General features: G+C 31.1%; 2 protein-coding genes and 2 long non-coding RNA genes across 4 annotated transcripts; 2 read left to right on the top strand and 2 right to left on the bottom strand.

The window, feature by feature from the left end:
• Positions 1 to 12,321: 12,321 nt before the first annotated feature.
• LOC126743526 (uncharacterized) lies at positions 12,322 to 45,806 on the top strand. Its single transcript, XR_007662915.1, has 3 exons — positions 12,322 to 13,448; positions 17,969 to 18,932; positions 45,613 to 45,806. It is a non-coding gene; the product is annotated as an uncharacterized LOC126743526 (long non-coding RNA).
• On the bottom strand, positions 41,350 to 43,116 carry LOC126743525 (uncharacterized). Its single transcript, XR_007662914.1, has 3 exons — positions 42,028 to 43,116; positions 41,658 to 41,968; positions 41,350 to 41,524 (listed from the first exon to the last, which is right to left on the bottom strand). It is a non-coding gene; the product is annotated as an uncharacterized LOC126743525 (long non-coding RNA).
• An 8,961-nt stretch (positions 45,807 to 54,767) lies between the features above and the next one.
• Positions 54,768 to 55,929, bottom strand: LOC126744195 (zinc finger Ran-binding domain-containing protein 2-like). Its single transcript, XM_050451553.1, has 3 exons — positions 55,810 to 55,929; positions 55,588 to 55,693; positions 54,768 to 55,273 (listed from the first exon to the last, which is right to left on the bottom strand). Exons 1-3 carry the CDS (start codon positions 55,897 to 55,899, stop codon positions 54,768 to 54,770), a joined length of 702 nt encoding a protein of 233 aa, XP_050307510.1. The 5' UTR covers positions 55,900 to 55,929.
• A 375-nt stretch (positions 55,930 to 56,304) lies between these two features.
• LOC126744194 (uncharacterized) lies at positions 56,305 to 69,030 on the top strand. The gene is made up of 3 exons (XM_050451552.1): positions 56,305 to 56,979; positions 60,224 to 68,643; positions 68,699 to 69,030. The coding sequence occupies exon 2, from the start codon at positions 60,224 to 60,226 to the stop codon at positions 66,776 to 66,778; it is 6,555 nt and encodes a 2,184-aa protein (XP_050307509.1). The 5' UTR covers positions 56,305 to 56,979; the 3' UTR covers positions 66,779 to 68,643; positions 68,699 to 69,030.
• The last annotated feature ends 3,059 nt before the right edge of the window (positions 69,031 to 72,089 follow it).

Raw genomic sequence — 72,089 nt, 5'->3', positions numbered from 1 at the left:
AATCGAAATTTAATTACTAAAACCATCTGGAATCGGTCCAGAATTGATGTTAAACTGTTCCTAAGGCTTTATACTATTTTTCCATGTACAAATCATAAGGTAAAAACCTTTTTTTATACCCTAAAACATCGTCTGAAAATGGTCGATTTTGACGTTTACGGGCGATTTTAATGCAGACTTTTACCGCAGTTTTGATGACATCAGTGACATGACGTCAACGTGAGTGAATCGTCTCGGTCTTGCTTCTTATTTTCGTTGATAAAATACTTAAATTAGCTCAGAATTTCCCGAAATCGGTATGGAATAATTCTAGAGACTCTGGAGAATCCGATTATGTGCATATCTTTTACCAAGTCGCCTTCCTTTACCTGTGATCATTCGACAAAGTTGTAAAGTTTTAGAATTTACCGTGTTTTCATGCGACGGAAGGACTCGTACATAACATTTTGGGTGCGGGAGTGAAAGTTTAATTACTATTTATTTATTTTAACACAAAATCTAACTCTGGACTGTGGATCATTGTTATTATTTGAATTGTGAAGAAAACGCAAGCGTTAAAGGTAGGCCTTAATGTAATATGAGGAGCTTCAATGACAACCTAACCTCTACATGTATTATGTAAATAAATAACAAGACCAAAAAGGAGAAAATATTGAACTTATTAGTTAGAATAAGGCCCAAAATGTGAAAGATTGGCAAATTTCCGCTTAACTAAACGCTGTAAATGTTATATTACACCTTGCATATAAGCATATTATCAGTTTTCACCCAAGAGGTGTGTAACCTTAAAAGAGTAAGGAAATTCAACTACAGTTATGTGTCCCTAGTCAAATATGAATAACAGATAGATATCTGTATGGTCTAACAATTAACGTCCATGCAAGGGTCTCTTAATGGTTTTGCTCATGACTGGCAGCAGGCCACTTAGTCTGAATGCTCAGGTCAGCAAGATGCCAGGCTTTAAAACATCTAAGAGGATAATCGAAGCAGTAGATAGCATCCAGTTGTGGCACTATCGAAGGGGAGGAATGCAGATTCTGGCAGCTAGATGTTTCAAGTGTTGAGTTGATGATAAGGTGGAAGATGGTGGTGAAAAGAAGCAGAAAAAGCCAGTCCAAAACTGGAGAGACTTTTTTTTATCTTATTGTTGTTGTTCTATATTCTATATTATTTAGATACCAAAGATAGTTTCCTTACAGAGAAGTATTTATATATCATATAGTTTAGTACATATTAAACATCATATTAGTGATTACTCCACACACAAAATTGTACAATTTTCATTTTACGAGAAATAGAGAACATATATATACAAATTTTTATAGGATACACAAGGTTAAGTGTTGGGTTTCCTTCTTTGCTCCCAAACTCTATAATGCTCTCCCTGCTACCATTAAACTGTTACCTACCAAGTTTTTTACTGCAATATAAATTTACTGTAAAACAATATCTATTGAAAAAATGTTTTTTCTCAATACAAGAACTTCTTAATGATAATTTCTCATATATGTAATTATAATATAAAACTTTTAGGCTTTAAATCCTTTGGTTAATAATAATATTAAGAAGTGTAAAGATTTTCTCTGCGACATATGTGAGCACCTTTGTGTATATGGCATTAACAAATTATGTTTATGTTTAAATTAGGTGTAAGAACAGCTGTTTTTGTAAAATGTCTCTTTTCTATCACATAAAGTGATATGTACTTACATAAGTTCATGAAATAAAGATGATTTTACTTAATTATTTAACTGTGTTCACCATTTATTTTTCCTACCTTAAAGATTGAAATAATATAGCGGGTTGGGTTGGGTTAGAAGGGCAGAAAAACCTATAAACTTACTGGGTTTTCATGTAAACATTACAGCTATGTGGGGTTAGAGTCTGATAATGATGAGTGAACTCATCGAAACACATAAACTTGGAATATTTAAGAGAATTGGGTAAGTATTCTAAGGGTAAGTATAAATTGTAAAATAGCTAATGTACCAAAAATATTATAAATGATTTAACATATTTATTTGACCGAGAGCATTATGAGAAACTAAAAGATAATTGTAAGTGTGCTTCAAGGGTTAGTCCTCGGATTTTTGTTGTCCTCTTTTTCAGCTAGCATACCAATTTGACAACCAGATATGTTTGCTGTTCTTCAAGACATTGTAACTTTTTAATGACCTAAGTACATATCTTAAAAGACTTTCTAAATAAATTAAAAACATTGATTTAACAGATATTATTGAGACAGTTTTCTAAGAGCTACTGTTTATAAGTGGCGATCAGTTTAAATTTGTACACTTAATGCAAAATATTTCATAGACAGTATTTATACCTGAATATTCTTACACACTTAAGAACTGCCTTATTCTTTTGCTTAATTATAAAAGATGTATTATAAATACTGTCTATGAAATATTTTGGATTAAGTGTACAAATTTAAACTGATCGCCACTTATAAACAGTAGCTCTTAGAAAACTGTCTCAATAATATCTGCTTTATATGAGAGTAAACATTGTTTGCCTAAAAAGTGCAAATTTTAATTGTATGTTTTAAAATGTAAACTATTTATTGTAGACATTTTGATGAAAATTAAAGATAAGTATAAAATGGATAATAACTGTATGCTAATGACTGCCAAGTAATATAGAGCAAATTTGGTTTACGCCATAAGGAATGGAATCTTGAATAAAACTCAACCTTTATTATAGATCATTTTTCTCTTTAATAATTAAAAGTAAATAACTGTATGACAAAAGTTGATAAAACAATAAACAGGTTATGGAATATAAACATGAAATAAGTTTTATTTTCTACCCAACAATAGGGTTTTTAGCTCCAATTGAAAGATTCTCGTGCCTTTTTGCCTATTCAAGATTTGAAACAAATAAAGTATATATAATTACATATGTATATTTCATTCAAATAACATTAAGTATATAAATTATAAATGCATCCAACTTCTGGTGAAAAAATCCAGTATTAAGTGAAACTTCATTGAAATGTTGCTCCGTTCCACAACAAAAAAGTTGATTGTCTACAGTTTGTGTCACAGTTCAGTTGTTATATTCCTGTTTACTTCTAATTTTTATTTCCTTCCTCATATGACTGCACCTACTCCATCAAACACATTTCATGATCTCTGGGGAATCCTAACATACTTTATGTAATTTATTTATTTATGGCTGTGTAGTCTAATCAACAGTAAAGACAGGCAGTTCTTCCTGGTTTCCCAATTTCATCAATATGGTAGAATCTCAATGATTTCTTGATGGATGTCCTTAAGTACATGGTCTGAGCCCCATCAAACACATTTCATGATCTCTGCGGAATCCTAACATACTTCAATTAGCTTATTTATTCCTGGTTGTGTGGTATACTAATCAGCAGTTAAAACATGCAATTCCTCCTGGTTTACAACTAATGGGTCCCACAGCCCTTGAATTGTTGACCAGGATGAAAACAAATCATACTGTGTAATCATTCTAGGTACACAAAAGGCCACACAGGCAAAATGTATATAAACTTGAATAAGGTTATGAAATTTTTATCAGTTTTATTTAGCAAAGTCATTTTGTTTTTCGTACATATTTCCACACTATAAGCTGAATCTATATATTTATACAAAAACTGATAAAATACATATAGATACGCATGTGTATGTGTATGAAGCCAAAATCGAGAACGTAGCATATGTTGGTTGTCATGTTGGTTGTCAGTTACCCATTTTTATAGTCCACGCCCGCTGTTATTTAATCGATGTAAGGTCCGTATCTCCTAAAATCCCCAAGGTAATAATTTTTTGTCCAGATATTAACTATGAATACCTAAATCGACTTATGGTGGTCTTAAACATCTACCAACTAAGGTTTCATTGTGAAATTAATTAAAAAGTCAAATTTTAAACAAATGAAAAGGCTCTAACTCCCAAAATTCCCAAAGGATTTGGATAAAACTTTTTTCTATAAAAGATAATAAATATCTAAACCGAGTTTAGATAGTTGCAAATCTCTACAAGCTTTTTGGTAAAAAATTATTGAACTGTAAGATGTACAAAAATATAAACGGCTATGACTGTTAATACTCCCAAAGGATTCCAATGAAACTTTTTTATGTACATAACAATAAATATTTAAATGGATTTTTCTTAAATCGACAAACGGTGTCGACTTTTTTGCTATTGATCCGATTGGTATAAAATTTGGTATTTCGAGCTTATTTAGGATGAAATGAATAAATTTTGACCAATATTTGACATTTAAGGGCCAAGTCACGTGACACCGTAACTCTTTTGCTATTGCTTTGATTGGGTTAAAATTTGGTATTTGGAGTTTATTTAGGATGCAATTAATATACGTTGACTGATATTTGACATATAACACATTATATTGACATACAACGCGACTATATAACACATTATGGTTCTTTGAAGCATGATACCCCAACAACTGGTCCTCTCTTTCTTTGGCATATAAACGTTGGCCTGCCCCCAACTGACCAGACTTGAGTACACATGATCATTTTTGATTTTTTTTTTAAATTTCTTTATGGCTCTTCACAGACAAGACCTATAGGTTCCAAACTGGTCCCCACGGACCAAAAGTATAGGAGCGAAGCGACTATACTTGTTATATAGGAGCGTCTGCGACTATATTATGCACGCGAGCCCGGGCCCGAAAAATCGTGTTTTTTTGGAAATAAAAATTCATATCTTTGGCTGTATGGCTAGCGAAACGATGAAATTTGGCATAGGGCCTCTCAATACATTGGGAATGATGGATCCGTAAACGAATTTTTTTTCCGGTACCACCAAACGGAGCGGTACTGTCTCAAAGTCAAAAATTCGTAAAAAAATGGGTCAAATTCCTTTCAGACGCGAGAACTCAAATAAAAAGCCTTTAAAAAACTTTAAATTTTTAGGACATAAGGGTCGGTGGGGGCTTAAGAACTGTATACTTTTTGGGCCAGATCGGTATACAGGGTGAGTTGTTATAAGCGAACAAAAGTGACTAAAAAAAAAATTGAAACTTCTCCAGAGGCTAAAAAAAAATTTTTATAAAAAAAGTGTTTCGGCGAAAAGACTTCATTTTATATGAGATTTGACATACTTGGAGCTTTTTTTTGTAAAAAATTTATTTTACGAGTTCTGGCAATTTCAGTTTTTTGGGATTTTCCGCCAAACGATACTTATTTTGGGAAAATTTTTTTTTTCAAAAAATAACTTCATCCTTTACCTTTCATATGCCATATAACCGAAATTTTTGGGAACCATACAGGGCGAGCAATAATGAACTTTACCCATGAAGGTCCGACCTGAAAATCACATTTTATTTAATAACTTTTTAGTGGTGGCACCTGGACCATTTATATTCTCAGGCATTAAATACTTTAATAACCCTAATATTTATGTAAAATTACAATCTTCCAACATTAATAGGTTCTGAGCAATTCGAATTTTCGCGTTTAATTCATTTGCCACGTCCCTGTACATGGTGAAAAGATCAGACATCATCTAAAAGATCCGAAATTTTGTTTTACAACACATACTAAAATTTCAGGGTTCCAGCGATAGTACAAGTACCCGAAAAATGCGATTTTATGAAAAAAGTCCATTTTTTTGCGTTTTTGCAGGTAATTGGAGGTGTCAACCTAAACTCTGATGAAATGGCTGGTGGGAACAATACTTTGACGCATGGTGGATACAAATTTTTTGCTCGTGACAGGTGGCCGGGACTTGGTTGGGTTTTTTGTAAAATTATGAATGAAAATGAACCGGAAACGATCAGGGAAAGGAAGCACCGAATCAGAAAATGAATGGGCTTTCCGAATCTGTGCATATCAATTGGGGAAATTGTGTATTGCGGCCAGGAAAATTCGGCAAACATTTTGACGTCTTCGAAAAATGCCGTTTTTTTGAAATGTCAGTGTCTTTATACCGGGGTGAGACGAAATGAAATTTGCCCGATTATTTTATTAAAATTATTCGAATATATACACGGGTCAGTCGTAATGATCTATTTAATTTAAAATAAAAATTTAGATATTAGGTGAGTTTTTACTATTTAGTTTATTATTAGTAAATGTTAACAATTCTTAAACATTGCTTTTGGGATATAAATAAAAAAATTTTGAAATTATTGATTTTTAAGGTTAGTCGAGTATCATAACTTTTTTGGTATTGGTGCGATTTGGTTGAAATTTGGTACCTAGTACCTATTTCGGATAAGATTACTAAATTTTTACAGATATTTGACATGACTATATTTTAAGGTCACGTGACTACCTTAACTTTCTTCCTATTTGTCCGATTTGATTGAAATTTGGTATTTGGGGTTTATTTAGGATGCAATTATTAATTTTTCACAGATATTTGACATTTGACTTCCAGGTCACGTGACTATTGTAACTTTTTTGCTATTGGTCTGATTGGGTTCAAATTTGGTATTTGGGCTTTATTTAGGATGCAATTATTAATTTTTGACAGATATTTGACATTTCACTTCCGGGTCACGTGACTATTGTAACTTTTTTGCTATGAGTCCGATTGGGTTCAAATTTGGTATTTATGCTTTATTTAGGATACAATTAATAAATTTTAACAGATAATTGACAAATTATATTTTAAAGCCACGTGACTTTCATAATTATTTTGCTACTGATCCGATTGGGTTGAAATTTAGTATTTAGGCTTTATTTAGGATGCAAGTAATAAATTATGACAGAAACTTGACATATTGAATTTTAAAGTCACGTGACTTCCATAACTTTTTTGCTATGGGTCCGATTGGGTTCAAATTTGGTATTTGGGGTTTATTTAGGATGCAATTGTTGATTTCTTACAAAATTTTAAAATATTAAGTTCTAGGGTCACGTGATTATCTAAATTTCCTATTCGATTGAATTTGCTATTAGATGTTTTGTATATATTTATCGATAATATTTTTTATTACCCTATTCCTTTTATCTTAATTAGTTAAATTATTTCTTAAATTTGCCTTTAAAAAAAAATTGAAAAATCATCGGTTTGAATACATAGGCTTTAAAGGGAACTTATCTTCTTTCATAATATTGTAGCATTATTATAGATTTTGAAAAATTTTGTCATTAAGCTTTTTCATTACTTTTTAAATGATCTTTAGCTAGAAAAAAGAAATTTTGAATTTGGAACATGTTTTGAAAAAAATTTCATTTTGTGCCGGATTTTGTTCGAAAATCGAAAAATGCAAAGAAATAGGTTTTCTGTTCATTTTAGAGTCAAATCGATAATAACCTTTTTGAAAGGTATCCTGAAGTAGTACAAGATAGAAAAATAAAAAGTTGAAATTTTTCCATAGGGCTCTTGATAATTCGATATTTATGTTTAATAGTTTTTTCCAATTTTCTCCGATTGTATAATAGCTAGAACCGATTCGTTTTAACGCACGGATACCTCGTAATATTCCCGAAAACTTTTGTTTAAGACAAAAAGTTGTCAGAGTTATATTTTATTTAAAAAAAAATAAAAACCATTTTTTCGCAATTTTTCATGGCTATACCCCTTTCGATTTTCGACCAAAAAAAAATTTTTTTTTCTTGGGTTTTTTTACTTGAATTTGCCAACTTAGGGCTTACATTATAATTTGTCAATAATTATTTTAAGAAAAAAAAATGATACCGTGGGAAAAAACCAGTTTTCTTTTGTTTTTTCCCACATTTTTACTAATCTCTCGGCTTCTATAGCTTCGATTCAATTCATTGATGGTTTCTTTTATTTCTTATTCTCCTCCTCTCAATTCTTTTGATATTTTATTACTATTACATTTCAAAATAAAAAGAAAAATTAAAACAATTCGACGTAAAATCCCTGTTTGTTCTATTTCAAGAAATAGACCCTTATGGGAACTTCTCTCTGAATTTGGTATTTATGGTTTATTTAGGATACAAGTAATAAATTATGACAGATAACTGACATTTAAGTTTCAGCCTAGGTCACGTGACTACCGTAACTTTTTTGCTATTGGTCCGATTCTGTTGTAATTTGGTATTCAGGCTTTATTTAGAATACAATTAATATACTTTGACAGATATTTGAAATATAAGACAGTATATTGACACACAACGCGACTATATAACAAATTATGGTTCTTTGAAGCATGATACCCGAACCACTGGTCCTCTCTTTCCTTGGCATATAATCGTCGGTACACCTGATAATTTGCGATTTTTTTTAAGAAATCCTCTAAGGCCCATCACTGACAAGAACTAAAGGTTCCAAACTGGTCCCCACGGACCAAAAGTATAGGAGCGAAGCGACTATACTTGTTATATAGGAGCGTCTGCGACTATATTATGCACGCGAGCCCGGGCCCGAAAAATCGTGTTTTTTTGGAAATAAAAATTCATATCTTTGGCTGTATGGTTAGCGAAACGATGAAATTTGGCATAGGGTCTCTCAATACATTGAGAATGATGGATCCGTGAACGATTTTTTTTTCCGGTACCACCAAACGGAGCGGTACTGTCTCAAAGTCAAAAATTTGTAAAAAAACGGGTCAAATTCCTTTCAGACGCGAGAACTCAAATAAAAAGCCTTTAAAAGACTTTAAATTTTTAGGACATAAGGGTCGGTGGGGGCTTAAGAACTGTATACTTTTTGGGCCAGATCGGTATACAGGGTGAGTTATTATAAGCGAACAAAAGTGACTAAAAAAAAAATTCAAACTTCTCCAGAGGCTAAAAAAAAATTTTTATAAAAAAAGTGTTTCGGCGAAAAGACTTCATTTTATAAGAGATTTGACATACTTGGAGCTTTTTTTTGTAAAAAATTTATTTTACGAGTTCTGGCATTTTCAGTTTTTTGAGATTTCCCGCCAAACGATACTTATTTTGGGAAAAATTTTTTTTTCAAAAAATAACTTCATCTTTTACCTTTCATATGCCATATAACCGAAATTTTTGGGAATCATACAGGGCGAGCAATAATGAACTTTACCCATGAAGGTCCGACCCGAAAATCACATTTTATTTAATAACTTTTTAGTGGTGGCACCTGGACCATTTATATTCTCAGGGATTAAATACTTTAATAACCCCATTATTTGTGTAAAATTACAATCTTCCAACTTTAATAGGTTTTGAGCAATTCGAATTTTCGCGTTTAATTCATTTGCCACGTCCCTGTATATGGTGAAAAGATCAGACATCATCTAAAAGATCCGAAATTTTGTTTTACAACACATACTAAAATTTCAGGGTTCCAGCGATAGTACAAGTACCCGAAAAATGCGATTTTATGAAAAAAGTCCATTTTTTTGCGTTTTTGCAGGTAATTGGAGGTGTCAACCTAAACTCTGATGAAATGGCTGGTGGGAACAATACTTTGACGCATGGTGGATACAAATTTTTTGCTCGTGACAGGTGGCCGGGACTTGGTTGGGTTTTTTGTAAAATTATGAATGAAAATGAACCGGAAACGATCAGGGAAAGGAAGCACCGAATCAGAAAATGAATGGGCTTTCCGAATCTGTGCATATCATTTGGGGAAATTGTGTATTGCGGCCAGGAAAATTCGGCAAACATTTTGACGTCTTCGAAAAATGCCGTTTTTTTGAAATGTCAGTGGTTTTATACCGGGGTGAGACGAAATGAAATTTGCCCGATTATTTTATTAAAATTATTCGAATATATACACGGGTCAGTCGTAATGATCTATTTAATTTAAAATAAAAATTTAGATATTTTGTGAGTTTTATGCTATTTAGTTTATTATTAATATATGTTAATAATTCTTAAACATTGCTTTTGGGATATAAATAAAAATGTTTTGAAATTATTGATTTTTAAGGTTAGTCGAGTATCATAACTTTTTTGGTATTGGTGCGATTTGGTTGAAATTTGGTACCTAGTACCTATTTCGGATAAGATTAATAAATTTTTACAGATATTTGACATGACTATGTTTTAAGGTCACGTGACTATTGGTACTTTTTTGCTATGAGTCCGATTGGGTTCAAATTTGGTACTTGGGCTTTATTTAGGATGCAATTATTAATTTTTCGCAGATATTTGACATTTGACTTCCAGGTCACGTGACTATTGTAACTTTTTTGCTATTGGTCTGATTGGGTTCAAATTTGGTATTTGGGCTTTATTTAGAATGCAATTATTAATTTTTGACAGATATTTGACATTTGACTTCCGGGTCACGTGACTATTGTAACTTCTTTGCTATGAGTCCGATTGGGTTCAAATTTGATATTTATGCTTTATTTAGGATACAATTAATAAATTTTAACAGATAATTGACAAATTATATTTTAAAGTCACGTGACTTTCATAATTCTTTTGCTATTGATCCGATTGGGTTGAAATTTTGTATTTGGGCTTTATTTAGGATGCAAGTAATAAATTTTGACAGAAATTTGACATATTGAATTTTAAAGTCACGTGACTTCCATAACTTTTTTGCTATTGATCCGATTGGGTTCAAATTTGGAATTTGGGGTTTATTTAGGATGCAATTGTTGATTTTTTACAAAATTTTAAAATATTAAGTTTTAGGGTCACGTGACTATCAAAATTTCCTATTCGATTGAAATTTACTATTAGATGATATTTATATATTTATAGATAATATTTTGTATTACCCTATTCCTTTTATCTTAATTAGTTAAATTATTTCTTAAATTTGCCTTTTTAAAAAACATTAAAAAATCATCGGTTCGAATACATAGGCTTTAAAGGGAACTTATCTTCTTTCATAATATTGTAGCATTATTATAGATTTTGAAAAATTTTGTCATAAAGCTTTTTCATTACTTTTTGAATGGTCTTTAGCCAGAAAAAAGAAATTTTGAATTTGGAGCATGTTTTGAAAAATTTTCATTTTGGGCCGGATTTTGTTCGAAAATCGATAAATGCAAATAAATAGGTTTTCTGTTCATTTTAGAGTCAAATCGATAATAACCTTTTTAAAAGGTATCCTGGAGTAGTACAAGATAGAAAAATTAAAAATTGAAATTTTTCCATAGGGCTCTTGATATTTCGATATTTATGTTTAATAGTTTTTTACAATTTTCTCCGATTCTGTGATCGCTATAATCAATTCGTTTTAACATTCGGATACCTCGTAATATTCCCGAAAACTTTTGTTTAAGACAAAAAGTTGTCAGAATTATAGTTTATTTAGAAAAAAATAAAAACCATTTTTTCACAATTTTTCATGGCTATACCCCTTTCGATTTTGGAGCAAAAAAAATTTTTTTTTTCTTGGGTTTTTTTTAATGGATATTGCCAACTTAGGGCTTACATTATAATTTGTCAGTTATCATTTTAAGAAAAAAAATGCTACCGTGGAAAAAAACGAGTTTTCTTTTATTTTTTTTCACATTTTTACTAATATCTCGACTTGTATAGCTTCGATTCAATTCGTTGATAGTTTCTATTATTCCTTATTCTCCTCCTGTTAATTCTTTTTATATTTTATTACAATTGCCTTTCGAAATAAAACTGAAAAATTTTAAAAATCGACGTAAATACATAGACTCTTATGGGACCTAATTTTACCTTTATATTGTGCCACTCGTATAAATCGTGGAAATTTTTGTTATTAGGCTTTTTTACTAGTTTTTGAATGGTCTTTAACCGGAAAAAAGAAATTTTGAATTCGGAGCATATTTTGAAAAAATTGTCATTTTGACCCCGGATTTTGTACGAAAATCGAAAAATGCAAAGAAATAGATTTTCCGTTCATTTTAGAGTCAAATTGGTAATAATCTTTTTTAAAGATACTCTGAAGTAGTACAGGATAGAAAAATAAAAAATTAAAATTTTTCCATAGGGTTCTTGATAATTCGATATTTATGTTTAATAGTTTTTTCCAATTTTCTCCGATTGTATAATAGCTAGAACCGATTCGTTTTAACGCACGGATACCTCGTAATATTTCCGAAAACTTTTGTTTAAGACAAAAAGTTGTCAGAGTTATATTTTATTTATAAAAAAATAAAAACCATTTTTTCGAAATTTTTCATGGCTATACCCCTTTCGATTTTCGACCAAAAAAAAAAAAATTTTTTTCTTGGGTTTTTTTTGTGAAAATTACAAGTTTAGAGCTAAAACTAAAATTTGTCATAAATTATTTTAAGAAAAAAAATTATACCGTGGGAAAAAACCAGTTTTCTTTTGTTTTTCCCACATTTTTACTTATATCTCGGCTTCTATAGCTTCGATTCAATTTATTTATGGTTTTTTTATTTCTTATTCTTCTCCTCTCAATTCTTTTGATATTTTATTACTATTACATTTTAAAATAAAAAGAAAAATTAAAACAAATCGACGTAAAATCCCGTTTGTTCTATTTCAATAAATAGACCCTTATGGGAACTTCTCTCTGAATTTGGTATTTATGGTTTATTTAGGATACAATAAATTATGACAGATAACTGACATTTAAGTTTCAGCCTAGGTCACGTGACTACCGTAACTTTTTTGCTATTGGTCCGATTCTGTTGGAATTTGGTACTCAGGCTTAATTTAGAATACAATTAATATATTTTGACAGATATTTGAAATATAAGACAGTATATCGACACACAACGCGACTATATAACAAATTATGGTTCTTTGAAGCATGATACCCCAACCACTGGTCATCTCTTTCCTTGGCATATAAACGTTGGTACACCTGATAATTTTTGTTTTGTTTTAAGAAATCCTCTAAGGCCCATCACAGGACTTAGAGGTTCCAAACTGGTCCCCACGGACCAAAAGTATAGGAGCGAAGCGACTATACTTGTTATATAGGAGCGTCTGCGACTATATTATGCACGCGACCTCGGGTCCGAAAAATCGTGTTTTTTTGGAAATAAAAATTCATATCTTTGGCTGTATGGCTAGCGAAACGATGAAATTTGGCATAGGGTCTCTCAATACATTGGGAATGATGGATCCGTAAAGGAATTTTTTTTACGGTACCACCAAACGGAGCGGTACTGTCTCAAAGTCAAAAATTCGTAAAAAAACGGGTCAAAATTCATTTTTGCACGAGATCTCAATTTTAACGCTGTCAAAAAAATTGAAATTTTTAGGCATAAAAGACTTTATAGTAATTCATGTCTGTATACTTTTTGGGCCCGATCGGTATACAGGGTGAGTTGTTATAAGCGAACAAAAGTGACTAAAAAAAAAATTCAAACTTCTCCAGAGGCTAAAAAAAAATTTTTATAAAAAAATTGTTTCGGCGAAAAGACTTTATTTTATAAGAGATTTGACATACTTGGAGCTTTTTTTTGTAAAAAATTTATTTTACGAGTTCTGGCATTTTCAGTTTTTTGGGATTTTCCGCCAAACGATACTTATTTTGGGAAATTTTTTTTTTTCAAAAAATAACTTCATCCTTTACCTTTCATATGGCATATAACCGAAATTTTTGGGAACCATACAGGGCGAGCAATAATGAACTTTACCCATGAAGGTCCGACCCGAAAATCACATTTTATTTAATAACTTTTTAGTGGTTGCACCTGGACAATTTATATTCTCAGGGATTAAATACTTTAATAACCCCATTATTTGTGTAAAATTACAATCTTCCAACTTTAATAGGTTCTGAGCAATTCGAATTTTCGCGTTTAATTCATTTGCCGCGTCCCTGTAAATGGTGAAAAGATGAAACAACATCTAAAGGATCCGAAATTTTGTTTTACAACACATACTAAAATTTCAGGGTTCCAGCGATAGTACAAGTACCCGAAAAATGCGATTTTATGAAAAAAGTCCATTTTTTTGCGTTTTTGCAGGTAATTGGAGGTGTCAACCTAAACTCTGATGAAATGGCTAGTGGGAACAATACTTTGACGCATTGTGGTTACAAATTTTTTGCTCGTGACAGGTGGCCGGGACTTGGTTTGGTTTTTTGTAAAATTATGAATGAAAATGAACCGGAAACGATCAGGGAAAGGAAGCACCGAATCAGAAAATGAATGGGCTTTCCGAATCTGTGCATATCAATTGGGGAAATTGTGTATTGCGGCCAGGAAAATTCGGCAAACATTTTGACGTCTTCGAAAAATGCCGTTTTTTTGAAATGTCAGTGGTTTTATACCGGGGTGAGACGAAATGAAATTTGCCCTATTATTTTATTAAAATTATTCGAATATATACACGGGTCAGTCGTAATGATCTATTTAATTTAAAATAAAAATTTAGATATTTTGTGAGTTTTTACTATTTAGTTTATTATTAATATATGTTAATAATTCTTAAAGATTGCTTTTGGGATATAAATAAAAATTTTTTGAAATTATTGATTTTTAAGGTTAGTCGAGTGTCATAACTTTTTTGGTATTGGTGCGATTTGGTTGAAATTTGGTACCTAGTACCTATTTCGGATAAGATTAAGAAATTTTAACAGATATTTGACATGACTATGTTTTAAGGTCACGTGACTACCTTAACTTTCTTCCTATTTGTCCGATTTGATTGAAATTTTGTATTTGGGGTTTATTTAGGATGCAATTATTAATTTTTCACAGATATTTGACATTTGACTTCCAGGTCACGTGACTATTGTAACTTTTTTGCTATTGGTCTGATTGGGTTCAAATTTTGTATTTGGGGTTTATTTAGGATGCAATTATTAATTTTTGACAGATACTTGACATTTCACTTCCGGGTCACGTGACTATTGTAACTTTTTTGCTATGAGTCCGATTGGCTTCAAATTTGGTATTTATGCTTTATTTAGGATACAATTAATAAATTTTAACAGATAATTGTCAAATTATATTTTAAAGTCACGTGACTTTGATAATTCTTTTGCTATTGATCCGATTGGGTTGAAATTTAGTATTTAGGCTTTATTTGGGATGCAAGTATTAAATTTTGCCAGAAATTTGACAGATTGAATTTTAAAGTCACGTGACTTCCATAACTTTTTTGCTATTGATCCGATTGGGTTCAAATTTGGAATTTGGGATTTATTTAGGATGCAAGTGTTGATCTTTTACAAAATTTTAAAATATTGAGTTCTAGGGTCACGTGACTATCAAAATTTCCTATTTGATTAAAATCTGCTATTAGATGATATGTATATATTTATAGATAATATTTTGTATTACCCTATTCCTTTTATCTTAATTAGTTAAATTATTTGTTAAATTTGCCATTCAAAAAAAAAATTAAAAAATCATCTGTTCGAATACATAGGCTTTAAAGGGAACTTATCTTCTTTCATAATATTGTAGCATTATTATAGATTTTGAAAAATTTTGTCATTAAGCTTTTTCATTACTTTTTAAATAATCTTTAGCTAGAAAAAAGAAATTTTGAATTTGGAGCATGTTTTGAAAAATTTTCATTTTGGGACGGATTTTGTTTGAAAATCGATAAATGCAAATAAATAGATTTTCTGTTCATTTTACAGTCAAATCGATAATAACCTTTTTGAAAGGTATCCTGAAGTAGTACGAGATAGAAAAATAAAAAATTGAAATTTGTCCATAATGCTCTTGATAATTCGATATTTATGATTAATAGTTTTTTACAATTTTCTCCGAATCTGTGATAGCTATAATCAATTAGTTTTAACATTCGAATACCTTGTAATATTCCTGAGAACTTTTATTTAAGACAAAAAGTTGTCAGAGTTATAGTTTATTTAGAAAAAAATAAAAACCGTTTTTTCGACATTTTTCATGGCTATACCCCTTTCGATTTTGGAGCAAAAAAAAATTTTTTTTTCTTGGGTTTTTTTTACTGGAAATTGACAACTTAGGGCTTACATTATAATTTGTCGGTTATCATTTTAAGAAAAAAAATGCTACCGTGGGAAACAACGAGTTTTCTTGTTTTTTTTTTTCACATTTTTACTAATATCTCGACTTCTATAGCTTCGATTCAATTCGTTGATGGTTTCTATTATTCCTTATTCTTCTCCTGTTAGTTCTTTTTATATTTTATTACAATTGCCTTTTGAAATAAAACTGAAAAATTAAAAAAATCGACGTAAAAACCCGGTTGTGTTATCCCTATACATAGGCTCTTATGGGACCTTATTTTTTCCTTTATATTATGGCACTCGTATAAATCGTGGAAAATTTTGTCATAAAGCTTTTTCGTTAGTTTTTGAATGGTTTTTAACCAGAAGAAAGAAATTTTCAATTTGGAGCATATTTTGAAAAAATGCTTATTTTGAGCCCGGATTTTGCTTCAAAATTGAAAAATGCAAAGAAATAGGTTTTCCGTTTATTTTAGAGCCAAATCGATAATAACCTTTTTGAAAGGTACTTAAAAGTAGTATAGGATAGATAAATAAAAAATTAAAATTTTTCCATAGGACCCTTGATAATTCGATATTTTTGTTTCATGGTTTTTCTTTATTTTCTCCGATTTTATGATAGCTAGAACCGATTCGTTTTAACGTACGGATACCTCGTAATATTTCTCATAACTTTTATAAAAGACAAAATGTTGTTAGTCTTATAGTTTATTTAAAAAAAAATAAATACCGTTTTTTCGAAATTTTTTATGGCCGTACCCCTTTCGATTTTGGAGCAAAAAAAATTTTTTTTTTCTTCGGTTTTTTTACTTGAAATTGCCAACTTAGGGCTTACATTATAATTTGTCAATAATTATTTTAAGAAAAAAAAATAATACCGTGGGAAAAAACCAGTTTTCTTTTGTTTTTTCCCACATTTTTACTAATATCTCGGCTTCTATAGCTTCGATTCAATTCATTGATGGTTTCTTTTATTTCTTATTCTCCTCCTCTCAATTCTTTTAATATTTTATTACTATTACATTTCAAAATAAAAAGAAAAATTAAAACAAATCGACGGAAAATCCCGTTTGTTCTATTTCAATAAATAGACCCTTATGGGAACTTCTCTCTGAATTTGGTATTTATGGTTTATTAAGGATACAACTAATAAATTATGACAGATAACTGACATTTAAGTTTCAGCCTAGGTCACGTGACTACCGTAACTTTTTCGCTATTGGTCCGATTCCGTTCGAATTTGGTATTCAGGCTTTTTTTAGAATACAATTAATATACTTCGACAGATATTTGAAATATAAGACAGTATATTGACACACAACGCGACTATATAACAAATTATGGTTCTTTGAAGCATGATACCCCAACAACTGGTCCTCTCTTTCCTCGGCAGGTAAACGTTAGCCTCCCCGACTCACCTAAGTACACCTGATAATTTTTGATTTTTTTTTAGAATTCCTTTATAGCCCTTCACAGACAAGACCTAAAGGTTCCAAACTGGTCCCCACGGACCAAAAGTATAGGAGCGAAGCGACTATACTTGTTATATAGTCGCAGACTATATTATGCACGCGAGGTCGGGCCCGAAAAATCGTGTTTTTTTGGAAATAAAAATTCATATCTTTGGCTGTATGGCCAGTGAAACGATGAAATTTGGCATAGGGTCTCTCAATACATTGGGAATGATGGATCCGTAAACAAATTTTTTTTCCGGTACCACCAAACGGAGCGGTACTGTCTCAAAGTCAAAAATTCGTAAAAAAACCGGTCAAAATTCATTTTTGCACGAGATCTCAATTTTAACGCTGTCAAAAAAATTGAAATTTTTAGGCATAAAAGACTTTATAGTAATTCATGTCTGTATACTTTTTGGGCCCGATCGGTGTACAGGGTGAGTTGTTATAAGCGAACAAAAGTGACTAAAAAAAAAATTCAAACTTCTCCAGAGGCTAAAAAAAAATTTTTATAAAAAAAGTGTTTCGGCGAAAAGACTTCGTTTTATAAGAGATTTGACATACTTGGAGCTTTTTTTTGTAAAAAAATTATTTTACGAGTTCTGGCATTTTCAGTTTTTTGGGATTTTCCGCCAAACGATACTTATTTTGGGAAAAATTTTTTTTTCAAAAAATAACTTCATCCTTTACCTTTCATATGCCATATAATCGAAATTTTTGGGAACCATACAGGGCGAGCAATAATGAACCTTACCCATGAAGGTCCGACCCGAAAATCACATTTTATTTAATAACTTTTTCGTAGTGGCATCTGGACCATTTATATTCTCAGGCATTAAATACTTTAATAACCCCAGTATTTGTGTAAAATTACAATCTTCCAACTTTAATAGGTTCTGAGCAATTCGAATTTTTGCGTTTAATTCATTTGCCGCGTCCCTGTACATGGTGAAAGGATCAAACAACATCTAAAGGATCCGAAATTTTGTTTTACAATACATACTAAAATTTCAGGGTTCCAGCGATAGTACAAGTACCCGAAAAATGCGATTTTATGAAAAAAGTCCATTTTTTTGCGTTTTTGCAGGTAATTGGAGGTGTCAACCTAAACTCTGATGAAATGGCTAGTGGGAACAATACTTTGACGCATGGTGGATACAAATTTTTTGCTCGTGACAGGTGGCCGGGACTTGGTCGGGTTTTTTGTAAAATTATGAATGAAAATGAACCGGAAACGATCAGGGAAAGGAAGCACCGAATCAGAAAATGAATGGGCTTTCCGAATCTGTGCATATCAATTGGGGAAATTGTGTATTGCGGCCAGGAAAATTCGGCAAACATTTTGACGTCTTCGAAAAATGCCGTTTTTTTGAAAAGTCAGTGGTTTCATACCGGGGTGAGACGAAATGAAATTTGCCCGATTATTTTATTAAAATTATTCGAATATATACACGGGTCAGTCGTAATGATCTATTTAATTTAAAATAAAAATTTAGATATTAGGTGAGTTTTTACTATTTAGTTTATTATTAATAAATGTTAATAATTCTTAAACATTGCTTTTGGGTTATAAATAAAATTTTTTTGAAATTATTGATTTTTAAGGTTAGTCGAGTATCATAACTTTTTTGGTATTGGTGCGATTTGGTTGAAATTTGGTACCTAGTACCTATTTCGGATAAGATTAATAAATTTTTACAGATATTTGACATGACTATGTTTTAAGGTCACGTGACTACCTTAACTTTCTTCCTATTTGTCCGATTTGATTGAAATTTGGTATTTGGGGTTTATTTAGGATGCAATTATTAATTTTTCACAGATATTTGACATTTGACTTCCAGGTCACGTGACTATTGTAACTTTTTTGCTATTGGTCTGATTGGGTTCAAATTTGGTATTTGGGCTTTATTTAGGATGCAATTATTAATTTTTGACAGATATTTGACATTTTACTTCCGGGTCACGTGACTATTGTAACTTTTTTGCTATGAGTCCGATTGGGTTTAAATTTGGTATTTATGCTTTATTTAGGATACAATTAATAAATTTTAACAGATAATTGACAAATTATATTTTAAAGTCACGTGACTTTCATAATTCTTTTGCTATTGATCCGATTGGGTTGAAATTTAGTATTTGGGCTTTATTTAGGATGCAAGTAATAAATTTTGCCAGAAATTTGACATATTGAATTTTAAAGTCACGTGACTTCCATAACTTTTTTGCTATTGATCCGATTGGGTTCAAATTTGGTATTTGGGGTTTATTTAGGATGCAATTGTTGATTTTTTACAAAATTTTAAAATATTGAGTTCTAGGGTCACGTGACTATCAAAATTTCCTATTTGATTGAAATCTGCTATTAGATGATATGTATATATTTATAGATAATATTTTGTATTACCCTATTCCTTTTATCTTAATTAGTTAAATTATTTCGTAAATTTGCCTTAAAAAAAAATTAAAATATCATCGGTTCGAATACATAGGCTTTAAAGGGAACTTATCTTCTTTCGTAATATTGTAGCATTATTATAGATTTTCAAAAATTTTGTCATAAAGCTTTTTCATTACTTTTGGAATGGTCTTTAGTCAGAAAAAAGAAATTTTGAATTTGGAGCATGTTTTGAAAAATTTTCATTTTGGGCCGGATTTTGTTTGAAAATCGATAAATGCAAATAAATAGGTTTTCTGTTCATTTTAGAGTCAAATCGATAATAACCTTTTTGAAAGGTATCCTGAAGTAATACAAGATAGAAAAATAAAAAGTTGAAATTTTTCCATAGGGCTCTTGATAATTCGATATTTATGATTATTAGTTTTTTACAATTTTCTCCGAATCTGTGATAGCTATAATCAATTAGTTTTAGCATTCGAATACCTCGTAACATTCCCTAGAACTTTTGTTTAAGTCAAAAAGTTGTCAGAGTTATAGTTTATTTAGAAAAAAATAAAAACCATTTTTTCACAATTTTTCATGCCTATACCCCTTTCGATTTTGAAGCAAAAAAAATTTTTTTTTTCTTGGGTTTTTTTTACTTGAAATTGCCATCATAGGGCTTACATTATGATTTGTCGATTATAATTTTAACAAAAAAAAATGGTACCGTGGGAAAAAACGAGCTTCCTTTTATTTTTTTTCACATTTTTACTAATATCTCGGCTTCTATAGCTTCGATTCAATTCGTTGATGGTTTCTATTATTCCTTATTCTTCTCCTGTTAGTTCTTTTTATATTTTATTACAATTGCCTTTCGAAATAAAACTGAAAAATTAAAAAAATCGACGTAAAAACCCGGTTGTGTTATCCCTATACATAGGCTCTTATGGGACCTTATTTTTTCCTTTATATTATGGCACTCGTATAAATCGTGGAAAATTTTGTCATAAAGCTTTTTCGTTAGTTTTTGAATGGTTTTTAACCAAAAAAAAGAAATTTTAAATTCGGAGCATATTTTGAAAAAATGCTTATTTTGAGCCCGGATTTTGCTTCAAAATCGAAAAATGCAAAGAAATAGGTTTTCCGTTTATTTTAGAGTCAAATCGATAATAACCTTTTTGAAAGGTACTTAAAAGTAGTACAGGATAGATAAATAAAAAATTAAAAGTTTTCCATAGGACCCTTGATAATTCGATATTTATGTTTCATGGTTTTTCTTTATTTTCTCCGATTTTATGATAGCTAGAACCGATTCGTTTTAACGTACGGATACCTCGTAATATTTCTCATAACTTTTATAAAAGACAAAATGTTGTTAGTCTTATAGTTTATTTAAAAAAAAATAAATACCGTTTTTTCGAAATTTTTTATGGCCGTACCCCTTTCGATTTTGGAGCAAAAAAAATTTTTTTTTTTCTTGGGTTTTTTTACTTGAAATTGCCAACTTAGGGCTTACATTATAATTTGTCAATAATTATTTTAAGAAAAAAAAATTATACCGTGGGAAAAAACCAGTTTTCTTTTGTTTTTTCCCACATTTTTACTAATATCTCGGCTTCTATAGCTTCGATTCAATTCATTGATGGTTTCTTTTATTTCTTATTCTCCTCAATTCTTTTGATATTTTATTACTATTACATTTCAAAATAAAAAGAAAAATTAAAACAAATCGACGTAAAATCCTGTTTGTTCTATTTCAATAAATAGACCCTTATGGGAACTTCTCTCTGAATTTGGTATTTATGGTTTATTTAGGATACAACTAATAAATTATGACAGATAACTGACATTTGAGTTTCAGCCCAGGTCACGTGACTACCGTAACTTTTTTGCTATTGGTCCGATTCTGTTGTAATTTGGTATTCAGGCTTTATTTAGGATACAATTAATATATTTTAACAGATATTTGAAATATAAGACAGTATATTGACACACAACGCGACTATATAACAAATTATGGTTCTTTGAAGCATGATACCCCAACCACTGGTCATCTCTTTCCTTGGCATATAAACGTTGGTACAGCTGATAATTTTTGTTTTTTTTTTAAGAATTCCTTTATAGCCCTTCACAGACAAGACCTAAAGGTTCCAAACTGGTCCCCACGGACCAAAAGTATAGGAGCGAAGCGACTATACTTGTTATATAGTCGCAGACTATATTATGCACGCGAGGTCGGGCCCGAAAAATCGTGTTTTTTTGGAAATAAAAATTCATATCTTTGGCTGTATGGTTAGCGAAACGATGAAATTTGGCATAGGGTCTCTCAATACATTGAGAATGATGGATCCGTAAACGATTTTTTTTTCCGGTACCACCAAACGGAGCGGTACTGTCTCAAAGTCAAAAATTCGTAAAAAAACGGGTCAAATTCCTTTCAGACGCGAGAACTCAAATAAAAAGCCTTTAAAAAACTTTAAATTTTTAAGACATAAGGGTCGGTGGGGGCTTAAGAACTGTATACTTTTTGGGCCAGATCGGTATACAGGGTGAGTTGTTATAAGCGAACAAAAGTGACTAAAAAAAAAATTCAAACTTCTCCAGAGGCTAAAAAAAAATTTTTATAAAAAAAGTGTTTCGGCGAAAAGACTTCGTTTTATAAGAGATTTGACATACTTGGAGCTTTTTTTTGTAAAAAATTTATTTTACGAGTTCTGGCATTTTCAGTTTTTTAGGATTTTCCGCCAAACGATACTTATTTTGGGAAAATTTTTTTTTTCAAAAAATAACTTCATCCTTTACCTTTTATATGCCATATAACCGAAATTTTTGGGAACCATACAGGGTGAGCAATAATGAACTTTACCCATGAAGGTCCGACCCGAAAATCACATTTTATTTAATAACTTTTTAGTGGTTGCACCTGGACAATTTATATTCTCAGGCATTAAATACTTTAATAACCCCATTATTTGTGTAAAATTACAATCTTCCAACTTTAATAGGTTCTGAGCAATTCGAATTTTCGCGTTTAATTCATTTGCCGCGTCCCTGTACATGGTGAAAAGATCAGACATCGTCTAAAAGATCCGAAATTTTGTTTTACAACACATACTAAAATTTCAGGGTTCCAGCGATAGTACAAGTACCCGAAAAATGCGATTTTATGAAAAAAGTCCATTTTTTTGCGTTTTTGCAGGTAATTGGAGGTGTCAACCTAAACTCTGATGAAATGGCTAGTGGGAACAATACTTTGACGCATTGTGGTTACAAATTTTTTGCTCGTAACAGGTGGCCGGGACTTGGTTGGGTTTTTTGTAAAATTATGAATGAAAATGAACCGGAAACGATCAGGGAAAGGAAGCACCGAATCAGAAAATGAATGGGCTTTCCGAATCTGTGCATATCAATTGGGGAAATTGTGTATTGCGGCCAGGAAAATTCGGCAAACATTTTGACGTCTTCGAAAAATGCCGTTTTTTTGAAAAGTCAGTGGTTTATACCGGGGTGAGACGAAATGAAATTTGCCCGATTATTTTATTAAAATTATTCGAATATATACACGGGTCAGTCGTAATGATCTATTTAATTTAAAATAAAAATTTAGATATTAGGTGAGCTTTTACTATTTAGTTTATTATTAATAAATGTTAATAATTCTTAAACATTGCTTTTGGGTTATAAATAAAAAATTTTTGAAATTATTGATTTTTAAGGTTAGTCGAGTATCATAACTTTTTTGGTATTGGTGCGATTTGGTTGAAATTTGGTACCTAGTACCTATTTCGGATAAGATTAAGAAATTTTTACAGATATTTGACATGACTATGTTTTAGGGTCACGTGACTACCTTAACTTTCTTCCTATTTGTCCGATTTGAATGAAATTTGGTATTTGGGGTTTATTTAGGATGCAATTATTAATTTTTCATAGATATTTGACATTTGACTTCCAGGTCACGTGACTATCGTAACTTTTTTGCTATTGGTCTGATTGGGTTCAAATTTGGTATTTGGGCTTTATTTAGGATGCAATTATTAATTTTTGACAGATATTTGACATTTGACTTCCGGGTCACGTGACTATTGTAACTTTTTTGCTATGAGTCCGATTGGGTTCAAATTTGGTATTTATGCTTTATTTAGGACACAATTAATAAATTTTAACAGATAATTGTCAAATTATATTTTAAAGTCACGTGACTTTGATAATTCTTTTGCTATTGATCCGATTGGGTTGAAATTTGGTATTTAGAGTTTTATTAGGATGCCATTATTGAATTTTTACAAATTTTTAAAATATTGCGTTTTTAAGTCACGTGACTATCAAAATTTCTTTCGTATTCGTCCGATTTGATTGAAATTTCCTATTAGATTATATGTATATATTTATAGATAATATTTTGTAGTACCCTATTGCTTTTAACTTAATTGTTTCTTAGATTTGCCTTTGAAAAACAAATTAAAAAATCATCGGTTGGATATGCTTTAAAGGGAACTTATCTTCTTTCATAATATTGTAGCATTATTATAGATTTTGAAAATTTTTGTCATTAAGCTTTTTCATTCCTTTTTGAATGGTCTTTAGCCAGAAAAAAGAAATTTGGAATTTGGAGCATGTTTTGAAAAAATTTTAATTTTGGGCCCGGTTTTGTTCGAAAATCGATAAATGCAAATAAATAGGTTTTCTGTTCATTTTAGAGTCAAATCGATAATAACCTTTTTGAAAGGTATCCTGAAGTAGTACCTGATAGAAAAATAAAAAAATGAAATTTTTTCATAGGGCTCTTGATAATTCGATATTTATGAATTATAGTTTTTTACAATTTTCTCCGAATCTGTGATAGCTATAATCAATTAGTTTTTAAATTCGAATACCTCGTAATATTCCCTAGAACTTTTGTTTAAGGCAAAAAGTTGTTAGAGTTATAGTTTAGTTAGAAAAAAATAAAAACCATTTTTTCACAATTTTTCATGGCTATACCCCTTTCGATTTTGGAGCAAAAAAAAAAATTTTTTTTCTTGGGTTTTTTTTACTGGAAATTGCCAACTTAGGGCTTGCATTATAATTTGTCAATTATCATTTTAAGAAAAAAAATGGTACCGTGGAAAAAAAACGAGTTTTCTTTTATTTTTTTTCACATTTTTACTAATATCTCGACTTCTATAGCTTCGATTCGATTCGTTGATGGTTTCTTTTATTTCTTATTCTCCTCCTGTCAATTCTTTTGATATTTTATTACTATTATATTTCAAAACAAAAAGGAAAATTAAAACAAATCGACGTAAAATCCCTGTTTGTTCTATTTCAATAAATAGACCCTTATGGGAACTTCTCTCTGAATTTGGTATTTATGGTTTCTTTAGGATACAAGGAATAAATTATGACAGATAACTGACATTTGAGTCAGCCTAGGTCACATGACTACCGTAACTTTTTAGCTATTGGTCCGATTCTGCTCGAATTTGGTATTCAGGCTTTATTTAGGATACAATTAATATATTTTGAGAGATATTTGAAATATAAGACAGTATATTGACACACAACGCGACTATATAACAAATTATGGTTCTTTGAAGCATGATACCCCAACCACTGGTCATCTCTTTCCTTGGCATATAAACGTTGGTACAGCTGATAATTTTTGTTTTTTTTTTAAGAATTCCTTTATAGCCCTTCACAGACAAGACCTAAAGGTTCCAAACTGTTCCCCACGGACCAAAAGTATAGGAGCGAAGCGACTATACTTGTTATATAGGAGCGTCTGCGACTATATTATGCACGCGGGCCCGGGTCCGAAAAATCGTGTTTTTTTGGAAATAAAAATTCATATCTTTGGCTGTATGGTTAGCGAAACGATGAAATTTGGCATAGGGTCTCTCAATACATTGAGAATGATGGATCCGTAAACAATTTTTTTTTCCGGTACCACCAAACGGAGCGGTACTGTCTCAAAGTCAAAAATTCGTAAAAAAATGGGTCAAAATTCATTTTTGCACGAGATCTCAATTTTAACGCTGTCAAAAAAATTGAAATTTTTAGGCATAAAAGACTTTATAGTAATTCATGTCTGTATACTTTTTGGGCCCGATCGGTATACAGGGTGAGTTGTTATAAGCGAACAAAAGTGACTAAAAAAAAAATTCAAACTTCTCCAGAGGCTAAAAAAAAATTTTTATAAAAAAAGTGTTTCGGCGAAAAGACTTCGTTTTATAAGAGATTTAACATACTTGGAGCTTTTTTTTGTAAAAAATTTATTTTACGAGTTCTGGCATTTTCAGTTTTTTGGAATTTTCCGCCAAACGATACTTATTTTGGGAAATTTTTTTTTTTCAAAAAATAACTTCATCTTTTACCTTTCATATGCCATATAACCGAAATTTTTGGGAACTATACAGGGCGAGCAATAATGTACTTTACCCATGAAGGTCCGACCCGAAAATCACATTTTATTTAATAACTTTTTAGTGGTGGCACCTGGACCATTTATATTCTCAGGGATTAAATACTTTAATAACCCCATTATTTGTGTAAAATTACAATCTTCCAACATTAATAGGTTCTGAGCAATTCGAATTTTCGCGTTTAATTCATTTGCGGCGTCCCTGTACATGGTGAAAAGATCAAACAACATCTAAAGGATCCGAAATTTTGTTTTACAACACATACTAAAATTTCAGGGTTCCAGCGATAGTACAAGTACCCGAAAAATGCAATTTTATGAAAAAAGTCCATTTTTTTGCGTTTTTGCAGGTAATTGGAGGTGTCAACCTAAACTCTGATGAAATGGCTGGTGGGAACAATACTTTGACGCATGGTGGATACAAATTTTTTGCTCGTGACAGGTGGCCGGGACTTGGTTGGGTTTTTTGTAAAATTATGAATGAAAATGAACCGGAAACGATCAGGGAAAGGAAGCACCGAATCAGAAAATGAATGGGCTTTCCGAATCTGTGCATATCAATTGGGGAAATTGTGTATTGCGGCCAGGAAAATTCGGCAAACATTTTGACGTCTTCGAAAAATGCCGTTTTTTTGAAATGTCAGTGTCTTTATACCGGGGTGAGACGAAATGAAATTTGCCCGATTATTTTATTAAAATTATTCGAATATATACACGGGTCAGTCGTAATGATCTATTTAATTTAAAATAAAAATTTAGATATTTGGTGAGTTTTTACTATTTAGTTTATTATTAATAAATGTTAACAATTCTTAAACATTGCTTTTGGGATATAAATAAAAATTTTTTGAAATTATTTATTTTTAAGGTTAGTCGAGTATCATAACTTTTTTGGTATTGGTGCGATTTGGTTGAAATTTGGTACCTAGTACCTATTTCGGATAAGATTAATAAATTTTTACAGATATTTGACATGACTATGTTTTAAGGTCACGTGACTACCGTAACTTTTTAACTATTGGTCTGATTTGATTGAAATTTGGTATTTGGGGTTTAGTTAGGATGCAATTATTAATTTTTCACAGATATTTGACATTTGACTTCCGGGTCACGTGACTATTGTAACTTTTTTGCTATGAGTCCGATTGGGTTCAAATTTGGTACTTGGGCTTTATTTAGAATGCAATTATTAATTTTTGACTAATATTTGACATTTGACTTCCGGGTCACGTGACTATTGTAACTTTTTTGCTATGAGTCCGATTGGGTTCAAATTTGGTATTTATGCTTTATTTAGGACACAATTAATAAATTTTAACAGATAATTGACAAATTATATTTTAAAGTCACGTGACTTTCATAACTCTTTTGCTATTGATCCGATTGGGTTGAAATTTAGTATTTGGGCTTTATTTAAGATGCCAGTAATACATTTTGACAGAAATTTGACATATTGAATTTTAAAGTCACGTGACTTTCATAACTTTTTTGCTATTGATCCGATTGGGTTCAAATTTGGAATTTGGGGTTTATTTAGGATGCAATTGTTGATTTCTTACATAATTTTAAAATATTAAGTTCTAGAGTCACGTGACTATCAACATTTCCTATTCGATTGAAATTTGCTATTAGATGATATGTATATATTTGTAGATAATATTTTGTATTACCCTATTCCTTTTATCTTAATTAGTTAAATTATTTCTTAAATTTGCCTTTAAAAAAAAAATTAAAAAAATCATCGGTTCGAATACATAGGCTTTAAAGGGAACTTATCTTCTTTCGTAATATTGTAGCATTATTATAGATTTTGAAAAATTTTGTCATAAGGCTTTTTCATTACTTTTTGAATGGTCTTTAGCCAGAAAAAAGAAATTTTGAATTTGGAGCATGTTTTGAAAAATTTTCATTTTGACCCCGGATTTTGTTCGAAAATCGAAAAATGCAAAGAAATAGGTTTTCTGTTTATTTTAGAGTCAAATTGGTAATAATCTTTTTTAAAGATACTCTGAAGTAGTACAGGATAGAAAAATAAAAAATTTAAATTTTTCCATAGGGCTCTTGATATTTCGATATTTATGATTAATAGTTTTTTACAATTTTCTCCGATTCTGTGATAGCTAGAATCAATTCGTTTTAACGCACGGATACCTCGTAATATTCCCGAAAACTTTTGTTTAAGACAAAAAGTTGTCAGAGTTATATTTTATTTAGAAAAAAATAAAAACCATTTTTTTTTTAATTTTTCGTGGGTATACCCCTTTCGATTTTCGACCAAAAAAAAAAATGTTTTTTTCTAGGGTTTTTTTTTGTGAAAATTACAAGTTTAGGGCTAAAACTAAAATTTGTCATAAATTATTTTAAGAAGAAAAATTATACCGTGGGAAAAAACCAGTTTTCTTTTGTTTTTCCCACATTTTTACTTATATCTCGGCTTCTATAGCTTCGATTCAATTCGTTGATGGTTTCTTTTATTTCTTATTCTCCTCCTGTCAATTCTTTTGATATTTTATTACTATTACATTTCAAAATAAAAAGAAAAATTGAAACAAATCGACGTAAAATCCCTGTTTGTTCTATTTAAATAAATAGACCCTTATGGGAACTTCTCTCTGAATTTGGTATTTATGGTTTATTTAGGATACAACTAATAAATTATGACATTTAAGTTTCAGCCTAGGTCACGTGACTACCGTAACTTTTTTGCTATTGGTCCGATTCTGTTCGAATTTGGTATTCAGGCTTTATTTAGAATACAATTAATATACTTTCACAGATATTTGAAATATAAGACATTATACTGACACACAACGCGACTATATAACAAATTATGGTTCTTTGAAGCATGATACCCCAACCACTGGTCATCTCTTTCCTTGGCATATAAACGTAGGTACACTTGATAATTTGCGATTTTTTTTAAGAAATCCTTTAAGGCCCATCACTGACAAGTCCTAAAGGTTCCAAACTGGTCCCCACGGACCAAAAGTATAGGAGCGAAGCGACTATACTTGTTATATAGGAGCGTCAGCGACTATATTATGAGCGTCACCTAGACCTCGCGCGATCGTGTTTTTTGGGATATAAAAATTCATAACTTTGGCTGTATGGCTAGTGAAACGATGAAATTTGGCATGTGGCCTCTCAATACATTGGGAATGATGGATCCGTAAACAATTTTTTTTTTCGGTACCCACAAAGAGAGCGGTGCCGAGTTGAAGTCAAAAATTCGCAAAAAAATGGGTAAAATTCGAGTTTCTCACGAGATCTCAAGTTTAAAGCGTTCAATCGAGCTGAAATTTTCAGGATATAGGGGTTCTTGGGGGTTACAGGTCTGTATACTTTTTGGGCCAGATCCGTATACAGGGTGATTTACTATAAGCGATCAAAGTTGAGTAAAAAAAAAATTCAAAATGGTCCAGAGGCTAAAAGATAATTTTTATAAAAAAAGTTTTTCGGCGAAAAGACTTAGTTTTATGAGAGAAATAACATATTTAGAGCTTTTTTTTCAAAAAAATTTTTTTAACGAGTTATGGCATTTTCAGTTTTTTTGAATTTGCCGCCAAACGAAACTTATTTCGGGAAAAAGAAAATTTTCAAAAAATAGCTTCATCTTTTATCTTTCAAATGCCATATAACCGAAATTTTTGCGAACCATACAGGGCGAGCAATAAAAAAATGTTCCCATGAAGGTCAAAAAAATTGACAAAAAAAAATTACATTTTATTTAATAACTTTTTAAGGGTGACACTTGCAGATTTGAAACTTTCAACGTTTATAATACTTTTTAAGAGCTTTTTTTTGATATACTCTACAGTCATCTACGTAGAGTAGTTTTTGCTCTACACCTTTTTTTAACTTTGACGCTTAATACTGGCATACCTATGTAACGTAGGAAGACCATTTTTGCCTTCAGACATGCGGAATTTATCTGGCTATAATATACTATATACCGTTTTGTTTGAAATATCACAATTTTCCAAGAAAATTTAATTTTTTATGAAAAGTGCCAAAAATGGACCAGTGGAATGCTGTACCCCCCCAGTGCCGGATGATCATGGTACAATCCATAAGTGGTCTAGCACCCAACAAGCACGTCACCCAGGCAATGAAACCTGCGCTTTTCGACCGTTTCCGTTCGAAAATAAGACCCTTTTTATAATCGAAATTTGACTACTAAAACCACCTGGAATCGGTCCAGAATTGATGTTAAACTGTTCCTAAGGCTTTATACTATTTTTCCATGTACAAATCATGAGGTAAAAACCTTTTTTTATACCCTAAAACATCGTCTGAAAATGGTCGATTTTGACGTCTACGGGCGATTTTAATGCCGACCTTTACCGCAGTTTTGATGACATCAGTGACATGACGTCAACGTGAATGAATCGGCTCGGTCTTGCTTCTTATTTTCATTGATTAAATACTTAAATTAGCTCAGAATTTCCCGAAATCGGTATGGAATAATTCTAGAGACTCTGGAGAATCCGATTATGTGCATATCTTTTACCAAGTCGCCTTCCTTTAGCTGTGATCATTCGACAAAGTTGTAAAGTTTTAGAATTTACCGTGTTTTCATGCGACGGAAGGACTCATACATGGCATTTTGGGTGCGGGAGTGAAAGTTTAATTACTATTTATTTATTTTAACACAAAATCTAACTGTGGACTGTGGATCATTGTTATTATTTGCATTGTGAAGAAAACGCAAGCGTTAAAGGTAGGCCTTAATGTAATATGAGGAGCTTCAATGACAACCTAACCTCTACATGTATTATGTAAATAAATAACAAGACCAAAAAGGAAAAAATATTGAACTTATTAGTTAGAATAAGGCCCAAAATGTGAAAGATTGGCAAATTTCCGCTTAACTAAACGCTGTAAATGTTATATTACACCTTGCATATAAGCATATAATCAGTTTTCACCCAAGAGGTGTGTAACCTTAAAAGAGTAAGGAAATTCAACTACAGTTATGTGTCCCTAGTAAAATATGAATAACAAATAGATATCTGTATGGTCTAACAATTAGCGTCCATGCAAGGGTATCTTAATGGTTTTGCTCATGACTGGCAGCAGGCCACTTAGTCTGAATGCTCAGGTCAGCGAGATGCCAGGCTTTAAAACATCTAAGAGGATAATCGAAGCAGTAGATAGCATCCAGTTGTGGCACTATCGAAGGGGAGGAATGCAGATTCTGGCAGCTAGATGTTTCAAGTGTTGAGTTGATGATAAGGTGGAAGATGGTGGTGAAAAGAAGCGGAAAAAGCCAGTCCAAAACTGGAGAGACTTTTTTTTATCTTATTGTTGTTGTTCTATATTCTATATTATTTAGATACCAAAGATAGTTTCCTTACAGAGAAGTATTTATATATCATATAGTTTAGTACATATTAAACATCATATTAGTGATTACTCCACACACAAAATTGTACAATTTTCATTTTACGAGAAATAGAGAACATATATATACAAATTTTTATAGGATACACAAGGTTAAGTGTTGGGTTTCCTTCTTTGCTCCCAAACTCTATAAGGCTCTCCCTGCTACCATTAAACTGTTACCTACCAAGTTTTTTACTGCAATATAAATTTACTATAAAACAATATCTATTGAAAAAATGTTTTTTCTCAATACAAGAATTTCTAAATGATGATTTCTCATTTATGTAATTATAATATAAAACTTTTAGGCTTTAAATCCTTTGATTAATAATAATATTAAGAAGTGTAAAGATTTTCTCTGCGACATATGTGAGCACCTTTGTGTATATGGCATTAACAAATTATGTTTATGTTTAAATTAGGTGTAAAAACAGCTGCTTTTGTAAAATGTCTCTTTTCTATCACATAAAGTGATATGTACTTACATAAGTTCATGAAATAAAGATGATTTTACTTAATTATTTAACTGTGTTCACCATTTATTTTTCCTACCTTAAAGATTGAAATAATATAGCGGGTTGGGTTGGGTTAGAAGGGCAGAAAAACCTATAAACTTACTGGGTTTTCATGTAAACATTACAGCTATGTGGGGTTAGAGTCTGATAATGATGAGTGAACTCATCGAAACACATAAACTTGGAATATTTAAGAGAATTGGGTAAGTATTCTAAGGGTAAGTATAAATTGTAAAATAGCTAATGTAACAAAAATATTATAAATGATTTAACATATTTATTTGACCGAGAGCATTATGAGAAACCAAAAGATAATTGTAAGTGTGCTTCAAGGGTTAGTCCTTGGATTTTTGTTGTCCTCTTTTTCAGCTAGCATATCAATTTGACAACCAGATATGTTTGCTGTTCTGCAAGACATTGTAACTTTTTAATGACCTAAGTAAATATCTTAAAAGACTTTCTAAATAAATTAAAAACATTGATTTAACAAGATGTATTATAATTAAGCAAAAGAATAAAGCAGTTCTTAAGTAAAGTATGTAAGAATATTCAGGTATAAATAGGACTGTCTATGAAACATTTTGGATTAAGTGTACAAATTTAAACTGATCGCCACTTATAAACAGTAGCTCTTAGAAAACTGTCTCAATAATAGTATCTGCTTTATATGAGAGTAAAGATTGTTTGCCTAAAAAGTGTAAATTTTAATTGTATGTTTTGAAATGTAAACTATTTATTATAGACATTTTGATGAAAATTAAAGATATGTATAAAATGGATAATAAATGTATGCTAATGACTGCAAAGTAATATAAAGCAAATTTGGTTTTTGCCTTAAGGAATGGAATCTTGAATAAAACTCAACCTTTATTATAGATCATTTTTCTCTTTAATTATTAAAAGTAAATAACTGTATGACAAAAGTTGATAAAACAATAAACAGGTTATGGAATATAAACATGAAGTAAGCTTTATTTTCTACCCAACAATAGGGTTTTAGGTCCAGTTGAAAAATTCTCGTGCCTTTTTGCCTATTCAAGATTTGAAACAAATAAAGTATATATAATTACATATGTATATTTCATTCAAATAACATTAAGTATATAAATTATAAATGCATCCAACTTCTGGTGAAAAAATCCAGTATTAAGTGAAACTTCATTGAAATATTGCTCTGTTCCACAACAAAAAAGTTGATTGTCTACAGTTTGTGTCACAGTTCGGTTGTTATATTCCTGTTTACTTCTAATTTTTATTTCCTTCCTCATATGACTGCACCTACTCCATCAAACACATTTCATGATCTCTGGGGAATCCTAACATACTTTATGTAATTTATTTATTTATGGCTGTGTAGTCTAATCAACAGTAAAGACAGGCAGTTCTTCCTGGTTTCCCAATTTCATCAATATGGTAGAATCTCAATGATTTCTTGATAGATGTCCTTAAGTACATGGTCTGAGCCCCATTAAACACATTTCATGAACTCTGCGGAATCCTAACATACTTCAATTAGCTTATTTATTCCTGGTTGTGTGGTATACTAATCAGCAGTTAAAACATGCAATTCCTCCTGGTTTACAACTAATGGGTCCCACAGCCCTTGAATTGTTGACCAGGATGAAAACAAATCATACTGTGTAATCATTCTAGGTACACAAAAGTTCACACAGGCAAGATATACAATGTAAACTTGAATGAAATTATGAGATTTTTATCAGTCTTATTTAGCAAAGTTATTGTTTTTTCTCATACATATTTGCACAATATAAGTTACATATTTATATAAAACTTATAAAATACATATAGGTATGCATCTTCATACACATAAGCTACGTCCGATCGTTTTTAGCGACCGAAATCGAAAACGCAGCATATGCCGGTTGTCAACAACAACATTATAGTCCGCGCTCCATGTTATTTAATCAATATAATGCCTGTTTCACACGCCTTTACTCAGGCTGCGTATCGGATGCGTTGTGGTAGATCCGTTTACGCTTTGAAAGGGCGACTCTGCCGAGACGTTCAATTTTGATTTTGCTTTATTTACAAATGAGAATATTTTATTTATCTGATTGATTTATTGTTTAAAATATGTATAGACGCCGTTAATAATTATATAAATGCATTATTAGACTTTTCTCCCTATATTGTAGTCTTTTACTTATATAAATTTAATCAATTAATAAATTAACAACTTTCTCAGTCGGTGCTAAAGAAGTGGATCCAATGTTTAAATAATCAGTGAAATGGAAATGAATGGAATGGAATTGGAAAGGTAAAATCCATTTTAGGTCGTTTTGAGACAACTCATCTTCAAAAATTTTTACATTCCACAAGTCAGATATTAGAATTTTTTGGGAATAATAACTCATAAGCTCTTAAAAATTTGTTATGAAATCAAGTTGCCCAAAGGCTTCATTGGCAAGTTCATTACTTTTTTGTTGTTCACTATTTCTTTCGTCTGGACTTTCTCTAGGAAGTGGCACTTTTTGTGTTAAATATGCAGGTAAATTTGGAAAAATTTGAGACACTGCTGAGCAAACTAATCTTGCTTTAAGTCTAATCTTAGTGAGTGTGCCATCAAGTAAAAGTTAATCATCTTCACGGATAATATAATTCCGGTCAAAATGCTTAGCACAAACCACAGAATATTGAGTAGGAGCCCAATTATCTCTACGTATGGCTTTTAGCCATTTAATTTTAAGTTGTTCATCTTTGGGCAAGCCAAAAACAGAACAACTTGCCTCCCCTGCTTTTAAACTACTTTTGTAATTAGATTTACTTCCGGGAACAGAGCAGGGACTTGCATGTTCAAAGGATTCGAATGAAACTTTTTTATGTAATTAATAACTTTTTTGCTATTGATCCGATTGGGGTGAAATTTGGTATTTGGGGTTTATTTAGGATGCAATTAATAAATTTGGACAGATAATTGACATTTGAGGTCTAGGTCACGTGACATCGTAACTCTTTTGCTATTGATCCGATTTGGTTGAAATTTGGTATTTAGAATTTATTTAGGATGCAATAAATATACGTTGACAGATATTTCACATTAACACATTATATTGACATACAACGCGACTATATAACACATTATGGTTCTTTGAAGCATGATACCCCAACAACTGGTCCTCTTTTTCCTTGGCATATAAACTTTGGCCCCCTGACTGACCAAACTTAAGTACACCTGATATTTTTTGATTTTTTTAAGAAATTCTATATGGCTCTTCACAAACAAGACCTAAAGGTTCCAAACTGGTCCCCACGGACCAAAAGTATAGGAGCGAAGCGACTATACTTGTTATAAGAGCGTAGCTCTTATGGAGGGCCGCTACTTTTGGGGAGTTTTCGCACGACCTCGGGACTCGGCGGACAAAAGTGCTTATAACTTTTTTTCTAATTAGGGTAGAGAAGTGATTTTTATATTTTTATAATGTAGATATATGAGGCTACAACTCTATTATCTACAAATTTTCATTTGTTTTTTTGTTTAGGAGGGGGAAGCCTTAAAACTCAAAAAAAAATTTTTGCTCGATTTTTTCCACGTGTTTCGATACAGGTCGCAACGGTTGTTTGAATTTTATGAAATTTAACGGGTCGATTAGACCTCATCTCTAGATGGACTGTATACTTTTTGGTAATTCTCAGCACACGGGAAGTATTTTTTTTTAACGCTCAAAGTTTCAAACATTTGTGATATTCTAGCCCCTCTGACGGTTTAACGGTATCTTTCCGGAAACAGTGACTCACAGAAGATGTGTGCGCCTTATCGAGAGCTACAATTTTTATTTAGGACTTTTTTTAAAAAAATTTTTTGTTTAGGAGAAAAACCAAAAAAACCTTAAAAAATTGACTTTTTTTAGTTTTTTCTCTGTGAAATTTTTATGGTGCAAAATTTTAAAAAAATTTATTTGGATTAATTGAACCTGCGTTCTTTCCGAATAAAACGGTGTATTAAGTTTAAGGCTATCGTTTATACAGGGTGAGAAGCCCTCAGTTGAAAATACCCTTTTTCACACTTTTTTTTTTCAAATATTAATAACTTTTTAGTGGAGGCACTTAGAGGTTTCATTCAATTGGAGCATTTAAAGAACCTTTTAAAAGCAATTTTTTGACACACTCTACAATCATCTACGCAGAGCAGTTTTTGCTCTACACTATTTTTTGACTTTGAGGCCTAATACCGCAATGGCTATGCCACCTACGAAGACCATTTTTGCCCTCAAACACGCGGAATTTATCTGGCTATAATCCACTAAATCCGTTTTGTTTCAAATATCACCATTTTCCAAGAAAATGCAATTTTCCATGAAAGGTCCCAAAATATCGGTCAGCTGAATATTGGTACCCCTACGGGCCCGATGATCAGGGTATAAAAACTAATGTGGTCTAGCACCCAACAAGTGCGCGTCTCCATGGCAGCGAAACCGGCGATTTTCGCCCGTTTCCACTTAAAATAAGACCCTTTTTATAATCGAAATTTGACTACTAAAACTGATTGGAATCGGTCCAGAATTGATGTTAAACTGTTCCTAAGGCTTTATACTATTTTTCCATGTACAAATCATAAGGTAAAAACCTTTTCTTATACCCGAAATCATCGTCTGAAAATGGTCGATTTTGACGTCTACCCGCGATTTTGATGCCGAGTTTTACGGCGGTTTTGACAACATGACATGACGTCAACGTGAGCAGTCAACGTCAACGTGGATGTATCGGCTCGGACTTGCTTCTTATTTTTATTGATAAAATGCTTAAATTAGCTCAGAATTTCCTGAAATTGGTGTGAAATTATTCAAGAGACTCTGTAGAATCCGATTATGTGCATATCTTCTATCAAATCAAGTTCTTTTAGCCGTGATAATTCTTGTGACAGTGTTTTCATGTGACAAAAGGACTCATACATGGCATTTTGGGTGCGGGAGTGGAGGTTTAATGTGGACTATTTATTTATTTTACCACAAAATCTAACTGTGGATCATTGTTATTATTTGAATAAGTTGTAAAGAAAACGCAAGCCTTAAAGGTAAGCCTTAATGTAATGTGAGCTTTAATGCAATGACAACCTAACCTCTGTCATGAGTGTCATGTACTAAGTAAATAAATAATAATACCAAAAAGGAAAAAATATTGCACTTATAAGTTGGAATAAGGTCCAAAATGTTGAAGATTGGCAAATTTCCGCTTAACTAGACGCTGTAAATGTTATATTACACCTTGCATATATTATAAGTTGTCAGCATTTCAAGCAAGAGGTGTGTGTAACCTTAAAAGAAAGAAAATTCAACTACATTTATGTGTCCCTAGTAAAATATGAATAACAAATAGATATCTGTATGATCTAACAATGAGTGTCCATACAAGGGTATCTTAATGTTTTTGCTTCTGACTGGTAGCAGGCCACTTAGTCTGACTGCTCAGGTCAGCGAGATGGCAGGCTTTAAAAATCTAAGAGGATAACCGAAGCAGTTGATAGCATCCAGTTGTGGCACTATCCAATGGGAGGAATGCAGATTCTAGCAGCAAGATGTTTCAAGTATTGAATTCATGATAAGGTGGAAGATGGTGGTGAAAAGAAGCAGAAAAAACCAATCTAAAACTGGAGAGACTTTTTTTTATCTTATTGTTGTGGTTTAATATTCTTTATTACTTAGGTATCAAAGATAGTTTCCTTACAGAGAATTATTTATATATTACACAGTTTGATACATAATTAACAACATATTAGCGATTACTCCACTAACAAAAATGTACATGATCATTTCACAAGAAATACAGAACATATATATACAGATTTTTATAGGATATACAAGGTTAAGTGTGGGGTTTCCTTCTATGGTCCCAAACTCTATAATGCTCTCCCTGCTACCATTAAACTGTTACCTACCAAGTTTTTTACTGCAATATAAATTTACTATAAAACAATATCTATTAAAAAAATGTTTTTTCTCAATACAAGAATTTCTAAAAGATGATTTCTCATATATGTAATTATAATATAAAACTTTGAGGCTTTAAATCCTTTGATTATTAATAATATTAAGAAGTGTAAAGATTTTCTCTGATATATGTGAGGACCTGTGTGTATATGGCATGAATAAATTATGTTTATGTTTAAATTAGGTGAAAGAACAGCTATTTTTGTTAAATCTCTCTTTTCTATCACATAAAGTGATATGTAAGTGTGACATAAGTGTTCCGGAAATAAAGATGATTTTACTTAATTATATAACTGTGGTCACCATTTATTTTTCCTACCTAAAAGATTGAAATAATATAGCGGGTTGGGTTGGGTTAGAAGGGCAGAAAAACTTATAAACATAAACTTATTGGTTTTTCATGTAAACATTACAGCTATGTAGTGTTAGAGTCTGATGGTGATAAGTGAACATCATTAAAATGCATAACTCTTGACAAAAGATTGGCATTTTCATTTGTGGAGAAAAGTCTTCCCAACCAGCTATATTATAGCCACTCCACTTCAAGAATGGACTTGGAATATTTAAGAGAATTGGGTGAGTATTCATGTTCTTTTACTACTGGAAAATAAAACTGTAAAATAGCTAATCTAGTGAAAATATTATAAATGATTTAACATATTTAATTGACCGAGAGCATTATGAGAAACTAAAAGATACTTGTAAGTGTGCTTCAAGGGTTAGTCTTTGGAATTCTATTGTTCTCCCTTTCAGCCAGTGTACCAATTTAGAAACCAGATATGTTTACTTTTCTGCAAGACATTGTAACTTATTAATGACCTAAGTACATATCTTAAAAGACTTTCTAAATAAATTAAAAACATTGATTAAACAAGATATATTATGATTAAGCAAAAGAATAATGCACTCCTTTAGTTAAGTATGTAAGAACATTCAGGTATAAATACTGTCTACTAAATATTTCAGATTAAGTGTATGTAGAAATTTAAACTGATCGCCAAATATAAACAGTAGTTCTTAGAAAACTGTTCCAATAATATCTGCTTTATATGAGGGTAGATTGTCAAAACTATTTATTATATGAAATTTTGATGAAAATTAAACATGTGTATGAAATGGATAATAATTATATATTGGTACATATTAAATAACATATTAGCGATTACTCCACAAACAAAAATGTACATGATCATTTTACGAGAAATAGAGAACATATATATATATACAGATCTTTATAGGATACACAAGGGTATGTGTGGGGTTTCTTTCTATGGTCCCAAACTCTATAATGCTCTCCCTGCTACCATTAAACTGTTACCTACCAAGTTTTTTACTGCAATATAAATTTACTATAAAACAATATTTATTGAAAAAATGTTTTTTCTCAATACAAGAATTTCTAAATGATGATTTCTCATATATGTAATTATAATCTAAAACTTTTAGGCTTTAAATCCTTTGATTAATAATAATATTAAGAAGTGTAAAGATTTTCTCTGTGACATATGTGAGCTCCTTTGTGTATATGGCATGAATAAATTGTGTTTATGTTTAAATTAGGTGAAAGAACAGCTATTTTTGTTAAATCTCTCTTTTCTATCAGATAAAGTGATGTGTAAGTGTAACATAAGTGTTTCTGAAATAAAGATGATTTTACTTAATTATTTACCTGTGGCCCCATTTATTTTACCTACCTAAAATATAGCGGGTTGGGAAGGGCAGAAAAACTTCCTGGTTTTTCATGTAAACATTACAGCTATGTAGTGTTAGAGTCTGATGATGATGCAACAAACATCAACTCATCAAAATGCATACCTCTTGACAAAAGATTGGCATTTTCATTTGTCGAGAAAAGTCTTCCCAACCCACTATATTATAGCCACTCCACTTCAACAATGGACTTCTACTTACAAAAAAAAAAAAAGATTTAAATAATATTGAATGTTTTTTCCTTTAACTTGGAATATTTAAGAGAATTGTGTGAGTATTCATGTTCTTCTTCTACTGGAAAATCAAACTGTAAAATAGCTAATCTAGTGAAAATATTATAAATGATTTAACATATTTTTTTGTAAAGTGGGCTAATATGAATGATCTCTCTTTAAGTATAAATAAGTGCTACTCAATTGGATTCTCTAGACTTAAAAATAAAATGAATAATATATACACTATTGATAACATAGTACTTAGTTCTCTTGACTCAATAAAGGATTTAGGAGTAGTCTTTGATACTCAGCTCAAATTTGGGGAACACTATGATCTTGTGGAGGGGAAGGCCTCTCAGATGTTAGGTTTTGTTTTACAAACTTGTCGTGACATGTCTATATCTACTTTGAAGATACTTTATTGTTCATTGGTTAGAAGTCATTTAGAGTATGCCTCGATCATTTGGTCTCCTTTTTATAATTGTCACAAAACGCAACTTGAAAGAGTCCAAAAGAGGTTTACCCAGTACTGTTCCTATGAGTTGAATATGCAGGAGAGCCTACTTGACATGGAGGCAATATTGGGACTTCAATCGTTGGAATCTAGAAGGATTCAAAGTGACCTCAGCTTTATGTATAAGGTTATTCATGGGCTTATTGATTGCCCTGCTCTCATCAACAGCTTTAATTTAAAGGTCCCTGCACGCACCCTAAGGAGACATGAACTGTTTGCTTTACCAATCTAACACTCCAACTATTCTTTACATTCTCCAATCTGTCCTAGTCTTGCCTATTTCAACTCTCACCCTGAACTTGATCCATTTGCAAGCTCACTGGATTTATTGGTCAACTGAGTCAAATATTTTAATTTATTGTTTTCTTATTGTGTTTATTTCTTGTGTATATGTTTTGAAGACTGTCTAATTATGTTCGTGAAAGTACTTTTATTATGTTAATTATATATCTTTTACTTTATTTAATATTGTAACCAAATCTTTTGTACAATGGGGTTTCCCATATATTGATTGAATAAATAAATATTTAATTGACTGAGAGCATTATGAGAAACTAAAAGATACTTGTAAGTGTGCTGAAAGGGTTAGTCTTTGGAGTTCTCTTGTCCTCCCTTTCAGCCAGTGTACCAATTTAGAAACCAGATATGTTTGCTTTTCTGCAAGGCATTGTAACTTATTAATGACCTAAGTACATATCTGAAATGACTTTCTAAATAAATTAAAAACATTGATTAAACAAGATATATTATGATTAAGCAAAAGAATAAAGCACTCCTTTAGTTAAGTATGTAAGAACATTCAGATATAAATACTGTATATGAAATATTTCTGATTAAGTGTATGTACAAATTTAAACTGATCGCCACATATAAACAGTAGCTCTTAGAAAACTGTTCCAATAATATCTGCTTTATATGAGGGTAGATTGTCAAAACTATTTATTATATGAAATTTTAAAATTAAACATGTGTATGAAATGGATAACAATCATATGGTAATAACTGCAGAGAAGAGCATAATGTGGTTTATGCCTTAAGGAATGGAATCTTCAAAAAAAAAAAACAACAACAACTACTATAGATCAATTTTCTCTTTAATTATTAAAACTAAATAACTGTATGACAAAATTTAATAAAACAATAAACAGGTCATGGAACATAAACATTAAATAAGTTTTATTTTCTAACCAAAAATAGAGACTTTGGGTCCAGTTGGAAGATTCTCGTGCCATTTTGCCTATTCAAGATCTGAAACAAATAAAGTATATATAATTAGATATGCATATTTCATTGAGACAACACAAAGTATATAAATTATCTTCTGGTGAAACAATCCAGTAATAAGTAAAACTTTATTAAAATATTGCTCCGTATTACTCACAACAAAAAAGCTGATTCATATCCCTTCAAACACATTTCATGATCTCTGGGGAATCCTAACATACTTCCTGTAGCTTATTTATTTCTGGCTGTGTACTCTAACCAACAGTAAAGACAGGAAGTTCTTTCTGGTTTCCCATTTTCATCAATATGGTAGAATCTCAATGATTTCTTGATGGATGTCCTTAAGTGCAGGGTCTGAGCCCTATCAAACACATTTCATGATCTCTGGGGTATCCTAACATACTTCATTTAGCTTATTTATTTCTGGTTGTGTAGTCTAATCAGCAGTTAAAACATGCAATTCTTCTCCTACAACAAATGGGTCCCATAGCTGTTAAATTGTTGACCAGGATGAAAACAAATCATACCTTGTAATAATTCTAGGTACACAAAACAAAGGCCACACAGGCAAAATATATGCGAACTTGAATGAAGTTATGAGATTTTCATCAGTTTTATTTAGCAAATAATTTGTGTTGAAGTTTTCCAATAAATATTAGTTAAAAAATAATAATTTCTCAAGGTGAATTATATTATTGTTTTATTGGGTTGACATTGACATCTGAATTTAACTGACTTGTCAAATTCAGATGTCATTGAGCATTGCTGTTTGAGCTTGGCATGTCATGGGCGCACTAAAATTTATTTTTTCACGGTCGGTTTGATAAATTATATAATTTAATATTTTGGCAGCAAAATTCATATACCTAGTTCTAATTGTTTTTTTTGAATTTAGGGTTTGGGCGACATAGGGTAAGTTTAGTAGATAAATTTCATTGCAGGGGTTGTTAAAGCAAGTGACGGTTATTTTATTTCAATGGTTTATTTTACTAGCTTAATTTTAGCTTCTATTCATCTTTCCATTTACCTAATTGACTTTCAAAATGAAAATGGAAAATAGAACAGTCGACGTGAAAATTCTTTTATCCAATCCCAATACACAGATTATTATACGGTCTAATCTTTTCCTTTTCTATTGTGGCACTCCCATAAATTGTAAAAAAATTTGTCAATAAGCTTTTTTACTATTTTTTGAATGATCTTGAACCAATAAAAAAATTAAATTGGGAGCATATTTTGAAAAAATGTTCATCTTGAACACGGACTTTCTTCGAGAATTGAAAAATGCAAATAAATAGGTTTTCTGTTCATTTTAGAGTCAAATCGGTTATAACCTTTTTTAATCCTTCCCTGTCGATTTTCGAACAAAATGTTTTTCTTTGGTTTTTTTTACTAGAAATTATCTGTTTAGGGCTTACATTAAAATTAGTCAATAGCCATTTTAAGAAAAAGAAAGTGATATAGTGGGAAAAAACAAGTTTTCTTTTGTTTTTTCCAATGTTTCATTAATATCTCGGCTTCTGTAGCTCCGATTCAATCCGTTAATGGTTTATTGTATTCCTTATTCCGTTTCTGATTATCATTTGCATATTTCATTGTATTAACCTTAATATAAAGGCCAATATAAAATAAAGGATATTAGAAAAGATATATGGCAAAACCAGTTTGAAATATTTCAATGCAGGATTTTATGAAACATGATTTGCCAAAAATTTATGTTTTATTTAGGTAAAATTATTGAATTTTTACAAAGGGTTGATATATTATGCATAGGTGTGTGCTAGAGTCTTATTATTTATTTCAGCGTACTTACTCTCATCCCCATAAAAAACATCTTTATCAGGTGTGACCTAGACCTAGAAGTCTTCACCAACCTTCATCCTCCTGTATGACTGCATTTGACTCTCAATTTTTTGCTTGAAAAATGCATTAAAGCTTTCGAAATATATAAGAGAACACTACACATATCCTGAATCGAAAAAATAAGAAACATCAATGCTCTCAATAGAATGCAGGAAAACTAATGATAAAGCTAATGATAACAATAAAATAGTGCAAATTATGGTGTATTGGACCTAGAATAAGAGGAGATTATAATGAAATACATCGGTTGGTTTTCAAGGGAAGAATTTAGAGAAAAGGTGAATAGTGAGAATACACAACTCATTGCTCGAGGATCTACACAGATGGCTCATCCAACATCTTCAGAGCAGCTGTTTAACGAGTTGCTTGTCACTTGGATCACCAATCTTTGAAGGAAGACGGCTGAATGAAAAGAGTAGAGCGGAGCTCTTATCACATCATGATTCTTAGAAGCATGATACCCCAAAAACCGTAAAAACAAATGGTCGTTAAGCTCACAGCGTTGCCGGGGCAGCACCTGTTAAACAATCTTTTTAATTAGTTTCCTCTGACCAAAAGCTTTTCTACTGGTCCCAACTGATCAAAGTACGAGCGAAGCTCGTACTTGTTATATAGGAGCGTCTGCGACTATATTATGCACGCGGGCCCGGGTCCGAAAAATCGTGTTTTTTTGGAAATAAAAATTCATATCTTTGGCTGTATGGATAGCGAAACGATGAAATTTGGCATAGGGTCTCTCAATACATTGAGAATGATGGATCCGTAAACAATTTTTTTTTCCGGTACCACTAAACGGAGCGGTACTGTCTCAAAGTCAAAAATTCGTAAAAAAACCGGTCAAAATTCATTTTTGCACGAGATCTCAATTTTAACGCTGTCAAAAAAATTGAAATTTTTAGGCATAAAAGACTTTATAGTAATTCATGTCTGTATACTTTTTGGGCCCGATCGGTATACAGGGTGAGTTGTTATAAGCGAACAAAAGTGACTAAAAAAAAAATTCAAACTTCTCCAGAGCCTAAAAAAAAATTTTTATAAAAAAAGTGTTTCGGCGAAAAGACTTCGTTTTATAAGAGATTTAACATACTTGGAGCTTTTTTTTGTAAAAAATTTATTTTACGAGTTCTGGCATTTTCAGTTTTTTGGAATTTTCCGCTAAACGATACTTATTTTGGGAATTTTTTTTTTTTCAAAAAATAACTTCATCTTTTACCTTTCATATGCCATATAACCGAAATTTTTGGGAACTATACAGGGCGAGCAATAATGTACTTTACCCATGAAGGTCCGACCCAAAAATCACATTTTATTTAATAACTTTTTAGTGGTGGCACCTGGACCATTTATATTCTCAGGGATTAAATACTTTAATAACCCCATTATTTGTGTAAAATTACAATCTTCCAACATTAATAGGTTCTGAGCAATTCGAATTTTCGCGTTTAATTCATTTGCCACGTCCCTGTACATGGTGAAAAGATCAAACAACATCTAAAGGATCCGAAATTTTGTTTTACAACACATACTAAAATTTCAGGGTTCCAGCGATAGTACAAGTACCCGAAAAATGCAATTTTATGAAAAAAGTCCATTTTTTTGCGTTTTTGCAGGTAATTGGAGGTGTCAACCTAAACTCTGATGAAATGGCTGGTGGGAACAATACTTTGACGCATGGTGGATACAAATTTTTTGCTCGTGACAGGTGGCCGGGACTTGGTTGGGTTTTTTGTAAAATTATGAATGAAAATGAACCGGAAACGATCAGGGAAAGGAAGCACCGAATCAGAAAATGAATGGGCTTTCCGAATCTGTGCATATCAATTGGGGAAATTGTGTATTGCGGCCAGGAAAATTCGGCAAACATTTTGACGTCTTCGAAAAATGCCGTTTTTTTTAAATGTCAGTGTCTTTATACCGGGGTGAGACGAAATGAAATTTGCCCGATTATTTTATTAAAATTATTCGAATATATACACGGGTCAGTCGTAATGATCTACTTAATTTAAAATAAGAATTTAGATATTTGGTGAGTTTTTACTATTTAGTTTATTATTAATATATGTTAACAATTCTTAAACATTGCTTTTGGGATATAAATAAAAATTTTTTGAAATTATTGATTTTTAAGGTTAGTCGAGTATCATAACTTTTTTGGTATTGGTGCGATTTGGTTGAAATTTGGTACCTAGTACCTATTTTGGATAAGATTAATAAATTTTTACAGATATTTGACATGACTATGTTTTAAGGTCACGTGACTATTGGTACTTTTTTGCTATGAGTCCGATTGGGTTCAAATTTGGTATTTGGGCTTTATTTAGGATGCAATTATTAATTTTTGACAGATATTTGACATTTGACTTCCGGGTCACGTGACTATTGTAACTTTTTTGCTATGAGTCCGATTGGGTTCAAATTTGGTATTTATGCTTTATTTAGGACACAATCCACAAATTTTGACAGATAATTGACAAATTATATTTTAAAGTCACGTGACTTTCATAATTCTTTTGCTATTGATCCGATTGGGTTGAAATTTAGTATTTGGGCTTTATTTAGGATGCAAGTAATAAATTATGACAGAAATTTGACATATTGAATTTTAAAGTCACGTGACTTCCATAACTTTTTTGCTATTAATCCGATTGGGTTCAAATTTGGAATTTGGGGTTTATTTAGGATGCAATTATTGATTTCTTACAAAATTTTAAAATATTAAGTTCTAGGGTCACGTGACTATCAAAATTTCCTATTTGATTAAAATTTGCTATTAGATGATATGTATTTGTAGATAATATTTTGTATTACCCTATTCCTTTTATCTTAATTAGTTAAATTATTTCTTAAATTTGCCATTCAAAAAAAAAATTAAAAAATCATCTGTTCGAATACATAGGCTTTAAAGGGAACTTATCTTCTTTCATAATATTGTAGCATTATTATAGATTTTGAAAAATTTTGTCGTTAAGCTTTTTCATTACTTTTTGAATGGTCTTTAGCCAGAAAAAAGAAATTTTGAATTTGGAGCATGTTTTGAAAAAATTTTCATTTTGGGCCGGATTTTGTTCGAAAATCGAAAAATGCAAAGAAATAGGTTTTCTGTTCATTTTAGAGTCAAATCGATAATAACCTTTTTGAAAGGTATCCTGAAGTAGTACAAGATAGAAAAATAAAAATTTGAAATTTTTCCATAGGGCTCTTGATAATTCGATATTTATGATTATTAGTTTTTTACAATTTTCTCCGAATCTGTGATAGCTATAATCAATTAGTTTTAACATTCGAATACCTCGTAACATTCCCTAGAACTTTTGTTTAAGACAAAAAGTTATCAGAGTTATAGTTTATTTAGAAAAAAATAAAAACCATTTTTTCGCAATTTTTCATGGCTATACCCCTTTCGATTTTGGAGCAAAAAAAAATTTTTTTTCTTGGGTTTTTTTTACTGGAAAATGGCAACTTAGGGCTTACATTATAATTTGTCGGTTATCATTTTAAGATAAAAAATGCTACCTTGGGAAAAAACGAGTTTTCTTTTATTTTTTTTTACATTTTTACTAATATCTCGACTTCTATAGCTTCGATTCAATTCGTTGATGGTTTCTATTATTCCTTATTCTTCTCCTGTTAGTTCTTTTTATATTTTATTACAATTGCCTTTCGAAATAAAACTGAAAAATTTTAAAAATCGACGTAAATACATAGACTCTTATGGGACCTAATTTTACCTTTATATTGTGCCACTCGTATAAATCGTGGAAATTTTTGTTATTAGGCTTTTTTGCTAGTTTTTGAATGGTCTTTAACCAGAAAAAAGAAATTTTGAATTCGGAGCATATTTTGAAAAAATTGTCATTTTGACCCCGGATTTTGTTCGAAACGAAAGATGCAAAGAAATAGGTTTTCCGTTCATTTTAGAGTCAAATTGGTAATAATCTTTTTAAAAGATACTTTGAAGTAGTACAGGATAGAAAAATAAAAAATTGAAATTTTTCCATAGGGCTCTTGATAATTCGATATTTATGTTTAATAGTTTTTTCCAATTTTCTCCGATTGTATAATAGCTAGAACTGATTCGTTTTAACGCACGGATACCTCGTAATATTCCTGAAAACTTTTGTTTAAGACAAAAAGTTGTCAGAGTTATATTTTATTTATAAAAAAATAAAAACCATTTTTTCGAAATTTTTCATGACTATACCCCTTTCGATTTTCGATCAAAAAAAAAAAATTTTTTTCTTGGGTTTTTTTTGTGAAAATTACAAGTTTAGGGCTAAAACTAAGATTTGTCAATAATTATTTTAAGAAAAAAAATGATACCGTGGGAAAAAAGCAGTTTTCTTTTGTTTTTTCCCACATTTTTACTAATATCTCGGCTTCTATAGATTCGATTCAATTCATTGATGGTTTCTTTTATTTCTTATTCTCCTCCTCTCAATTCTTTTGATATTTTATTACTATTACATTTCAAAATAAACAGAAAAATTAAAACAAATCGACGTAAAATCCCTGTTTGTTCTATTTCAAGAAATAGACCTTTATGGGAACTTCTCTCTGAATTTGGTATTTATGGTTTATTTAGGATACAACTAATAAATTATGATAGATAACTGACATTTAAGGTTCAGCCTAGGTCACGTGACTACCGTAACTTTTTTGCTATTGGTCCGATTCTGTTCGAATTTGGTATTCAGGCTATATTTAGGATACAATTAATATACTTTGAGAGATATTTGAAATATAAGACAGTATATTGACACACAACGCGACTATATAACAAATTATGGTTCTTTGAAGCATGATACCCCAACAACTGGTCCTCTCTTACCTTGGCAGGTAAACGTTAGCCTCCCCGACTCACCTAAGTACACCTGATAATTTTTGATTTTTTTTTTTAATTCCCTTATGGCTTTTCACAAACAAGACCTAAAGGTTCCAAACTGGTCCCCACGGACCAAAAGTATAGGAGCGAAGCGACTATACTTGTTATAAGAGCGTAGCTCTTATAGAGGGCCGCTTCTTTTTGGGAGTTTTCGCACGACCTCGGGACTCGTCGGATAAAAGTGGTTATAACTTTTTTTCTAATTAGGGTGGAGAAATGATTTTTACCTTTTTATAATCTAAAAATATGAGGCTTTAATCTGATTATTTACAAATTTTCATTTGTTTTTTTGTTTAGGACTAAGACGCCTTCAAAGTCAAAAAATTTTTTTTGTCCAATTTTTTCAATGGGAATTCGATACAGGTCGCAGCGGTTCTTTGAATGTTATGAAATTTAACAGATCGATTACAGTTCATGGGCTACTTATCTGTATAGTTTTTGGTTATTCTCAGCACACGGGAAGTATTTTTTTTTAACGCTCAAAGTTTCAGACATGTGTGATATTCCAGCCCCTCTGACGGTTTAACTGTATCTTTCCGGAAATAGTGACTCACAGAAAATGTATGCGCCTCAACGAGAACTACAACTTTTATTAAGGACTTTTTTTGAAAAAATCTTTTTTTCTAGGAAAAAAATTAAAAAAACCCAAAAAAATTGATTTTTTTTAGTTTTTTCTGTGTAAAATTTTTATGGTGCAAAATTTAAAAAAATTTCATTTGGATTAATTAAACCTGCATCCTTTCCAAATAAAACGGTGTATTAAGTTTAACGCTATCATTTATACAGGGTGAGCAGCGCTCAGTTGAAAATACCCTTTTTCACACATTTTTTTTTCCAGCCTTAATAACTTTTTAGTGGCGCTACTTAGAGCCAAATGGCTTATGGGCGGTTTGTAGCGTGTGATAAGCAGAATCTTTTCCAATTTCAACCGTACTTCTAAGTAAAACCGTTTTTGAGTTATGAATTTTTTAACATTTTTTGACTTTGGAAATTAATTGTGCGCACCCGGTATGTGATAGAAGAACTAAAACCAATCGAGCAGATGCGCCATTCATTTTACTATAACATACTAAAATTTCATTTTTTCGCTATTTTTACAAGTACCCTAAAAGTAATTTTTTTTCAAAAAAGTCCCAAGTACGAAAAATCGTTAAAAATCTACCCACACAAGAGGTACATTCGAGTCACCCATGACCGGCGTTTGGGCCGGCGTGCGCATGGCAACGAACACGGCGATTTTCGCCGAAAAAAGACCCTTTTTATAATCGAAATTTAACTACTAAAACCGACTGGAATCGGTCCAGAATTGATGTTAAACTGTTCCTAAGGCTTTAAACTATTTTTCCATGTACAAATCATAAGGTAAAAACCTTTTTTTATACCCGAAATCATCGTCTGAAAATGGTCGATTTTGACGTCTACGCGTGATTTTATTGCCGACTTTTACGGCTGACTTTTACGTTTTGACAGCATGACGTCAACGTGGATGAATTGGCTCGGACTTGCTTCCTAATTTCATTGATAAAATGCTTAAAATAGCTCAGAACTTCCTGAAATTGGTACGGAATTATTCCAGAGACTCTGGAGAATCCGAATATGTGCATATCTTTTACCAAATCGGGTTCTTTTAGCCGTGATAATTCGACAACGTTTGACGTTTTAACATTTTCCGTGTAATATAATATAATATTCATGCGACACAGTGGCTATACAAGGCATTTTGCTAGACAAAAATTACAACACAGTGGGTCCTAATGATAAAAAAAAAATCTAATCGGGATTTAATGGTATTATTATTTTATATGGTAATTTTTTTTTTTTTTGAAACTTTTTTGGTATTTGCCCGATTTGAATGAAATTTGGTATTTGGGTTTGGTTTAGGGTATAATTATTAATTTTTTACAAATTTTTGAAATATTGAGTTTTAGGGTCACGTGACTACCAAAACTTTTTTCCTATGGGTCCGATTTGATTGAAATTTGGTATTTGGGGTTTATTTATGAAATAATTATTAATTTTTAATCTTTTTTTTAAATATTGAGTCCTAAGGTCACGTGACAATCAAAACTTTTTTCCTATGGGTCCGAATTGATTGAAATTTGGTATTTAGGGTTTATTTATGAAATAATTATTGGTTTGTATCAAATTTTTAAAATATTGAGTTTGAGGGTCACGTGACTACCAAAAGGTTTTTCCTATGGGTCCGATTTGATTGATATTTGATATTTGGAGTTTATATAGGATACAATTATCAATTTTTAGTAAATTTTTGCAATATTGAGTTTTAAGGTCACGTGACTATCGGAACTTTTTTCCCATGGGTCCGTTTTGTTTGACATTTGGTATTTGGGGTTTATGTAGGAAATAATTATTGGTTTTTAACAAATTTTTAAACGATTGAGTTTTCAGGTCACGTGACTATCAAAACTATTTTTCTATTGATCTCATTTGATTGAAAATTGGTTTATGAGGTTTATATGGAAAACAATGATTGATTTCTTAAAATTAAGGTTAACCGTTGCTACCTATCCGAGCCACCCTGTATTGTCTAAAATTAAAACAGTGCGTTGCTTAAATTCCGTGGCGAGAAGCGTGTGACTGTTCCAAAATTTCCAAAAGATATTCTATACTTCTATTTAGTAGTAAACTTATAAAAATTAATAAAATAAATAAGCATTTAATACATGCATTAAAATAATTAATAGATACATATATCTATAATATATGTATAGGTTAGAGTATAAGATATAAGTCTTTAGATTATTAAGTGACACAATGAGTTTTTCAAATTTGTTTGAGATATAGGTGGATGTGATATGAGCCATTATTTATCATAAATACTGTTGTTCCGCTTGGAACTTGTGAGTAAATGTGCTCGGCACAGAACCAATAGAAAAAAAAAAGAGTCACGTGACTATAAGTTTTCTTTCTTATTTTATTCATTTGATTGACAGTTGGTTTTTGATTTATTTAGGTTTATATATAAGGAAAATAATGATTATTATATTTTTTTTAATTTATGATACTCGTAGTTGTAATCGTAAGAAACAGGGTTATTAAGGCTTACCTAAGGTTATTAATACCTTGAAATTATTTGTAAATAAAATAAGAGTAATAATTAGTAGTAGTAATAATATTAGTTTATTGGAGTTTTTTATTAAGTAGGGGTTGTTAAGTAGAATATGAATGTGAAACCAGTTGCTGTGTAAAAAACGTGGTTCCATTTGTTTTTTTTTTAAGTCAGACTTTTTTTGATGTCAGATTTTATAGCTTCTATTCAGTTCCTTGGTGGTTTCTTATTTTTTTTTAAATTCTTTTCATCTCTTCATATAATTGCCTTTCGAGTTTAAAATGGAAAATAGAAACAGTCGACGTGAAAATTCTTTTATCCAAACCCAATACACAGACTATTATACGGTCTAATCTGTTCCTTTTCTATTGTGGCACTTCCATAAATTGTAGAAAATTTTGTCATTAAGCTTTTTTACTATTTTTTGAATGATCTTGAACCAATATGTTCATCTTGAATATGCATTTTCTTCGAGAATTGAAAAATGGAAATAAATAGGTTTTCAGTTCATTTTAAAGTCAAATCGGTTATAACCTTTTTTAATCCTTCCCTGTCGATTTTCGAACAAAAAAAAGGGTTTTCTTTGGTTTTTTTACTAGAAATTATCTGTTTAGGGCTTACAATAAAATTAGTCAATAGCCATTTTAAGACAAAAAGTGATATAGTGGGAAAAACCAGTTTTGTTTTGGTTTTCCCCCATTTTTACTAATATTTCGGGTTCTATAGCTTCGATTCAATTCGTTGATGGTTTCTTTTATTCCTATTTTTCCTCCTGTTAATTCTTTCATATTTTACTACATGTGTCTCTTAAAATAAAAGTGAGAAATTAAAAAAATCGATGTAAAAACTCGGTTGCATTATGCCAATACATAGACTCTTATGGGACCTATAATCATTTCCCTTTATATTGTGGCACTCGTATACATCGTGGAAAATTTTGTCATAAAGCTTTTTCATTTCTTTTTGAATGGTCTTTACCTAGAAAAAAGAAATTTTGAATTCAGAGCATATTTTAAAAAAATGCTCATTTTGGGCCGAATTTTGTTTGAAAATCGAAAAATGCAAATAAATAAGTTTGTGTTCATTTTATAGTCAAATCGGTAATAACCTTTTTTAAAGGTACTCTGAAATATTACATGATAGAGTAATAAAAAATTTAAATTTGTCCATAGGGCTCTTGATAATTCAATATTTATGTTTTACACTTTTTTTCAATTTTCTCCGATTCTATAATAGCTAGATTCGATTCATTTTGACATGCGAATACCTCGTAATATTCCTGAGAACTTTTATTTAAAACAAAAAGTTATCAGAGTTCCAGTTAATTTAGAAAAAAATAAAAACCATTTTTTCGCAATTTTTCGTGGGTATACATACCCCTTTCGATTTTCGACCAAAAAAAATTATTTTTTTTTATTGGGTTTTTTTACTATATATTGTTAGTTTAGGGCTTACTTTAAAATTTGCCAATAATCATTTTAGGAAAAAAAAATGTTACGGTGGGAAAAAACCAGTTTTATTTTGTTTTTCCTGCATTTTTACTTATATCTCAACTCCTATAGCTTCGATTCAATTCGTTTATGATTTCTTTTATTCGTTATTCTTCTTCTGTCAATTCTTTTGATATTTTATTACTATTGGCTCTCAAAAATAAAACTAAAAAATCAAAAAAATCCACGAAAAAACCCATTTTTCTTATCCCCATACCTGAATTCTTATGCGACCTGATCTTTTCCTTTATATTGTGGCACTCGTATAAATCGTGGAAAATTTTATCATAAAGCTTTTTTACTAGTTTTTGAATGGTCTTTAACCAGAAGAAAGAAATTTTGAATTCGGAGCATATTTTGAAAAAATGTTCATTTTGGGCCGGATTTTGTTCGAAAATCGACAAATGCCAAGAAGTAGGTTTTCTGTTCATTTTAGAGCCGAATTGGTAATAACCTTTTTTAAAGATATTTTGAAGTAGTACAAGATAGAAAAATAAAAAATTGAAGTTTTTCCATAGGGCTCTTGATATTTCGATATTTATGATTAATAGTTTTTTCCAATTTTCTCCGATTCTATAATAGCTAAAACCGATTCGTTTTGACAGACGGATACTTCTTAATATTTCCAAGAACTTTTATTCAATACAAAAAGTTGTCAGAGTTATAGTTTATTTATAAAAAAATTAAAACTATTTTTTCGAAAATTTCGTGGGTATACCCCTTTCGATTTTCGACCAAAAAAAAAAATTTTTTTTCTTGGGTTTTTTTACTGGAAATTGTTAGTTTAGGACTTACTTTAAAATTTGCCAATAATCATTTTAGGGAAAAAAAATGGTACGGTGGAAAAAAACCAGTTTTCTTTTGTTTTTCCCACATTTTTACTTATATCTCGGCTTCTATAGCTTCGATTCAATTCGTTTATGATTTTTTTTATTCCTTATTTTTCTCCTGTCAATTCTTTTCATATTTTATTACCATTGGCTTTTAAAAATAAAACTGAAAAATGAAAAAAATCCACGAAAAAACCCGGTTGTCTTATTCCCATACATGAATTCTTATGGGACATAATCTTTCCCTTTGTATTGTGGCACTCGTATAATTGGTGGAAAAATTTATCATAAAGCTTTTTTACTAGTCTTTGAAAGGTCTTATAAAAAATTGAAATTTTTCCATAGGTCTCTTGATGATTCGATATTTATGTTTAATATTGTTCTCCAATTTTCTACAATTCTGTGATAGCTAGAGAATCAATTTTTTTTAACACACGGATACCTCACAAAATTCCCGAGAACTTTTATTTAAAACAAAAAGGTGTCAGATTTATAGTTTATTTAGAAAAAACTAAAAACCATTTTTTTGAAATTTTTCGCGGGTTTCTTTTCGATTTTCGACCAAAAAAAAAAATTTTTTTTCTTGGGTTGTTTTAGCGGTGATTGTCATTTTTTGGCTTACATAAATATTTAATAGTAACCAAGTCAGGAAAAAAAATAGTACCGTAGAAAAAACCAGTTCTCGTTTGTTTTTTCCCCATTTTTACTAATATCTTGCTTTATATAGCTTCTATTCAATTCGTTGATGGTTTCTATTATTCTTTTATCTTAAATGCGTTTCATACTTTATTACAAATAATTTTTAATGATTGATTGTGCAATGGTTTTAATCTCATTGCATAAGGGTTGTTAAAGGAGGTGACGCTTATTTTAATTCGACGGTGGCTACTACCCATACCATACAATAAGCGGAGAAATTTTAGACCGTCAAAAGACACCACCACTATTTGAGTTAGCAAATTAAGATAATAAATAAAAGAAATGTTTAATAATTGTCGTCATCTATTTTGCACTTGGTGATTTTTTTTTGGTTGAAAGAAATAATACAGCAGAAATATGACACAAAATACAAACAACATGTATTAACTAAACACATACAAATTTTATAAATAAATTAAACAACAAACTAAAATTAATGATTTATAAATTGTCTAGTAAATTCAACCATGGACGAAATGTCATTGAACTGCAAACACCCTACAACAGCAGATCCAGCCTGATTTGGTTGTTGGGTGTTTGATATTGCGCGACGCCCACGTCCGCGATTAGCTGCCCGAACATTCTGACTGTCCCCTCTCCTCCCATCCCGTCCTCTGCCTCGTCCACGTATATTTCCCCTTTTAATATTATTTCCTCTGCTTTTAAATCTTTCCCTTGCATTACTATTCCTTTCCCTTCTTTCTTCCTTGCTCCCAAATCTTTCCCTGCTTCTATTTCTACTCGTCTCTCCTCTTTCTCCCCTACTTCTAGTTCTATTCCTTTCTTCCCTACATGCACCTCTACTTGTCTCCCTTTTTCTGTCCTCTCTCATTCTGCCTTCTTCTCTCCTCTGCCTTATCCAATTCTGTCGATCTTTTTCTTCCTCCTCTTTTCCTTCAGCTTCCTTTTCCTCTACCTCCATTATTTCGCCATTATTCTCTAAAAATTAATAAATACCTTTATGAAAACAATAAAAGTTATAAAAAAATAATAAACATTTTTTTCTAAAATAAAAGTGCATATATGCATTTTATCCTAATCAAATAAAGTTCCAATAGTTAAATATGAGTTATGTGCGTTTTTTTAAATGCTTATAATGGTCACATCTTACTTTTTGTAAAGAAATTTAGGGTTTTTTTAGGTAAGGTAAATGAAAAAAGGTTTTTACACTTGCGTATAAAAATTGAAAAAAAAAAGAATTTATGTAGGCGCTACATATATGTTTTTTTATTTATTTATATTGTCATACTTACGCGGAGGGACTGCCGTTTGTTTTTTAAATATTTCCGCCCAATATGCAGGATTATTTCGGTCAATTTCGACAGACGGCACCTCATTTGTAGTTTTTCTTTGGGCAGTCTTGAAAAAGGATAAAAATCGTATTATTTTAATATTCAGGACCCTTAAAAGCTTCTATTTTGCATACTTATGGAATAATAATTGAAAATGCTCTATTGAAAAGTCATTATACTTACTCTCATAGTATTGGCAGAATCGCTTAAAGTTAAGTTCTCCATTTTCTCCCTACAGTCAATTTTAATATTCATGATATTTTTATTGTCCATTATAAGTTAAAAAATGACGTTACTCAGTCAAAAGAACGCGTTGTTTATTAATTTTGAGTGTCATTTGTTTTATACGATGTTTTCACGGCCTACCATGAATATATTATGTAAAAGATAAAAGCATTGAAAAGTTTCAATGTTAATAATTTAAACAAATTAACTTAAAAAGTCGAATACTACTTTTTAAATAAAAGTCAATTTGCCCTGCCGTCAAATAAATGATTATTTTAAATAAATTTTTATCAAGAGTCATCCTGCTAACAAATAAAAGTATATTTGGCAACGCTGTCAAAAGTATAAAATTCTTCTCATCATCATTATTACTCGTTTCTTGTATCCAAATGCTGACAAGTGTCAACTGTCTGTCATTGGTCATGGTCATATGGTGTCTGTGGCTAAATTTTATTGTTATATTATTTGTGAAGAAAAAATGTAAATAGGAATCAAAACATCTTATTTATATGATTTCAATCATAAATATATAGTGATTCGATTTTGTGTATCGTGTATGAGTGCTAATTGCTACCGATAACATTTCTGTTTCCAAGGATAGAAGAAAAGGCATAAAATATTGTTTATTGTACAAGTTAGAAGAAGAGAAAAACTTATCAATTTAAGTTATTAATACTGTGCAGCAGGAACATTTGTTAAACAAATTGATTGCCAATCTGTGTTATAGTGTTGAGTTTTTATTTGTTTTGTTTTCTAGGTTATAGTGCAGGCTTTGTTATACTGTTTGTTGCAAAAAGTGAAATTGCTATATTCCGTATCTATAATTTTTTATCTAAGAAATCTACTGTTATTTTTTTAGTGCACTTAATTGCCAAGTATTTCTCAAAAAGTTTTTATCTAACCTATTGGTCTATTGATTATAAAACTATAAATTAACAAACCAAAGGTGTTGATAGGAAGTGGTATTTAGTGGTTACTGTTTTCAAGTTAAGTTAGTGTCCTTTAGAATAAAATTTGCTGCACAGTATATCAGGATATTTGGACATTGTGAAAGATTAAGGCGATTGGTATCCTGCATTTTTACCTCAAACTTACCTATCGAGATATCTTCTAGAAAAAAACTGCAAGGTAAGTTTTAATTTAATTTATTTTTTGGCTGTGTTGAATTTATTCACTGTGTTATGTGTCAAGTGGCTTGGCTTGTATGGAAATTCATAATTAATTTAAAAGATATTATATAACACCCCAAATAACATAATATCCAAATATCATTATTTTATTACTAACTTTTAGCACTATTAACCTTTAAAGGTAAAAATACAACTTGAACACTTAACATTGTAATGACTTGCTGTTTATATGATTTACAAGGAAGGCATATTAAATAACTATTAATCAGATATGGTATTTTGTGGTAATATTTCAAAATTTGCAATTTTGATCACTAATTCACAAAATACTTCGGTTTCAGAAATCAATAAAAATAGATAAAATCATCTGAAATGCTAAAAATCATGACATTATTAGAACATTAGTTTATCCAATTCACTTTTTAAGTTTAATATTTTAGTAGGTACTTATTTATCTAGTGTCAATTTAATAATATTATTTTATTATCATTAAATTCAAAAGGCTCCATGGAGTTATATATTTTCGTTAAATCTATAGATCTTGGCAATTATTAAAGACATTTTAGAATAGAATAGATCATGTTACATATTACAGACTTATAGGTTTAGGACCTAGGTTTTTCAAATATCTGAATGAAGTAACTGAGTCAACCAGTTATTGTTTTGTATTCACAACTAACTGAATAAATTTGTTAGCTTTCAAACAAATTAAGTAAAACTATATAGACTTTTAAGCACTGACATCAAAAGCACTGTTATATTGTTTTAGTATCTATGGAGGTTATTCTATCTACTGCATACAAAAAATATTCCAATTTAGATGTAATAGAGATATTATGATTTAAGGCATATATACTACACATACACACACAATCATTTGATACAATGATAATTAATCAGTCAAATCTTAATCAGTTTTAAAAATTATACTAGGGATTTGCCTCAATATTTTAAATGTTTATTAAATATTACTAAGGTAATATTTATTAGTTTAATTTGCTTAGTATAGGGTAGTTTTGTTATGTAATTTATATATATTACCAAAAGAGTTAACACCAAAACTTGGTATTGAAAAACCCCTATTAATTAGCCATTCAATGATTATATGAAGCTAGGAAATTTTTATATATTATTATAAATATAATCAAATGTAGCTAAAATATTTTATATAAATCACTTGATGAAGGACCTTAGTGACTGAGACAAATGCCTGGTATAATTTTTAAATGTGACATTGTATCAAATGCCTACATGTATTTGTTTATTATATACCTTAGTTCTTAATATCTCTGTTACACCTATACTGCAACTTTTTTTAGGCACAATGGGTAGAATAATCTGTATGGATAATACAATGAGGTAACAGTTGCTTTTGATGTTAATGCTTAGAAATGTAAATAGAAAAGTAGTTTTACTGCATCTCTTTAAAAGCTGATAGTAATGAATTAATTTTGAGATTGATTCTTCCTAAATGTAATTATTCTAAATAAATTTTGGTCTTAAACTTATAATTCTGTAATATGTATACCTAGTAGAGCTAATATTGTAATAGAGCACTTATTAAATTTATTGATAATAGAATCATATTATTAAATGGATAATAACTATCATAACTTGATCTAAAAATTGCCTCTCGATAAGGTGGACATATTGAGATTTTTCCTTTTTCACTTCAGTTATATATTTCAATTTATTTTCAGTTTCCACACCACAGTTTTGTTAGACTTTAAACAAAAAAGATACAGAGGCTTACATAAGCCATATGGAATTTTCTCATAAAAGAACCTTAATATAAAATTCTAAGAATAAGAACAAAATAAAACAAGGATAAAATATTATCTACCTATACTTATACTATACACAAAATATTAAATGGCTGTCAGAATAATATGACTGCAGTAATTATCTTATAAAATTGAGTTGAGTTGAGTAAATCGTTTATAAACAGGAGAAATAGAGCTCTGCCCCAGGACTGACCCTTGTGGACTCCTGAGCATGCTCCCTGCCATTCTGAAAAAACCATTCTCATGGCACAATTTTACTTTTTGCCTTTCTGAAGTAGCACCTCAAGATTAACACTATTGAGAGCTTCTCTGAAATGACATGATATTCCATAGGTGATTTCCTATTGTTCGACTGATTTAGTAATGTCAGATATTACTTTTTGGATCTGATAATAATATATAAATATAAATTTTTTCCTTATTGTACAGCCAAACTGACATTTACTTAATATGTTGCTGTTTGCCATAAAGTTTTAAAGTCTTTTAAGAAAAAGTTTCTCCATTATTTTTGTCCACTCCCTTATATAGTGAAACTTTAAACATTCTGGAAAAATGCCTTTTTGCAAAGATTTATTTATTAAAATATCTAGAATAATATGGGCTATTAATTTAATATTTTTTTTTGAAAATTACTGCTGGTAAGTTTGCTTAGATTTGTGATCAGAATTGTAAATCAGGTAATATTACCACAGAACAACTGTTAAATGTTCAATTTGTATTTTTATAATAGTTTTATTTAACTTATGATTTGAATGATTGTGACTGATTACTAAATAGTAGCTATAATGTTTCTGTGATGATTAGGTTTACTTCAAATATACTTTTAATTGAATAATTTGCAAACAATACTCTTACAACTATATTTAGTATAGTTACCAAATAAAGTACTTCTAACGCAAGTCAATAAATATAAAAAGGCAAATACAACTACAAATAACATAAAATATATGGCATAAAGCAATAAGGTACAAGAAAGAGGTCAGTAAAGTTGAATTGAAGGTAATCAGTGAGTAGATTTATTAAATTATTGAATATTTATTATTTCAGCAGTGAAAATACATCTCATGTCTATAGAATTAATTTGTGTTAAGACTTCTCTGACACATAAAGTATTAGCTTTTATGTTTAAATGATTTTCATATGCTATCTAAAGGAGCCTTTAAGGGTATTTCTTTTTTTAATTTTCATTGTTTATTCTTACCTTGTGCTTTGTTTATTAACTAATAAATAAATTTTAAATAACAATTTAATTGATCAGATTGTTTCTCTGTATCTTTGTTGAAGTAAATAGGTTAAAATATAATATATATGTCATTTGTTAAGTTCAGTTATTAAAATTGCAAAGGAATATGCTCTGAACATTTCAGAATTTATGAATGTGTAATGAATATTTTAATACTGATGTTTAAAAAGTCACTTGAATTATTGCATTAGAAATCGATTAATATTATTTTTCAGATGCCTAGAATGAAGAAACAGTCAGCCAAGACTAAAAGCCTTTTAAAGAAAGCCAAAAAGGCAGAAAATATATCTAATCAGAGCAAGGAGATTCATATTGATGACTTGAAGAATAATGCATCTGAACAAATACAAATACAAACTGGAGAGATATGTATAGGTAAAAATACCACTAAAAGGAAACAAACTGCTACTCAAGCTAATGATTTAAAACCTGAAAAGAAACGTAAATTGACCAATGATTTATCAAAGAGAAAACAGGATAAGGTTGTTTGTTCTATTAATGATATTATTCAAGAGACAGATATTCCAAAACATCAAGAAATAGAAACAAACAAAAAGGAAATTGAGAAAGTTAATTTAGAACAAGAAAACGAAAAAAATAAAGATGTTGAAGTAGTTTCCGAGCATAACTCCATCATACCTATATCATTACATGAGCCTACACCTTTTGAATTGGCTGTACGAGAGGGACCAACGGTTGTATGTAGTTGCTGCTTAAGATTGTGGTTTCCATCTATATGTAAAACAATAAACATCCAGCGATTGGAAGATAAGTTTGGCTCCGATTTTATTCATAAAATTGTAAATAATGGTTACAATTTTTGTGGCTCTTGCCTAACTAATCTTTACAAAGGAAAACTACCCAAATTCTGGTGTGGCAATTATAAAATGGTTCATGCTGTACCAGAAGAGTTAAAAGGATTATCAATTTTGGAAGAAAGAATGGTATCGCCAAGAATACCTTTTATGCAAATCAGGGAAGTTGGATATGCCAGGCAATGCTACATAACAGGACAAATTGTTAATGTACCAGTAAATATAAATACATCCACTACATTACTTCCTCGGAATTTAAATGATAGCCAAACCATACAGATCCAGTTAAAACGTAAATTGGATTATAAAAATGCTTATCTATTTGAAACTGTGAGGCCAAAAATAATCTTGAAGGCAGCTGAATATTTGTGCAAGCAACCTCTTTACCAGCAAGAGGGTATAGAACTTTCTGTTTCAAAGGATTGGGAACAAAGCATTGAAGATTTTATAAAAACTTCAGGTGGTCTTTGTGAAATAAATAAAATGTCATCTGAGTTATTGAATAAAGATGTCGAAAAAATGAAAGTTAATGAAGGAGATACATCACTCACAAATATCTTTGATCCAGTTAGCATAATAAATAATTCAAATGATAAGCAAAATATTTATGACTTAACTGAATTTTTAGAAGTTGATGAGCCAGTGAATCCTGGTGGTCAAGAAACTCTTCTAGATAAATGTAATTCAGAAAATATCTGTTTTGCACCAGGAGAAGGAAAAACGCCACTGCATTTAATGATGGACAAATACAGTGATGAATTGTCATTTCCATCACTATTTTGTGGATACGCTAAAGAATGTTTTGTTAACTTTAGTTACTCGGACGAAGTTAAAATATTACTGCAACACATGGACCGAAGATTTGCAAGAACTGATTTTCTACTATACGCATTTAAAAAATGCCAATTAATACAACTAACAAAAGCGGTTTACACAGCCCTAAGAAAAAAGAAGAATGAGAAAGGGACATATACAGCTGGACAAGTTAGGCAAACAAACTTTGTTGAGCACCTGATTCAAAATGACCAAGGATTCCATTTTCTTAGTAAGGTCAGAAGTTCACCTGCATATTGGCAACGAGAAAAAACAAAATTGCTGTGTATGATTCGTCAGTTTGGAATTCCAACTTTGTTTTTTACTATATCTGCGGCAGAAACGGCATGGCCTGAATTGATCGTCATATTAGCAAAGATAGTAGATAATAAAGAACTTACCCTTGAGGAAGCAAGTAATCTACCCTATATCGAGAAGACTCGTTTAATTAGAAAAGATCCCGTAACATGTGCTAGGTACTTCGATAATCGGTTTAAATTGTTGTTTAAACATATGAAGAGTGCCAATGGACCTTTTAAAAAGAACCCAATAGAACATCACTATTATCGGGTAGAATTTCAGCATCGTGGGTCCCCACATGTGCATGGATTATTGTGGTTGTCTAATGCTCCCAAATTAGGTGTGACGCCAGAGAGCTTCAAGGAGTGTGCCGATTTCGCAAATAGGTATATTACCTGCCAGAGTGACTTAGAAAGCGTACGCGACATTATTCAGTTTAATACACACCACCATTCCAAGTCATGTCAAAAAGATGTTAAGGGATACAAAGTTTGTAGGTATCATATCCCATATCTCCCAATGGATGAGTCTGTTATACTCATGCCAATTAATATTGACAGAGTAAAGGAACCAGAACTACGTAAAGCCATGTCTGAAAAGTATTTTACGATAATGACGAAACTTAAAGCCAAACCAGATTTATCATTTAAAGAATTTTTGGATGATCTTGGTACCTCTAAAGAAGAATATGTAAATATTATTCAACACAATATATTCAAACCAACATTGTTTTTAAAGAGGCAGCCAAAAGACGGATTTATTAATAATTATAATGAGGAAATCTTTTCCATGATGAAAAGTAACATGGATATACAATTAGTCTACGAGCCATATGGTTGCTGCTCTTATATTGTAGGCTACATCAATAAATCGTCACGAGGAGTATCTGACCTATTAATGAAGACAATGGAGGAAATTAAAAAAGGCAACTTGGATATTAAAAGCAAACTCAAGACTCTTGCAGCAGCTTTTTTAAATGCCAGTGAGGTAAGTGCTCAAGAAGCAGCATACTCAGTGTTGCAATTGCACATGCATGACACTAGTACCTCTTACATATACATTCCTACAAGCCCAATTAAAGAAAGGACAAAAATGCTAAAGAGCTTAGAAGAACTAAATCAGATGGATAGTGATGATATTAACATATACCAAAAGGGGCTAATAGAACATTATGAAGCAAGACCCGACGAAATGGAAAATATTTGCTTAGCAGAATTCGCAGCCTACTACGAATTTTTTAAAAAAGAGGCAAGAACGAAAATCAATAGTTTACCCCTAAAAGACGGTAGTGGCGTCTTAGTAAGAAGAAACTGCGCTAAAATTATTTCCTATCGTCAATACGGACTTCAAGAAGACCCCAAAAACTACTACAGGGAGCAGATCATGTTGTATCTTCCATGGAGAAATGAAGTGGATGAAATAGAACAGGAAAATATAGATCAACAAACCATATATGAAGATCGATTTGAAGAACTTTCTATAAATCGTAAAAAATTCAATGTATTAGATGAGAAGATAATTGATGACGCCCTCAAACTTGCTGAAGAGAAATCAGATGCATTAGTTCATAACGGATTCGATGGAGAAATCGATAGTGAGTTTGGTGTATATGGTTTAGACAAGCCTATATATGATCCATTTAGTTGTGTTGGTCAAGATGATGATTCTCCAGTAAAACATGTAGTATTTCCAACACCTTATCAAATAAGTGACTTAGAATATTATTCGCTTATAGGTAAGCTAAACCATAAGCAATACCATTTTTTAAATATTGTGCAAGATAGTATAATAGAGGGAAAAACTTTCTACTGTATACTTAGTGGATCCGCTGGTACAGGAAAAAGTCATCTAATCACAGCAATTACTCAGTCGCTGTTGCGACATTACAACTCGATTCCAGGAAACAATCCTACCAGTCTTAAAGTTTTGCTTTGCGCTCCGACAGGCAAAGCCGCATTTAATATTGGAGGCATCACCCTACACTCGGCATTATCTCTTCCTATATCTCAATATGGTGAAGAATTAGTTCCTTTGAGCCACGAACTAGTTAATACGATTTATTGTAATTTACGTGATTTGAAGTTAATTATAATCGATGAATATTCCATGGTAGGCGCCAGAATGTTTGACCATATTAATAGTAGATTACAGCAAATATTTAAATCTGATGCTGTCTTTGGTAATATCCCTATTATTATGTGTGGAGACATTCGCCAACTTCCACCAGTGAGGGACGTATTTATATTTTTGCCAGTGAAATCAAATCCGTACAAGGAGCTATGTGGCACATATTTGTGGGACCATTTTAAATATTTCGAATTGACTGAGATAATGAGACAAAGTGAAGATAAAGCTTTTGCCGTAGCCCTAAACAATATGGCTCTTGGCAAAATGACTAATAAGGATATAGAGCTTATAAAATCAAGAGAAGTTCATACAGATCTAATTCCTGAAAATGCAATGCACCTATTTGCCACTAATAAGGAAGTAGATGCATTTAATGAAAAAAAACTGTCCACATATAAAACAGAAAGGGCAATAAGTGAGGCTCGAGATATCATAAAGGGAAGTTGCTCTGATCGCTTAAAACACTTATTTATGGAATATGCTAAAGGGTTAAAAAAAGAAGAAAGTTTTGGCTTAATGTTAACATTAATTCTACAAGTAGATGCCAAATACATGATATCTATGAATATAGATACTAGTGACGGCATAGTTAATGGTGCAACTGGTATTCTACGCCAAATAGATTTTAATCAAAACCAGATTCCATATCGAGTTTGGATTGAATTTTTCGATGACAAATCTGGCAAAGAATGCAGAAACAAAGCACAATCCCTTATGAAATCTAAACATATTCCATCCACTTGGACGCCAATAGAAAAAGCCGCAAGAGCTATTAAGATTAAAAAAGGCAGCAACGTACATGTTGAACGACTTCAATTTCCTCTGTTAATCAGCGAGGGAATTACTATTCATAAAAGTCAAGGCGCAACCTATGAGCAAGTTGCTGTCCATACTGGCAGTGGGCTGACCAGAAGCAGTACCTACGTTGCTTGTAGTCGGGCCACTAAGCTTAGCGGCCTCTATATTGTTGGAAACTTCAAGGCTCCAAAACCGCCAAACGAAGATAATGCAGCTTTTAAGGAATTAGTAATTATGCAAACAAATAAACTTATGACATCAAAGTATGACACTCAATTTATTAAGGATTCAAATGTTAAATGCATAATTGCTTACCATAATGTGCAGAGTTTCTCAAAAAATATTAGTCTTATCAGTAATAATCCAATTTTTAAAGACGCACATATATTAATTTTTGTTGAAACATGGTTGCATAAGAACAAACAAAATTTAAAATTAAATAACTTTGAAGTTTTTGCCAATTTAATTAATGATCAAAGTGTCAGTAAACCTTTCGGAATTATTTGTTACAAGAAACTAGATATACCAGTGGAAATAAAATTAGTGAAAAAATATGTAAAAAACTTCTCTGGTATACTTTTTCAAGCCATTTCATTTTTATTGAATGATATAAATGTTATAGCAGTTTATATTCCACCAAAACTGACTGTTATAGAAGCAAAAATTTGTTTAAACGAAATTCTTATTGGGCAACAAGGGGACATTTTAATCATTGGAGATTTTAATAAGGATATTATTAATAACTGTGATAATGGTCTAAAACATTGCTTAATATCAAAAGGCCTTACTTCAAAACTTGACATTGGTGAGTCTACTACTAAATCAAAAACCCAAATTGATTGGCTATTCAGTAATTTTAATAATTTAAGTCACAATATTTATAACACGGTATATAGTCACCATAAATCAATAGTGGTTAGTCTTTATGACAATGGTTTTATTCCAAAGCGTCAGTTAGATAAAGCGAACAACGATGATCTAACAAAATCTCTTATCAAAAGTCGATTTAGAACTAGTCACACTTTAACTCAAAATGTTTTATCTGATTCCATCTATCAAAATGAAAGTGTAAATAATGACATCGTAATAGATCTTAGTTCGGATGAGGATAATATTCCTTATGTAATAAATAAACCACCCGGATTAGTAAACGATGATAAGGTGTCCTGTTATGCAAATAGTGTTATTCAATCATTTTTATGTTTGCCCGAATTTCGCGCTTCTATTTCAAAGAAGAATACAGCATTAAATAATATTTTAAATGATATTTTGCTGAAAAAAATTAATTGCACTGCAACAGTTCGTCGATTAGTAACTGGACCACATAGTGACGATTTTACTGAAAATCAACAAAAGGATGCCCAATCATTTTGCCAGGCTTTGATTCAAAAATTAGACGTAGATGATTTTGGGATTTTTATAAAAGCTACCACCTATGAACTCCTAAATTGTCAAGGTTGTGATATTAATACAAATGGGGGCGAACAACTAATATACACACATTTTCTTTATTTTCCGGAAAACTGTGATGATGTGATTGATTTTAATTCGATGTTAATGTTAAAAGACTCTGATAGGCTTTGCCCTAATTGTAATAATTGTAATCTAAGAACACGCGCAGTAGTTGTTTGCATCAAATATTTAGTGGTGTGTCTTCAGAGAATTAGTCCTCAAGGTAGTAAGATAAACACCAAATTTTTCAATTTTGCCCCTGAAAGTATACATCTGGATAATCAAATATTTAAAGTAAGGAGTGTTATTAGACATCATGGAAATACCATAGAATCAGGCCATTATACTTGTTTAGTAAATTATGATGATCAATGGTGGAAATGCGATGACAATCGTATAACAAGAATATCTAGCTTCGATAACACTTTAGAAGATGTATATTTATTAGTCTTGGAAAAATGTTAAATTTCGAAACTAGATATCATCCTACATGAAAACCGATACTACTAGCCTATACAGGCGACCACACAAGATGAGGACAATTTTTTCAAATCCACGCCACGCCAATATGCACAAAATCAATACAGAGATTTTGACAGCATATTTTAGAAGGATGGACGAATTTGAGGATATTAATGTGTTTTTCAGATCCACGCCACGCCAATATGCACAAAATCGATACAGAGATTTTGACAGCATATTTTAGAAGGATGGACGAATTTGAGGATTAATATGTTTTTCAGATCCACGCCACGCCAATATGCACAAAATCGATACAGAGATTTTGACAGCATATTTAAGAAGGATGGACGAATTTAAGGATAAATGTCTTTTTTTAAATCCACGCCAATATGCACAAAATCAACACAGAGGTTTTGATGCTTATTTTAAAAGGCTGAACGAATTTAAGGATTGATGTCTTTTTCAAATCCACGCCACGCCAATATGCACAAAATCGAGACAGAGATTTTGACAGCATATTTTAGAAGGATGGACGAATTTAAGGATAAAGAATATTTTTCAAATCTCGTTTAATTTATGAGAACCCTCAGTAAACATCTTTATTTTCTTCTTTGTATGGGCCATTATATTTATATGGTCATATTCTAATACATTTTAAACTAACATAAAACACATATTCTATTTTTTACATAAAAATAAAATAAACAAATATCAAGAATGCTAGATCTTAGTAGGATTCACATAAATTTCTATTTATGGTTTGATTTTTTCTCTGCCATAATATAGCAGTATATTATTTTACTGGCAATATAATGACTTTTTTTATTTTTTTTTTATATTAAAAATAAGTTTTTCTTTTTTTTTTAAATAACATCCCGAAATCGTATTTCTAATTTAAAAAGAAAACTGTAACGACTCGGGATGTTAAGCTTTTTGGTTAGGATAATGTCTTCCTTCACCTTATGTACCAGTAAGAACCAAATGCTATGCATTTGGTCGATACTGGAACTTCTTCGACATGAGAATCTTCGGATAGTATTTTAAATCGATTTTAAATTTCTGTTTTGATCTTCACCAACACATTTGACTCTAGGTTGAAAAAATCATTAAAATTTTCATCATCATTCAAGTTCAATCTATAATAAGCTAACGTGAAGTGGTAAATCATTTTCTAAATCAAATGTAAAAGCCGCTTTGTGGAGGCAATTTTGAACAGCTTCTTTTTTACGTAATCTTAATGGGCTTTGACAAAGTAAATTGCAGTGGAGTCACTTTTCTAATATTCTCAAAAGGTGTCCCAGCAGTTTTAATGTTTAAAATTTCTCAGAAAGAAATATGTAAAAAAAAATTTGACACCGCACGAAGAAATCCACCTAAACGTCAAAAAATCCAATTTTTCATTTTCAATTCATTCTTATAGATCTTGAGCTGATTTTTAACGACATTTTGCATTCGGAAATTTTGTAATACTTTAAATAACGAAATTGTTGAATTTCAAAGTTTGGTATTTCCCACTGTTCTTCAACATGCGCACGGACTACGGAGCGATCTTCTTTCCCCGTTCCACTTACGTCTCCTGTACAAACGATTCCATCCCGTATGCTCGTTGAGAAACGAGGCGACCATTTCACGGCTGTCCTGTGAAGCTTTTCTATGTATGCTTAGGTGGATTTCTTCGTGCCGCGTCACAATTATTATGTCTACTTCTACATTTCAGACCTAAAAGTATTTCAAAAGGTAACATTTATTTGTTACTTTCTGAAATATCAAACATTTTTCGGATATGTATCACCCAGTAAGGACGAAACTATATGTTGGCAGTATATCCATATGGCAGCAGTATAGCCTGGCTTCAGTATCCACATTAAGTAAGTTTTTGCGTTCAATATTTTTCTCTAATTTTTTAAATTATATTTTTTGTAGGAATTCAAATTATGCCTCAGCTAGGAAGGATGACTTGCCAGGACTTACATCTCCCAATTATCCAGTTTATTGAACTTATACTATAATGCATATAATACAAGGAATATAAACAGAAAGCAAGTAATTGTATTTTAACTGTATTTCCTTGAAACTGTATGACCTATGAAGATTGGTAAGAGTATATTTTTAACTATTCACTATAATATTATTTAAAAATCCTTCTTATATTTATGTCAAGTTAATTTTAAATCTGGTTTTTGTGGTTTATCTAGTACAACTGTTTACGTCAAATGCTGCAGACATATTATGCATTTTAGCACACTTAGATTAGAGCGGAGCTCTTATCACATCATGATTCTCTGAAGCGTGATACCCCAAAAACCATAAATACAAAAACCTGTAAGACATATTGCTGACCACGTTGCCGGAGCACCTGTTAAACATCATGTAATAAATTTAATTTTTAAATAATCTCCTCTGACCAAAAGCTTTTCTACTGGTCCCAACTGATCAAAGTACGAGCGAAGCTCGTACTTGTTATATAGGAGCGTCAGCGACTATATTATGCACGCCACCTAGAGCTCGCGCGACCGTGTTTTTTGGGATATAAAAATTCATAACTTTGGCTGTATGGCTAGTGAAACGATGAAATTTGGCATGTGGCGTCTCAATACATTGGGAATGATGGATATGTAAACAATTTTTTTTTCCGACACCCGAGACGGAAGCGGTTGCGAGTTGAAGTCAAAAAATGGTAAAAAAGCCGGTCAAATTCCTTTCTCTCGCTAGAACTCAATTTTAAAGCCCTTAAATGACTTGAAATTTTTAGGACATAAGGGTCGGTGGGAGCTTAAGAGCTGTATACTTTTTGGGCCATATCCGTATACAGGGTGATTTATTATAAGCGATCAAAGTTCAGTAAAAAAAAAATTCAAAATGTTCCAGAGGCTAAAAGATAATTTTTATAAAAAAAGTTTTTCGGCGAAAAGACTTAGTTTTATGAGAGAAACAACATATTTAGAGCTTTTTTTTCAAAAATTTTTTTTTAACGAGTTCTGGCATTTTCAGTTTTTTTGAATTTGCCGCCAAACGAAACTTATTTCGGGAAAAAGAAAATTTTCAAAAAATAGCTTCATCTTTTATCTTTCAAATGCCATATAACTGAAATTTTTGCGAACCATACAGGGCGAGCAATAAAAAAATTTTCCCATGAAGGTCAAAAAAATTGACAAAAAAAAATTACATTTTATTTAATAACTTTTTAAGGGTGACACCTGGAGATTTGAAACTTGCAACGTTTATAATACTTTTTAAGAGCTTTTTTCTGATATACTCTACAGTCATCTACGTAGAGTAGTTTTTGCTCTACACCTTTTTTTAACTTTGACGCTTAATACTGGCATACCTATGTAACGTAGGAAGACCATTTTTGCCTTCAGACACGCGGAATTTATCTGGCTATAATATACTATATACCGTTTTGTTTGAAATATCACAATTTTCCAAGAAAATTTAATTTTTTATGAAAAGTGCCAAAAATGGACCAGTGGAATGCTGTACCCCCCCAGTGCCGGATGATCATGGTACAATCCATAAGTGGTCTAGCACCCAACAAGCACGTCACCCAGGCAATGAAACCTGCGCTTTTCGACCGTTTCCGTTCGAAAATAAGACCCTTTTTATAATCGAAATTTGACTACTAAAACCACCTGGAATCGGTCCAGAATTGATGTTAAACTGTTCCTAAGGCTTTATACTATTTTTCCATGTACAAATCATAAGGTAAAAACCTTTTTTTATACCCTAAAACATCGTCTGAAAATGGTCGATTTTGACGTCTACGGGCGATTTTAATGCCGACCTTTACCGCAGTTTTGATGACATCAGTGACATGACGTCAACGTGAATGAATCGGCTCGGTCTTGCTTCTTATTATTATTGATAAAATACTTAAATTAGCTCAGAATTTCCCGAAATCGGTATGGAATAATTCTAGAGACTCTGGAGAATCCGATTATGTGCATATCTTTTCCCAAGTCGCCTTCCTTTAGCTGTGATCATTCGACAAAGTTGTAAAGTTTTAGAATTTACCGTGTTTTCATGCGACGGAAGGACTCATACATGGCATTTTGGGTGCGGGAGTGTTGGTTTAATGTGGACTATTTATTTATTTTAACACAAAATCTAACTGTGGACAGTGGATCATTGTTATTATTTGAATTGTGAAGAAAACGCAAGCGTTAAAGGTAGGCCTTAATGTAATATGAGGAGCTTCAATGACAACCTAACCTCTACATGTATTATGTAAATAAATAACAAGACCAAAAAGGAGAAAATATTGAACTTATTAGTTAGAATAAGGCCCAAAATGTGAAAGATTGGCAAATATCCGCTTAACTAAACGCTGTAAATGTTATATTACACCTTGCATATAATCAGTTTTCACACAAGAGGTGTGTAACCTCAAAAGAGTAAGGAAATTCAACTACAGTTATGTGTCCCTAGTCAAATATGAATAACAAATAGATATCTGTATGGTCTAACAATTAGCGTCTATGCCAGGGTATCTTAATGGTTTTGCTCATGACTGGTCGCAGGCCACTTAGTCTGAATGCTCAGGTCAGCGAGATGCCAGGCTTTAAAACATCTAAGAGGATAATCGAAGCAGTAGATAGCATCCAGTTGTGGCACTATCGAAGGGGAGGAATGCAGATTCTGGCAGCTAGATGTTTCAAGTGTTGAGTTGATGATAAGGTGGAAGATGGTGGTGAAAAGAAGCAGAAAAAGCCAGTCCAAAACTGGAGAGACTTTTTTTTATCTTATTGTTGTTGTTCTATATTCTATATTATTTAGATACCAAAGATAGTTTCCTTACAGAGAAGTATTTATATATCATATAGTTTAGTACATATTAAACATCATATTAGTGATTACTCCACACACAAAATTGTACAATTTTCATTTTACGAGAAATAGAGAACATATATATACAAATTTTTATAGGTTACACAAGGTTAAGTGTTGGGTTTCCTTCTTTGCTCCCAAACTCTATAATGCTCTCCCTGCTACCATTAAACTGTTACCTACCAAGTTTTTTAGTGCAATATAAATTTACTATAAAACAATATCTATTAAAAAAATGTTTTTTCTCAATACAAGAATTTCTAAATGATGATTTCTCATATATGTAATTATAATCTAAAACTTTTAGGCTTTAAATCCTTTGATTAATAATAATATTAAGAAGTGTAAAGATTTTCTCTGCGACATATGTGAGCACCTTTGTGTATATGGCATTAACAAATTATGTTTATGTTTAAATTAGGTGTAAGAACAGCTGTTTTTGTAAAATGTCTCTTTTCTATCACATAAAGTGATATGTAAGTGTAAC

Source organism: Anthonomus grandis, chromosome 13 (genome assembly GCF_022605725.1).
Source record: "Anthonomus grandis grandis chromosome 13, icAntGran1.3, whole genome shotgun sequence".
Taxonomy (NCBI): domain Eukaryota; kingdom Metazoa; phylum Arthropoda; class Insecta; order Coleoptera; family Curculionidae; genus Anthonomus; species Anthonomus grandis.
Note: the sequence above shows the minus strand (reverse complement) of the source record. Positions and strands in the feature narration are given on the sequence as shown.

Excerpts from the sequence above, each read along its gene's own strand:
- LOC126744194 (XM_050451552.1), top strand. The coding sequence starts at position 60,224 with ATGCCTAGAATGAAGAAACAGTCAGCCAAGACTAAAAGCCTTTTAAAG.
- LOC126744195 (XM_050451553.1), bottom strand. The coding sequence starts at position 55,899 with ATGGACAATAAAAATATCATGAATATTAAAATTGACTGTAGGGAGAAA. Across the intron at positions 55,694-55,809 it reads ATTCTGCCAATACTATGAGA|ACTGCCCAAAGAAAAACTAC; the intron begins GTAAGTATAATG and ends TCCTTTTTCAAG. Across the intron at positions 55,274-55,587 it reads ACAAACGGCAGTCCCTCCGC|AGAATAATGGCGAAATAATG; the intron begins GTAAGTATGACA and ends ATTAATTTTTAG.